The sequence below is a fragment of the Peromyscus eremicus genome, chromosome 2 (genome assembly GCF_949786415.1).
Source record: "Peromyscus eremicus chromosome 2, PerEre_H2_v1, whole genome shotgun sequence".
In the NCBI taxonomy this organism is placed as follows: Eukaryota; Metazoa; Chordata; class Mammalia; order Rodentia; family Cricetidae; genus Peromyscus; species Peromyscus eremicus.
The window spans coordinates 155,889,790-155,960,143 of record NC_081417.1 but is presented as its reverse complement, the minus strand read 5'-3'; the positions used below and the strand labels follow the sequence as shown (position 1 = coordinate 155,960,143).

The 70,354-nt window shown below is 50.6% G+C and overlaps 2 protein-coding genes across 2 annotated transcripts in view; both read left to right on the top strand.

Moving 5' to 3' along the window:
- Positions 1 to 11,926, top strand: part of Tnfrsf8 (TNF receptor superfamily member 8) — a 47,590-nt gene extending 35,664 nt beyond the window's left edge. Inside the window, exons 11-13 of the mRNA XM_059255920.1 lie at positions 540 to 571; positions 7,084 to 7,294; positions 11,682 to 11,926. Of these exons, the coding sequence (XP_059111903.1) occupies positions 540 to 571; positions 7,084 to 7,294; positions 11,682 to 11,926 (488 nt within the window). The remainder of the gene's footprint in view (positions 1 to 539; positions 572 to 7,083; positions 7,295 to 11,681) is intronic.
- A 23,600-nt stretch (positions 11,927 to 35,526) lies between these two features.
- Tnfrsf1b (TNF receptor superfamily member 1B) lies at positions 35,527 to 69,154 on the top strand. The gene is made up of 10 exons (XM_059256274.1): positions 35,527 to 35,666; positions 52,350 to 52,452; positions 54,562 to 54,690; positions 55,949 to 56,101; positions 56,528 to 56,621; positions 56,934 to 57,157; positions 57,656 to 57,733; positions 58,263 to 58,297; positions 61,678 to 61,885; positions 67,885 to 69,154. The coding sequence occupies exons 1-10, from the start codon at positions 35,589 to 35,591 to the stop codon at positions 68,196 to 68,198; spliced, it is 1,416 nt and encodes a 471-aa protein (XP_059112257.1). The 5' UTR covers positions 35,527 to 35,588; the 3' UTR covers positions 68,199 to 69,154.
- The last annotated feature ends 1,200 nt before the right edge of the window (positions 69,155 to 70,354 follow it).

Genomic DNA, 70,354 nt, shown 5'->3' with positions numbered 1-70,354 from the left:
TTTGTTTGTTTTGTTTTGTTTTGTTTGTTTTTTCAAGACAGAGTTTCTCTGTGTAATAGCTCTGGCTGTCCTAGAACTCATTTTGTAGACCAGGCTGGTATAAAACTCATAGAAATCCACCTGCCTCTGCCTCCCAAGTGCTGGGATTAAAGGTGTACGCCCAGCTCAAGACTTCGCTTTTTAGAAGAACTCTGTTCCTTTCGTCCTGAGTGCTCCCTGTCACTCCCCCTGCAGCTGCGGGAGGCAGGACAGCCCCAATGTAGAAGTTTGCAACTGGAAACCAGGCAGGCTTAGTCAGTTGGCTCCGTAGGTGGAGAGATGACCTGAAAGGGTTCCAGAAAAAAGTATGGTTGTCAGCATCTCAAAACAGAGCATGGTGGTACACACCTGGAGCCCCAGCACCTGAGAGACAGAGGCAGGTGGTATATGCCTTTAATCCCAGCAGAGGCAGGTGGCTCTATGTGTGTTCATACAGCCCAGGCTACATAGTGAGAATCTATTTCAAAGCCAGATGTGATGGTACACACTTGCAAGGTGAGACAGTAGGATCAGGAGTTCAAGGTCATCCTCAGTTCATTACCAGTCTTACTTCCCTCTCCAAACTGAGAAAATAATGGAGTTCCAGTGTGCCCATGCCCAGCTGATTTTATTATTGACCTCTTATATTAGAGTGGTACATTTACCACAGTTGAATAAATAAACAGTAATGTATTGTTTTAATTATTAATTAATTAATTATTTATTTTGGTTTTTCGAGACAGGGTTTCTCTGTGTAGCTTTGAAGCCTGTCCTAGAACTCGCTCTGTAGACCAGGCTGGCCTTGAACTCACAGAGTTCTGCCTGCCTCTGCCTCTGAGTGCTGGTATTAAAGGCGTGCACCACCACCACCCTGCTGTTTTTAATTTTTAAAGTATGTATATGGGCATTTGCTTGTATGTCTGTAACTGCTCACATGCATGGTGCCCAGTAAGGCCAGAAGAGGGCGCTGGATCCCTTGAAATTGGAGTTAAAAAGGTTGTGAGCCACCATGTGGGTGCTGAGAACTGAATCCCAATCCTCTGGAAAAGCAGCCAGTGTTCTTAACCTCTCAGCCATCTCTCTAGCCTCAATGTATTGTGATTAAGTAACAAAAGCCACACTTTATTCTTTCTTTACTTGTTGTTTCTTTTTTTTTTTTTTTTTTTTTTTTTTCCAGAGCTGAGGACCGAACCCAGGGCCTTGAACTTGCTAGGCAAGTATTCTACCACTGAGCTAAATCCCCAACCCCTGTTGTTTCTTAAGGTGCCAGGGACCCTTCTTCCATTCAGTCAGACATCTCCTTAAGCTTCCCTGGCCTGTTAACAGTCTCTCAGACTTCCTTTTGACCTAAGTGGCCTTTGACATCACTGACCAGACATTTTGCAGGATTCCCTCTACTGGGACTTGTCTAAAATTTATTTTGTACAATGAGACCAGGGTTCTGGACTTGTAGGAGGAAAACCACAGAGCACAGAGCCGTGCTCATTACACCCTTTTCTCCAGATGGCTCCTCACAGAAATTCTAGTGTGTGTGTGTGTGTGTGTGTGTGTGTGTGTGTGTGTGTGTGTGTGTGTGGTGTGCACATACTTGCACGGGGAACAGAGCCCTGGCCTTCACACTTAACAGACAATGGTTCCACACTAATCCTGCCCTGCTCCCTGTCCCCCACCTCCAGCCTCACCCACTGTTTTGAGATCTCTATTTTATCTTCCTAAACCTCTCAGAAGTTGGCCAGGTCTGTCCCATTTCCCAGATAAAAAGGCTGAGTCTTAGAACTGTGAAGTAGAGCTGGTTTCCCTCCAAGGAGGTGTTGGGCTGGCTGGCTGAGCCACACTATTGTTTGGCACTTGGCATCTTTTCAATTTTGAAGTAATTATAAACACTCCTGCTTCTGTCTTCCTTAGTGTGACTTCCTGAGGATGTGGTCCCTATGGGGGGGGTGTCCCCTGGTTCAGAGGCACCAAGGGTCCTAGTCAGAAAGCCCTATAAAGAGATGGCACCACCTTCCGTGCAGCATCACAGCCCCAGCTCACTAGCCTCTTTCTCAAGACAGAGTTCAGCATCTTGCTTCTTTCTCAAGATGGAGTTCAGCATCTTGCTTCTTTTCTTGCTACTCGGGCGCACACTTTTTTCTTCTCCAGGTTCCCACAATGACTTGGCACCACATGTCAGTTGACAGATTGCAAAACTCAAGATTGCTTCCAAAGGACAAAGATTTAGTTTCACTGATGTTGCTTTTAAAACGGTCAGTTAAACCTTGCCCCACAAAATGAAAATCAGACAAATAAAACAAGCAAACCATGGGCTGGGGAGATGGCTCAGTGGTGAAGAGCACTGACTGCTCTTCCAGAGGACTGGGATTCAATTTCTAGCACCCACATGGGGGCTCACAACTGTCTGTTATTCTAGTTCCAGGAGATCTGACACCCTCTTCTGGTCTCCTTGGGTACCAGACATGCGTGTGGTGCACAGACACACCTGCAGGCAAAACACTCATCTGTACAGAATAATAAAAAATTCAAAAACCACCCCCATCAAACCCAACTCCTTGTGTCTCAAGGCAGAGAGTACCTGAAGTGTCAGTGGCTTGGATTGGTGGTTAGTGGCCACCTCAAGAGAACAAGCCACGACTTCCCGAAGTGACCATTCTTCTGGGTACAGTGGTTACCAGGTTACATAAGCAAGGCACATTTGCTGACCTGAGACTTGGTCATGTCATTTTATGAGAGAGTTGTTCTGAGCATCACTTCAGTCCATTTCCCTGCAAGACGAGCTCATGCCAAGCTGCAGTGGCCTCATGACATTTCACTTTGTTGGTCGGTTAATCTGCTGGGCACATGTCAAATAGGATTCACGGTCAAGCTGCTGAGCCAGAAAGCATGTTCTAGAAGCAGCTCATCGGGCATGCTGTCCTTCCCTGGCGTGGTTGCCTTGTCGGTGTGAACCTGATTGGCGTTGCAGGGTCCCTAGGTGGCCTCCTGGGACTCAGCAATGGTTCTGCCCCCTATAATATGTTTCATGGTGGGCCTGGGCTAGCTTGCATGGGTAATGTGGCTGCCGCCTCCTTTCTCACGTGGCTGGTGAGCTATGGTTAAATGTCACCATGTTCTTGGGTAGCTGGTCTTTAAGACAGAAGGATACTGGGGTGAATGGCAGGGGCTGAGGTGAGCAGAGAAAGGTGGGGCCCTGAGAGTTGTGGCCCAGGCATCTCCAGAGCCTTCAGATGCCACCTCAGGGTGGTACAAAGAGAAGTGAGGCAGACAGAGCAGGAGCGCCCGCCCGCGAGGGCTGCAGCCTAGGCTCCTTTGGCTTGTGGAAAGGAGGCCCCAGCTCACTCCTCCTCCAGAAACTGGCTTCAGGCATGCCAGGGGCTCATCCTGAAATTAGCTACTGCCAGCCTGGGAGCTTGAGCCCCGGGGTGGGCAAGGCTCAGCCCCACTGAGATCCTAGGGTGTCGTCTGTTAACAGATGGGGAGTGCTGGAGGGGTGTCAAACTCTCGTTGGTGACTTGGTGACATCACTACCTTTTTTTTTTTTTTCAGATTTCAGACCTACTGAAAAACCAGCTGTAAGTGCCATCTCCAACACCCTCCCCCCCCCCCCCCCCAGCTTCTGTCATCTTGTTTAACTTCTTTCTTCACAGATCTGTGCTTTCAGGGCTGCTGGGGTCATAGGAACGAACTAGCCCCTTCCCTGGCACCCAGGGTTCCAGGTCGAGAAGCTAGGAGCCCAGGGCTTTGACCTGGGGCCCCATGGTAGGGTTTGGCCAGGGACAGAGAGCCCCACCTCACAGCAACCTCCAGCTCCTGGCTCAGCCCCAGGGGATTTCCAGCAGGGATTGCAGACAGCAGTTTGGTTTGGGCCACTTTGAGGTACTAAGTCTGGTCTGGAGGGAGGCTGTGACTATTTCTCTCTTTACTCTGGGAGGCTTGCCTTCTGAGCTGGATGACAGACACCAGCAAACGCTTGCCAAGCTAGCTGCATGTATTGAGCAATTACTATCTGCTAGGCACTCATGCTCCCTCCCCTGCCCTCTCTTCAGCCTTTCCCTGTGTAGCCCACGCTGACCTTGAAATCCAGGCGTGCACCACCACATCTGGCTTGCTAGACACCTTTCTTGAAATTACCTCAGAGTCCTGACTCTCAGGAGTTGGTAGTCTTCTCATATTTGGTTGAAGAGGAAATGGCAATCAGATAAGTTAGGGGTTACCCAGTGGTGGCTCTATTAGAACCCCAGCCTGTACTGTGGGACTTCAGAACTGGTGCTGGACCCTGGTCCCCTAGCAGTATCCTTTGGGGACACTTGCATCACTTCTTACAGAGTGCTCCATATGTGCCAGGTGCAGGCCTTTGCAGGGGCTGTGCATTTGCTGAACACTCTTTTTTTGTTTTGTTTTGTTTTTCAAGACAGGATTTCTCAGTGTAGTTTTGGTGCCTGTCCTGGATCTCGCTCTGTAGATCCGCCTGGCTCTGCCTCCAGAGTGCTGGGATTAAAGGCGTGTGCCACCACTGCCGCCCAGCTGCTGAACCCTCTTTAAGCTTATTCTGGAGGAGACCTGTCCGTTGTCAGGCTGCCCAGGGACATGTGATGGTGGGGTGAAGCTGAGGGGGAGGGGGGAGGGGTTCAGGATGAGGCACCTGCTTGTGGCCATGTGGTAGGTGCTTATGGCTCACACAGTTTTTGCCTTTTTTCCATTGAGCAAATTGCTTATCTCTCTTTCTCTTTCTACCCCACCCCTTTCTCTCTCTCTCTCTTTCATAACAACTACTTTTTTTCTCAGTTTACTCTTTTTGTTTTTAATTTTAATTTTATGTGTATGAATGTTTTGCATGCATGTATGTCTCTGTACCACGTACATTCCTGGTACCTGCAGAAGTCAGAAAGGGGCATCAGATCCCCTGAAACTGGAGTTACAGATGATTGTGAGTCACTGTGTAGGTGCTGAGAACCAAACCATGGTCCTCTGGAAGAGCGGCCAATGCTTTCAACCACTGGGTTTTGTTTTTCCAGTTCCTTATTTGTTTATTTTTGAGACAAGGTCTTTTTTCTTTTTTAAAGATTTATTTATTTATTATGTATACAGTGTTCTGCCTACATGCATGCTTGCAGGCCAGAAGAGGGCACCAGATCTCATTACGGATGGTTGTGAGCCACCATGTGGTTGCTGGGAATTGAACTCAGGACCTCTGGAAGAACAGGCAGTGTTCTTAACTGCTGAGCCATCTCTCCAGCCCCGAGACAAGGTCTTAATGTAGCCCAGACTGGCTGAAAATTCATTATGCAGCTGAGGATGACCTTTTCTGATCCTCCTGCTTTCACTTCCCAAGTGTGAGGATTACAGGCTTGCACCATGCCTGGCTAAAATTAGTGAGGCTTGTTTGTTTGGTATGGTTTGGTTTGGTTTGGTTTTTCCTGTTCTGGGAATCAAATCAAAGTGCTAGGCAAATACTACAATTTTGAGTTATATCATCAGCCCTGGCCTTTAAATTATCATAAAAGAATAACCGCCAGGCAGTGGTGGCGCACACCTTTAATCCCAGCACTCTGGAGGCAGAGCCAGGCGGATCTCTGTGAGTTTGAGGCCAGCCTGGTCTACAAAGCGAGTTCCAGGAAAAGCACAAAACTACACAGAGACCCCCTGTCTCGAAAAACCAAAAAAAAAAAAAAAAAAAAAAAAAAAACCAAAAAACCCCCCAAAAAACAAGATTACATAGCTCTATTTTTTTTAAATTTATCTTTATTTTATGTACATTGGTGTGAGGGTGTCAGATGCCTTGGAACTGGAGTTAGAGACAGTTGTGAGCTGCCATGTAGGTGCTGGGAATTGAACCGGGGTCCTCTGGAAGAGCAGCGAGTGCCCTTAACCTCTGAGCCATCCCTCCAGCCCCAGCTCTGTTCTTTGAATCACCCAACCTGGGTCCTTTTGAAGACTGAAGGTGAATGTCACACACCAGGTGTCTCATTTCCCTTTGTTCTGAACTTGTAAACTTGAGAAACCAACACATTTCTAAAGATGTGCTTTTTTTTTTTTTTTTTTAAACTTACTGTCTGTATGGCCCTGGGTGAGTTAGTTACCCCACTCCTCCAGGCCTCAGTTTCTCCATCTGTAAGAGAGGCAGGTGCTAACATTACAGCTGTGCGGGGTGGTTGTGAGGGTGGCACATCATCACTCTTGGAAGCTGAGTGTGTGAGTCACTGACTGCTGCTCAGTGTAGAGTGAGTTGAGGATGTGGCTCAGTGGGGGGGGGGGGGCAGAGTGCTTGCCTAGTAAGCACAAACCCTAAACTGGCCCTACATAGACTGGGCGTGGTAGCACCTCTACCCCCACTCCCCCGTAATATCAGTGCTGGGGAGATGAAGGCAGGAGGATCAAAAGTTCAAGGTCATCCTCAGCTGTATATCAAGTTTGAGGCCAGCCTGGGTGGACTACGGGGGACTGTCACACAAGGACAAAGCAATAGCCGGGCGCCTACCTTTAATCCCAGCACTTGAGAAGCAGATGGGTCCCTGTGAGTTCATGGGCCAGCCTGGATCCCTGTGAGTTTATGGGCTAGCCTGGATCCCTGTGAGTTCATGGGCCAGCCTGGATCCCTGTGAGTTCATGGGCCAGCCTGGATCCCTGTGAGTTCATGGGCTATCCTGGATCTCTGTGATTTCAAGGGCCAGCCTGGATCCCTGTGAGTTCATGGGCCAGCCTGGATCCCTGTGAGTTCATGGGCCAGCCTGGATCCCTGTGAGTTTATGGGCCAGCCTGGATCTCTGTGAGTTCATGGGCCAGCCTGGATCCCTGTGAGTTCATGGGCCAGCCTGGATCCCTGTGAGTTCATGGGCCAGCCTGGTTTATATATTAAGTTCTAGGTCAGCCATAGCTACATGATGAGATACTATCTCAATTAAAAAACAAAACCATGGGGAAAAAAAAAAAACAAAAAACCCTGGACATTCTTGAGAATGCCACACACAGGTGCCTCATGCTGTCACGTGGCTTGAGGCAGCTTTAAAGGTCCCTGGCAGTTTGGTGGTGTTGGGGGAACCCTGCCTCAGCTCTTACTCCTGTTCACAGCAGCTGAAGAGAAGTGAGTCAGTGACAGATCCCATCACAGGACACAAGTCGAGCCCAGTGAACCCTCCAGCTGTGGAGACTTGTACCAATGTTGGGGCGGCCTGCCTGGAGAGCCTGCCACTGCTGGATGAAAGCACAGCTGGGAATCCTTTGACCCCCAGGGAACCTCCAGAGCCCCGAGTATCCACGGAACACACGAATAACAGGATTGGTGAGTCCTTCTGTTGGGAGGTCCTGGTCTAATCAAGTGTGCAGAAGGGAGATGGGTGCTGAGCTATGGATGGGGCTGGGGGAGGTATACATCCCCCCCCCCCCCACTCTGCCCCAGGTCAAGCTTCTGCTTCTGTCCAGGAAGAATGACAGGAGTGTCACTTCATGGGGACTACTGGGGACATTCACTAAGTGACATTCACTGAGTGAGTGCAGTGTTTGTCATTATTAAAGAGAAAGAGAATCCTTCCCCACTAGCCTAACACAGAGCCTGAAGAGAGGGAAGGAAGGGAAGCAGGCTGGTGACGTCAGACACTTAACTGGCAACATCTCTTCATGTCTGTCACATATTTCTGGGAATGATGACTTTACTCCTATTTCATGGCTGGGGCAACTGAGGCCTGGGCTAGGGGTGTGGAGTGAGTTTTCTTGTTGAATTGCTGAGTCACATCTGATGGGGCCGAAGCACTGGTTTGGCCACACCACCCATGGGTCTCAGCAGGAGCCCAGAGACCAGCCCTTATTCCCCAGCATTTCCATCTCTACTGCCCTCCGGCCAGGACAAACATCTGCTGTGGCTCCTATGGGCCCTGCCTCCTTCCTCACTTCCTACCACCCCAGAACACATCAGTGGTTCTCAACCTGTGGGTTGCGACCCTTTTAGCAAACCTCTATCTCCAAAACTTATTTACATTATGATTTATAACAGTAGCAAAATTACAGTTATGAAGTAGCAATGAAAATAATTTTACAATCGGGGGTAGCCACAACATGGGAACTATATTAAAGGGTCACAGCATTAGGGAGGTTGAGAACCCCTGATATATATTGTCCTCACCATCTCAGGATAGAGTACTCAATTCTCACTCTGGCATTCAAGGCTGGTCTTAGCCCTGTGCTCCATCACACCCAACACATCCGCTCTCCCTCTTAGGAGTGGTTTTCTGATTTTCAGCTCTCTCCCTCCCTCCCTCCCTCCCTCCCTCCCTCCCACCCTAAGCAGCTCTGCAGGGCTGTTTCCTCACCCACAGCAGGCAGCTCCCCTCCTGTCCTGGAGGTGGCCTTCTCACTGTCTTCCCTGAACAAGCCAATGGTCTCTGCTGAGCTTCTCCACCCAATGTCCCAGCCCCCGGCTCTCCAGGGCAGATGCTCCCTGGGCCCTGTCACCTTCTCTGTGGTATTGCTGGAAGGGCATTGGTGAGGACTCTTCACGTGTCCACGGCCGTCTGTGGAGGTGAGAGCTCTCGAGCTCTCATTGTTTCAAAGAAATGTTTGCTGTCCTCGCAGCTTTTGGTAACTCTATTGGAAAAGGATGTGTTTGAGAAAACACTGGTAACTTCTATTGGAAAAGAATGTGTTTGAGAAAACACTGCCAAAGATTTTCGGTTTCCCAAGAAGTCCTTCTGGCATTTGACTCCAAGATGACCAAAGGGCTTGGAACTTGGAGTCAGGGCCAGAGCCTGTGCAGGGAGGGAGGTGGCGAGGGCTGGGGGTGGGAGTGGGGGTGGGCTGCTGAGGGAAGGTCTCGGAGATCCTCTAGGACACCAGGACCCAAGTGACCCTTTGTCCTCTTGGTGACACACCAGAAGCGCAGCCTCCCCATTCAGTTCCCAACAAGGACAAAGGGGTTTAAACCTTTTTCTCTGGCTGTGCCCCCCACCTCTCCTTTCCTTCACCTGACTAGGACACTTCCGCTGGAGCTGGGGTCTGAGCAGCTGGGGGTGGACAATGTGTGATGGGTGGAGCCAGAGGCTCAGGACCCTTAGACACGAGAGGGCAAAAGCCTGTGTCTAGTCTTGGCTTCCTCTGCTCTCCCAGCACCTCTCGCCCTACATTACTTTCCAATGCCTCTCCTCTCTCTTAAATATTTATTTATTCATTTATGTGTGTGTGTGTGTGTGTGTACATACATGTGCGCACGTGTGTGTGTGTGTGTGTGTGTGTGTGTGTGTGTGTGTACATACATGTGCGCACGTGTGGGTACCCATGTGTCACAGTGTGCATGTAGAGGTCAGAGGACAGCTTGCATGTGTCCGTTCGCTCCTTCTACCATGTGGGGCTCAGGGATCGAACTCAGGTCTTGGTTCGGCAGCAACTACTTTTATCTGCTGAGCCGTCTTGAAATACCTCCATCTCTCATCTATATAATTTTATTTATTTATTTTGTATGTGTGCCACAGCATGAGTTTGGAGGTCAGAGAACGACTTCTGGGAGTCACTTCTCTACTTCAACCTTGTGAGTCCTGGGATTGAGCTCCGGTTGTTGGTCTGGTGTTGGGCAGGCACCCTATGCTCCACCCCTCATCTCTCTGGCCCCTCCTCTCTCCCTCATGTGCTCCCCTGGCCTCTTCTCAGGCCAACCCAGCACCTGACCTATGGTCCCATCTGTCTTTTTTAGTACCAGAGATTGAACCTGGTGCCTTCTACATGCTAGGGGAGTGCCCTATTACTGAACTATATCCCACCCATCTTGGTTTATTTTCATTTTAAATTTAAAAATTATATGTGTGTGTGTGTGTGTGTGTGTGTGTGTGTGTGTGTGTGTGTCCAGAAGCCAGAGGTTGACATTGGTTGTCTTGATTGCACTCCACCTTACGCCTTCCAGCATGGTCTCTCACTGGAACCGAGAATTCACTGGTGCAGTTAGCCCAGCTAGCCAGCTTGCTCAGGGATCCCGTCTCTGCCTCCCACATGTTGTTACAGGCTGCTGCCACACCCACCCAAGCGTTACATGGCTGCTGGGGATCTGAACGGTTGTCTTCAGGCTTGTATGATCAGTACCAAACTGCTAGGCTACCTCCCTGACCTTTGTCTGTTTTCTGGATTTGTCTGGTTTTTTGTTTTTTTGTTTTTTTAAAGACAAAATCTCATGTAGCCCAGGCTAACCTTGAACTTGCTTTGCACCCAAGAATGACCTTGGACTTCTGATCCTCAGGCCTCAGCCAATTGCTGCTGTTCCAAGCTTGCAGTTCTGCACATGCCCCCAGCTCCCTTTTTACTTTTTTCCTTGAGACAGAATCTGAGTTTCCCAGGCTGGCCTTGAACCCACTCTCTTTGTAGCCCAAGCTGGCCTTGAAATTGCTGTCTTCCTGCCTCAGCTTCTCCAGATTTATAGCCTGGCTCCCATCTTTGGCCAGCCCCTCAGCTGAGGGTTCCATCAAGCCTGGATAGAGGATGTGGGGTGCAGGCTGAGGCCCGCTCTTGCTGTGGGACCCATGGGACACAGTTGGTGTCTTTCTCGTGCCCTTCCCTCCACTTCTCGTTGTTTCCTCTACTTCTCTCTTTCCTGGGTGTGTGAGAAACCAAAATAGAAGAGCTGCCGTGGTGCAATGCTCTCAGGCATGCCTGGGCATCCGGGAGACTCTGGGCTTCCTGAATCGGAGGGTGTAACCCGGAGGCAGGGGTCCATGTGCCCCCTGCCTCCACCCACCCCCACTCTTAAGTTCCTTTTTGAGCTTCCCCATTCCATCTGCAGAGTCCATTGCAGGATGGGGCAGGGGGTGGGGTGCAGCCCCTGGCTGAAGCCATAGGTGCCATGCCTAGTGGGCAGAGTCAGCTGCTCCTGTGAATCCAGACTTGTTCTGCTTCCCAGTGCAAAAGGCTTTGTTTCCCCAAGGCTCCCTGACTCCCCCCATGGAAAGGCCATTCCAGCAACTCCTCTGTATCAGCCTGTGCTCAGGACTGTAGCATGCCCTAGTGCTGGGGACTGGGTTCTCCATCCCTGACACTCATCATCCACCCTGCTGGCTAGCAGTGAGTTTCAGGAGCTGGTCCACAGGAACACGGAGCCCCCGGCCACTGTTGCATATTATCAGGGCCCAGGCTTCTGAAGGGCATGGCCAACCAGCCAAGTTTGCCTGGATTGATGAGGCTCCTGGGAATGGGACCATCAGTCCCAGGTGAACTGGGTCACATTGGTCACCCAGGGTGTTTTAGGCATGTGGATGAAAGTGGAAAGAGTAGCCAGGTGGCTGGATGTTTCTTTGGAGATGTCTCCTAACCTTATTTGCTGACCTTGGGGAGGCCTCAGGTTCTTAAAGAAGCCATGCTGTGGATTAGATTAATGGTGGTGGTGGTGGTGGTGAAGGGCAGTTCATGGGAATGATGGGCCTCAGAGCTGGCACTTGAGAAGAGCCAGGGACATGTGTGGCTCTGCTGTGTCTCCTAGTATTCTTTTTATCCTGGCCTCTTTCACTGCTTATTTCCTGGACTGATTGCGTTCTTTCTCTGCTCGTCTCTGATGACATGCCTAGGAAATCATGGATGGCCCCCTCAAATCTCTCCGTGCAGGAGAGGTGGCTTTATCTGTCTGAAGTCACCCAGCAGGTGAGGTGAAAGTGGGCTGAGGCTCTGGTCTGGCTTCCCTCATCCATCCTCTTGCTTTACAGAGAAAATCTACATCATGAAGGCTGACACCGTGATTGTGGGTTCTGTGAAGACCGAAGTCCCTGAAGGCCGGGCTCCAGCAGGATCGACCGAACCTGAGTCAGAAGCTGAATTGGAAGTGGACCATGCCCCTCACTACCCGGAGCAGGAGACGGAACCACCTCTGGGCAGCTGCACTGAGGTCATGTTCTCAGTAGAAGAAGGAGGAAAAGAGGACCACCGGCCCACGACTGTATCCGAGAAGTGATACTCAGTGTTAGCTGGGGTAGAGAGCAGCTGAGTGTACCCTGAGGACCAGGTTAGCTCCAAGCTGGGAACCTATTGTGGCCTGAACTAAAGCCCCAGCATCCAGTGGGATAGCCCAGAATGAAGCCTTCAGCTGCTACCAAGAACACTGGCTCCTGTGCCCCAGGAGTGGGCACTCACTGTCAGGCTAGTGTCTGCTAAGGGAGAAGCCAGGGGCTGGTTCCAAGCCTCCTTGCCCACATCCTTGTGCCCTGCCTTCTCTCCCTGGGTCTTAAGGGATGGCTTTACTGGCATGCTACCAGTCTCCAGTTGTCATACAGACGGCTCCCTGCAAGCACAGAACCAGCACCTGTTGCCCCTGCTCCTGAGGCAAAGGGAAGTTAAAGGACAAACACTCGCCACCACTGACAACCTGCACCCATCACACAAGACTGCACCGCAGGGAGTGCACAGTGAGACTCTCTTGGCCCAGCTTCCCTGTTCTGAAGCCTACAAAATGGGCTAGATGCAACTCATTGTCCTCGGATGACCCTACCATGCAGCCTTTTGGGACTCAGATGTCTTTGGACCCCCAAGCAGCTGCAGTGACCTCCCTCCCCCACCCAGCGCTGCTAGAGGCTCTGCTTTGCCCAGGGACTTCCTGTCACATGGAGATGGGAGCACTGCCGTCCTGGGGGTCCTCCACTCTCTGCACCACCCTCGATTCCACCCTAGAAATGAAGAAACATTGTCCTTAAGCCACCAGGATCAGGCCTGGCATCTAGCTTCCCTGCTCTAGCAGTTTGGAGCCTGGATGTTGGAGGCAGCCTGATCACATTGCTCGTTGTACTCTGTACCCATTGTGAGGAGGCAACACTGGTGGACATGCCTGGAGCTCTGCTCTTAGTTGTTTTTTGTTTTTTGTTTTTTGTTTTTTTTTTAATTTCTTTTGAGGAGCTGGGAATTGAACCCATGGCCTTGCGCATTCCAGGCAAATGTCGCAGGGCTGATTTATATCCTCAACCCCAGCATTTCACACTAAGCACTGAAGCTGCTGTGACTCCCAGCCTGGCTCACTCCCAGGGACCTGCAGCCTCTTGTAACAAACACGCAGCTGACTGGATGACACGTCTACCGGTCTGTGGCAGCCTAGGGACTCTGGACTTACCCTTGGGCCAGGCAGGGAGAGTTCTGTTTACTCACCAGCTGCTCACTTCTGGAGGAAGCTGGGGCCCTGTGAGGAATCACGAGGGGAGTTTCTGAAACGGCCTGGATCTTTGGGGGAAAGTTGGAGCAGCTGGGTGCCACCAGGGTGCCATCAGAGGCCTTATACCAGGGTCTGGATACTGGCCAGAAGGGATGCGTGTGGGGCCTGGATAGTTGCCCAGTTGCCTTGTGCAAGTACACAGTGGGTGTGTGGGCGTACACAGTGACCCTAAAGCCATGTCATGATGACCACATGGATGCCACACTCCTGAGTGGAAGACATTGCTAAACTTTCTCTCTCTCTCTCTCTCTCTCTCTCTCTCTCTCTCTCTCTCTCTCTCTCTCTCTCTCTCTCTCTCTCTTTGAGATAGGATCTTTTTCTGTATTCTAGGCTAGACTCAAACTCGATATGTAGCCCAGGCTGACCCTGATCTTTGACCCTTCTGTGTTTGCTTCCTGAGTGATTTCAGGCTTGAGCCACCACACCAGACTGCCACACACTTCAACAAAGTGACATATTCCTTTGCAAAGTGACCCTTCACACAATTTTTGACCCTCTAAATATCTGGAAGGGCCTGCAAAACTGTGGAAGTGTGAGGCTGCAGACTGATTACAGAAACGAGTGATGAGGGACCGCTGAGCACAGAGGCTGGCAGCTGACCCTCTAACCCCAGAAGGGACATTCTCCATGAGCCTGGGCACTCACAGCTGAAGACAGGAGCCTGTGACCAGCTGTGTGCCCTTAACTCTTACCTTGTCCATCCAGGCAGTGTCTTCCTGATAAAGGCTTGTCCTCTGAGGATGCTGAGAATAAACGGTCTCTGCTCACAAGGCTCCCTTTGGTGTTTGTCGGAAGAATCCTGGGCCTCCCTAGGACTTTCTTCCTACAGGCAGGTTTGGGCCACACAGCTTTGGAAAAGGGCAAACTCCATGTTGCTGGCAGAGCCGGGGGGGTCTGTGGAACCCAGGGCTTCTGTGGCTGAGCAGGAGAGGGAGACCCTGCCACCCTGTACACACAGCAGGGCAGAGCTCCAGCTACAGGCCGTTAGCCCAGAGTCTCTCCTCGCTGGCTCCTGTCTATCCGTTCCTAGGACTGTCACCCACACCTGTGCCTCATCTCAGCCTGACACTGAACCAGCTGCTGCTTGGCCAGGTAGTCAGGCCAGGAGCCGGAGCTCTCCCGATGGGGCCTTCTGAAGCTCTGTCTGTTCTGATGTCCAGGATAGTGAAGAGACGGGCCCTTGTTCTCAGGGGGCAGCCCAGTGTGGTGAGGGACTCTGCCCCCACCTTTCTGAACAGTTGTCTGCGGTTGGTAAGTGCTCAGTCCTTGGATGCTGTTGCTTCCTAAGGCAGTCCTGTAGAATCTCCAAGACCTGGCACCGGTCCCTGTGATGGGACAAGGGGGCTATGTCCCCCGAACTTCTCCCTCTCCCTCTTGTCCTTCCTTCCCAACAGTGAGTATGCAAGGACTGGTTCTTGGTCATCTTCACTGGACAGTATTGCACTGAACTGAGTAGACTTGAGAGTGTACATATAGAGGGGCAGTCCCCAGCTGCAGTTCTCCATGGGTCTCCTCTTGCGCCTAGGGAACTGGTGCTCAGACTCAGGTTCAAATCCCAGCTGTCCCACTGACCAGCCAGGGAGCTTGCTTGATCACTTGAAGGCTATCATCATCTGTTACTATGACACAACACTTGAGACTGGGAAATTTATTAAGAAAGAAAGTTTATTCTGGCTCATGGTCCTGGCAGATAGGAAACCCACTCTGGGCAGCCTCATCTAAAGAGGCTCTCACATTGACTCTACTGTGGAGCAGAAACCAGGACAAGTAGGTAAAACGTGGGTTAACCTGTTCTTATGGTAACTTCCAGTCCTCAGACAGTGTGGACTCACTCCTGAGGGACCCACAGTCTTATGGACTGTGAGTGCCCTTCGTGACCCAGTACTCCTAGGGTCCCTGCCTCCTACTCTTGCCACAATGGTGGTTGAATCTCAGCATGGCCCTCCGAGGGGCCTCACCATACTCACCCCACAGCTCTATTTCCTCATCTGTGAAATGGGTATTGGTCTCAACCTGAGAGTACAGTGGGGCTTCCCAGGGGTGTCACTTATGACTAGTGACTTGAGTTTTTATTCCACCCCAGTGGCCACTTGTCCAGAGTGAGCTCTTACTGTGCTATTAGGCTTTCTCCCTCTTATGAGAGGGTCTCTTCTCAGAGAGCATTAGACTGGACACATATGTTTCGGAAAAAATAAGTGTTCATAGTGACGGTTGGTTCCAAGGCTGGTGCTCCAAAACCTACTTTTGGACTAGCCTGTACTAGTGGAGTTGCCCCCTCAATGGGCAGGTTACTTCTTGCTGTCTGAGGTGCCTTGGGAACCCTTCACTTTAGTCAGGACTCACTATGTGCTAGACATCTAGAACTCTGGGTGTATTTTTGAGGTTCCTCGTGGTTCTAGTGTCTTCTAGATCACACTGTTCAAGGTATTTTTTTTTGTTTTTGTTTTTGTTTTTTTTTGTTTTTCGAGACAGGGTTTCTCTGTGTAGCTTTGCGCCTTTCCTGGAACTCACTTGGTAGCCCAAGCTGGCCTCGAACTCACAGAGATCCGCCTGGCTCTGCCTCCCGAGTGCTGGGATTAAAGGCGTGTGCCACCACCGCCCGGCTGGTATTTTCTTTATAGTAGCCCCTTCCCCAAAGCACCCAATCTGAGCCAGGCCCAGGCTAGCAAAGAGTTCCTGGCACACAGCTTTCCTCCCAGGGATCCTGTGTCCAGTAGTGGCTTAGGACCCAGTCTGTGATGTGATGGCGAATGCCTTTTATTCCCAGGTGGATCTCTGTGAGGTCAAATCCAACCTGGTGTACATAGTCAGTCAATTTCTGGGCAATCAGGGCTACATATAGAGACACTGTCTCAAAAAAAAAAAAAAAAAAAAAAAAAAAAAAAAAAAAAAAAAAAAAAAAAAGTCCAGTCTGTGAATTAGCCTGGTCTGGGCTCTGGGACAGAGTGTCTACAAGGAAGAAGCTGGGCACAGCTTCCCTGGGGAAATGCCCCCTGGCTCCAGCTGAGTGAAATAAGCCAGCAAGCCTCAGAAGGCAAGACTAGCCTGTGAAAAGGCCCTGAGGTGGAAAAGCTCCTGGACTTGAGATTCAGGAAGAATATAGCCATAGAAGAAGCCCAGGGTGGGGGGAGAAAGGTGGGTAGAGAGAAGTTTGCCCAAGGAGGCCTGGTGAGCCATCACAAGGCACTGAAATTTTATCAAAAGAACACCATTCCAGGCTTAGTTTTATTGTCTTGTAAGTACAATTAACATTTCAGAGTGAGTAACAAAAGCCAAACCACAGGGCATCAAAAGTCCCAAGAGCAGATTTCAGGAAAAGCTAGGGATGCTGGGAACAGGAAGCAGCTGAGCTGGCACCCAGACAACACTCCTAGGTACTGCTGGGGAGACACAGGAGGAGGGAGCTGGGGAATCAGGTTCCTCTTTCTCTGTTGTCTTCCAAACGTGGCTGGAGAAGTCTAGGGAAGTCCGTAGGTCCCTGGGCACAACTCCTGTCATCTGAGCATCATGGGAGTTATCAGTGGCCCTAGCGAGGTCTGGGGACACTTTGCCATGGATGGAGATAGCGGAGGTTGTGGCTATGGGCAAGACAGGCCTCTGGGTTCAGGCTCAGGCTCAGCAGATGCCCAGCCACATAGTCTCACTCTTGCACCTAGCTTCCTGATAGACAGAGTGGACTGACTTCTCACCTGGCAAAAGGCTGAGAGGTGATGGGGAGGAAGCGTCTAGCTCAACTGGCCGTCTTCACGGTCACTACCTTTTAAGAGCCTTTGACTTCCCCAAGCCCTTCTGCAGTCTGTGTCCATGCTTCCTATGAACAGCCCTGAACGCTAAGCTGGGCTCTGGGTCCTGGCTCACCAGCCCACAGCTGGAATGTTCCAGATTGGAGTCCATCCTCTCAACCTCTCACCTCCTGACTCCAGTTCCTGCCCTGCATCCAGGTGGCCTGGCTGTCTCTGTGGTGAGGGGTAAATGTTGATACTGTGGACGTTATAAGCCGGCTTGAGGCAAGTTTCAGCCGTGAGTCACTACCTCCATGTCATGTGAACAGCCTTCACCACACGCTCCCCTGCCTTGATGGACTGAAACCCTGTGAGACCACAAGCCAAAAATCCGTCTTTCCTCCTTTACATTGTTTCAGTTAGATTGTGGTCACAGTGCTGTGGGAATTAAGAAGGAGGTGGATTTGGCGGTGTGTTTGTGTGTGTGTGTGTGTGTGTGTGTGTGTGTGTGTGTGTCTGTGTGTTGCACATGGAGGCCAGGGGAAGATGTCAGGGTCCTTCTCTGTCTCCTTTTATCTTACTCCCTGGAGACAGGGACTCGCACTGAGTCTGGAACTAGGCTGGCAACTAGCAAGCCCCTGTGAGTCTCCTGTCTCCACCCCCACAGCTCTGGGTTATAGGTGTTTATAGCCACATCCTGCTTTTTACATGGGTGCCGGGGATTCGAACCCAGCCAGGTCCTAAGGCTTGTTTACTAAGTATTCTGTCTTAGGGTTTCTACTGCTGCAGTGAAACACCATGATCAAAAACAAGTCTGGGAGGAAAATGTTCACTCGTCTTACACCTCCACATTGTAGTCCATCATTGAAGGAAGCCAGGACAGGGACTCAGACAGGGCAGGGACCTGGAGGCAGGAGCTGATGTGGAGGCCGTGGAGGGGTGCTGCTTCCTGGCCTGCTCCACATGGCTTGCTCAGCTGCTTTATTACAGAACCTAGGACCACCAGCCCAGGATGGCACCGCTCACAATGGGCTGGACCCTCCCCCATCCATCACTAATTTAGAAAATGCTCTACAGGCCTGCCTACAGCCTGATCTTAATGGAGGCATTTTCTCAGTTGGGGTTCCCTCCCCTCAGATGACTCTAGCCTGTGTCAAGTTGACATAAACTATCCAGCTCACACTCTGACACACTGAGTCATTGCCCCAGCCGGTGGATTCCTTCTTTAGGGAGAGACAGGGATAGCATCAAGAGGCTGGGTCAGCTGTAGTTTTTTCTTTTGTTTTGTTTTGTTTTTCTGATCTCTCTGGCTAGGCACTAAGGACACAGCCAAGCCAGCCAGTTGCTTTCCTTGAAGGAGGGTGTTCTGAGATTCAGGGAGACCAAGGTCTAGAACATGTATGTGGGACAGTTTGCCTGGCAGGGCAATCTACTGGGACAGAGACACCTTGTGTCTCGCTCTCCCTGACATGTCAGGGCCCCCCAAAAGAAACAAGGTCTAGAGCATGTCTCTTCGTTTCACAGTTGGGAAGTTGTGCCTCACAGAGTTCCCAGGGCACTGTGTGGAGGGAGCTGTGGCCAGGGTGGGGGGTCAACTAGCCTAAGTGAGCAATGCCAACACTTGCTGGTTCCCATGCTTGCTTTGCAAACATGTTGACATTATAAGTAGACAGTAAGGACAGGGTGTGGAGGTCTACGCCTGTGGTCCCAACACTCGGGAGGCTGAGACAGGAGGATGACTTGAGCCCAGGAGTTCAAGACAGCATAACACAATCTTTAAAAGAAAGAAAAAAAGTAGCTGGTAAGAATTGTGAATATAAGTGTTTACATTTATTTATTTTGAATGGGGTGGTGTGTGTGTGTGTGTGTGTGTGTGTGTGTGTGTGTGTGTGTGTGTGTGTAGGAAAGAGGAGTTGGTTCTCTCCTACCTTATGGGAGTCAGGTATTGAATTCAGGTCACCGAGCTTGGCAGCAAGTACCTTTAGGCTAAGAGCCGTCTCTCTGGCCTCAGAGTCCTTATTTACAAGATCCAAGGCATCCTCCATAATCAGAGGGGACAGAATATCACAGAAAGGGCTGGGAGTGTAGCTCAGTTAGTAAAATGACTGCCTAGCATGCACAAAGCCGTGAGTTCAATCCCCAGCACAGGCTCATGTCTGTAATCCTAGCCCCTGGGAGGCGGAAGAAGGGGATGAGAAGTCCAAGATCACCTTTGGCTACTAAGTGGGTTTGAGGTCAACCTGGACTACATGAGACCCTGTCTTAAACCCCCCCCCCCAAAAAAAAAAAAACGAACACAAATGTCAAAACTGAGTGGCTTAAACCAACAAAGATGGCAAGATTTGCCCATAGTTCTGCAGCTTGGTCCCAGGCTGAGCCATGAAGCACATCTCTACCCACAGCTGTTCCAGATGGGACTAGATGGGAGTGGAGGTTCCATTTCTCAGAGGCCTGGCAGGGTGGTGGTTGATAGGCAGCCGTCCACTCCTTTCCTAGAGTGAGTGGCCCAGGCCTCACCGCTCAGTGGCAGTGTTGGGATCGCAAGTCCCATGGCCCCAGGTGCAGCAAGGAAGTTAAGGAAGAAAGGATTTACTTTGGCTCACACTTTGGGTCCATCATGGTGGGGAAGGCACGGAGATAGGCGCTTGAGGCAGCTGGTCACGTCACATGGAAAGGGCCAGGGTCTTCAAACCTGGCGTGCATCATGTTTGCCCTATCGCTAGGCAAGTAGACACAGAGCCTGGACCCCAGGTCTTCGGGAGGGCTTTTGAGACCATCTTGTGTCAGGCTGGCCCTTCCACATAACACTTTCCCTGAACTATTTTCTTTTTAGGCTTTTCGTGTGTATGGTATGCGTGTGTGTGTGTGTGTGTGTGTGGTCCATGTGTGTGCTCTTGAACATCTGAGGTTGAAGAATCATTCTCTATTGGTTGGTCTTCCACTTTATTCTTTGAGGCAGGGTCTTTCAATCAAGCCCAGATCTCACTGATGTGGCTAATCTTGCTAACCTGCTTGCTCTGGGGGTCCCTGTCTCTGTATTCCAAGGCTAGAATTACAGGTGGGCTTTTACTTCCACTGGGCATTTATGGGGTTTCTGGGGGCCTGTACTCCAGTCCTCACACTTATGTGGCAAGTGCTTTAACCACAAGCCAGTCCCTAGTCCCGGATTCAAGTCTTTCTGTCTCCAGCATGTGCTCTGTAATCCTCAGGGATTGCTTGAGTACCCCAGGGCCACTGCATGCACAAGGGGGCAGGGCTAAGCTGCATATTCCCTTGACTGATTTAAGAGCATTGGTGGCTCCATTCTGTTTCTTTTTAGAAGGGGAAACTGAGGCTCTCAGTGTTCCTGCCTGGCCTCCTGAGCAGGGGACTGGATCCAGTACCTTCTAGGGTAGGACCCCTCTCTGGCAACCCCTGGCCCATCAAGCTGCAAGGAGCCTGGTCAGGAAGTCAGAGTTGTAGGCAGATTACTCAAGAGCAGCATGTCACAGGTCGTGGTTTTTTTATTTGCTGTCTTGTATCACTTGGGAAATGCCAGCACCCTCAACACACATCAGGGAAGGCCCCACCTTGAGCAGAGACCTTCTGCAAATACTGGGCATTCACAAGATGAATCAGGGTCCTCTGGTCCAGGGTCAGTCATGAGTTAGATAAAGGGACCTCAACCCTGCCCTCCAGGAATTCACATGTGTTAGGAGGAGAGAGAGAACCAACTCCCTCTGAGTCTTCTTGTGCTGTCTCCCATAAACCTCACAGGGTGCTTGGAAATGGTAACATTAGATACCCCTATGCTCCTGGTGAGGAAACTGATGCACAGAATAATTAAGTCACTTGGCCAATGATACACAGCTACTAAATGGTGCAGACAGGATTCAAATTCAGGTCACCTGGCCAGGACTCTAGTTCCCAGTCACTTGACTGTGATCCCCTGTGGCTCAGGCAGGGGTCACCACTGGCCTCTGTCATTTGCTGCTTTATTTTATCTAATACTTTTTCCAGTGTCCTAGAGTTGGCTGCAGGGAGTTAAGTCACATGCTACAGTGCCAAGTTTACCTGGCCACAGTTAGAATGTCAGGCCCTGGATAACACATGCTGGCACCCAGGGGCTCAGAAGACACCCGGATAATGGATGGCCTCCTGGCTTCCACTCTACCGTTCTTTTCCAAAGCCAAGCGCTGGTCAAGTTGCTCTCTCCCAGAACCTTCAGTGGCTCCCTAGGGCCACAGTCTACCAATCAGGCCTTGTTATCTTCCATAGCTCCCTATCCTGTCTCTGAGCCCCAACTGTGTCCCTTGAGTGGCCAGACATGGAGGACACATCCCCAGCATGACATCTCTGCTTAGTGTTGCCATCCCAAACTTCACTAACTCCTTTCTCTTCCAGGAAACCTTCCAGGTCACCCAGGGCAGGACTTCTGTGCCTTCTGATCTCCTGTAGCATTGACCGCCAGAGGAATGGAGGGCAAGTTTCAGAAATCCGGAAAAAATTATCTACATCTGAGATGAATTCATTCTGTCTAAATCACTGTTCTATTGCTGGAAAGAGATACCATGACCAAGGCTTATAAAAGGAAGCATTTAATTGAGACTTGCTTACAGTTTCAGAGGGTTAGTCCATCATGGCAGAGTGTGTGGTGGCAGGCAGGCAGGCAGGCATGGTGCTGGAAAAGTAGCTGAGAGCTTTACATTTTGATCCACAGGCCACAGAAAGACAGAGAGACACTGGGGCTGCTGTGGGTGTTTGAAACCTTAAAGCCCACTCCCAGTGGCACACTTCCTCCAACAAGGCTACACCTTCTAGTCTTTCCCAACAGTTCATCAATTGGGGACTCAGCATGCAAGTATATGAGCCTATGGGGGGCGGCATTCTCAAACCACTATGCATTCATTCACTCATTCAGTAGAACACCTATCAAGTATCCTATCGGGTAGGGTGCTAGGTGTTGAGAAGCGTTGTGAGGATAGGAGATGAGGACTGGGTATGCAGCCCACCTGAGAAGGGCAGCCTGGAGTTGGGCTTTGACTTTGGGGAGCTTGGAGCTTTAGAGTCAAGTAGATAGTGTCCAGGAGGAGGCTGGGCCTCCACTCCCTCCTCTGTGGAGTGGTTCTAATAAGCCTGCCTGCACCAGAAGGATGCAGTAAGGATGAAGCTCTTTTTTGTTTGTTTGTTTGTTTTTTAAAAGATTTATTTATTCATTATGTATACAGTGATCTGCCTGCATGTATGTCTGCAGGCCAGAAGAAGGCATCAGATCTCCTTACAGATGGTTGTGAGCCACCATGTGGGTGCTGGGAATTGAACTCAGGACCCCTGGAAGAACAGCCAGTGCTCTTAACCTCTGAGCCATCTCTCCAGCCCCCTGTTTGTTTGTTTTGTTTTTTCAAGACAGGGTTTCTCTGTGTAACAGTCCTGGCTGTCCTGGAACTCACTTTGTAGACCAGGTTGGCCTTGAACTCACAGAGATCTGCCTGCTTCTGCCTCCGGAGCATCGGAGTACAACACCACTGCCCAGGCTGAAGTTCTTATCTTAATTTGATAAGTAGATATTTATCAAGCCCAAACTGCAGGCTCGTGGTGCTGAGGGCAGATGCCATGCCCTCACAGCCCGCTGAGAGAATCTGAGCTAACTCTATCTGGTGCAGCTGACAGATAAGACTGTGGCACAGTGGGACCTCACGGTGGGTCAGAGTCACATAGGACTTGAGGATGTGGCCCAAGCTATGGGGATGTGTTTTAGTTCTTTTTCTCAATGTTGTGACACATAGCTAACAGAAGCAAGTTAAGGAAGAAAGGATTTACTTTGGCTCACACTTTGGGTCCATCATGGTGGGGAAGGCACGGAGATAGGTGCTTGAGGCAGCTGGTCACGTCACATCTGCAGTCAGCATCTGGAGTCAGCATCTGCAGTCAGGAACAGAGATGAGCGCTCATGCTTAGCTTGCCTGCCTCTTTTTATTCAGCCCAGGACCCCAGCCCTTGGAAGGGATCTGTCACATTGAGGGTGGGTCTTCCCACCTCATTAACTCAATTTAGGAACTCCCTCCCAGGCAAGCCCAGAGGTTTGGCTCCTAGATGTTTCTAGATCCTGTCAACTTGATCTTCACTATTAACCATCACAGGGGGATCTGGAGAAGGGGGCGATGGATAGAGCATCGGAAGGAAGTGAATGGTTGGCAGAATGAAAGAATGAGTAGTTTGTGAGCTGCGCTGAACACTGCCCCACTGCATGTGGGGGCTGAGTTTTCCCTTATGTGCTCTGTGAAGAGAGACTGGGAGCGCTGTGCAGGCAGTCAGCCGGAAGTTGTACTGGCCTCAGGAGGGGCTGGGGAAATTGGGCATGGGGTTTTCCTTCTAGCCTGAAGGGGAACAGCAGAGCTGGCATTTCAGGAACCTCTTTCCTGCATCATCAAGTTCTGAGTCTGCATGTATTTACTTATTTATAGCAAGGATTATAGGCATGTGCCTATACATCACACCTGGTATATGTGCTGTTAGGAATGGAACCCAAGACCATGTGCCTCCTAGGCAAGCACTCTGCCAACTGAGCCACATTGCCAGCCTTTCTGAGTTTGCATTTGCTGAACACCCAGTTATTGGAATTTTCCCAGGGGCCTATCTTGAGAAAATCCTTCCCAGAGTCCTGGGGAAGACGCTATGTCCGGCATGGGGTTATCTGAGGAAAAGAATCTATGTACACCAGTTTCTTACGTCCATTTACTTTATTTCTCTATAACAAACTTCTAGCTACGCAGCTTCAGTTCCGTTCTGACACTCAGTTCCTCTCTGTCCCTTCTTTTTCTGTCCCCTCATAGCCCTAGTAATAACTAAGCTCTTATTCTTTTGATCTCATCTTCATCCTCTGTTCCTTCTTCCTCCATCTTCCCTTCCTCTTCTTCTCTCCTGACCTGATTACAATCCACCTACAGTCTGTAGAACTTTTTCTTGCTCCTCACTCCTCGGCCTGAGTCAGTCTGCCTTCTTATTTATAGAAACTCTGCCTTGTTCTCTTCTCTCTGTCCATGCAACTCTGACCAGACCAGGAATTCTGCTCCAGTCTTTACTGCATCTGGTTATGAAAAAAAAAGAAAAAAGAAAGAAAAAGAAAAAACCTCTTTTGTTCTGAGTCAATAGGTCTGGAATGCCACTAGGCCTGAAGGAAAGGGATGGTCTGAGCTTCATTTGCACAAGAAACAAAGCTATGCATCTACAGTCCACCTGTCTCTTAGGCTCTGTAGGGGTGTTACCTAGTAGATCAGCAGTAGGTCTGAGAAGCTTATACTGTTTGCTATATGGCCTAGTAGTATATGAGCACACAAGAAATTCATAGCAGAAGACTATATATTAAAGGCTGAATAACACCAAATATTCCCTGATAAATGGCTTCCCTCTAGAAAGATTCCTTGACCTTTTTAGGTAAAGCTTTATTATATACAGCTGAATCTCTATAATATATTCTTGCAGCTTACAGCACCCAGTAGATATCAGGTGCTGTCCGCTCTGATGTGGATAGAATCCCCGCCACACAGAAGCCTGCCACCTCTATCCAGCAGGTGAGGGAAGTTGGGCTCAGGAAGGTGAAGAGATTGGTCTATGATCAAGGTCACATACCAGTAAATGGCCTGAGCTAGGGCTTGATCCCAAGTCTAGGTGATGGCTAAATTGTTAGTAGTGCTACCTAAAGTAGCTTTCTCTCTCTCTTTCTTTATTTCATTATTTATTTTAGTTAATGCACAAAATAATGGGTTTCATTGTATTTTCATGCATGAATGCCTACTACCTCCTAAAATAGCCTCATTGGGAAGCTCCTTGACAACTGAAATGCCATATGGTTCTAGAGCTAAAGGTTCCTGGGTCCTCCATTGGGGCACAGGACTCTATTTCAGTTGAATGAGGGCAAAAGGCACAGCTATTCTGCCTGGAATACAGTAGGCACTCAATATATGTTGAGTTTTCAAGGCAGGCAGACAGGGCTGGGGAGGAAGAAGGGAAAGACTTCACCTTGAGGACCAATTAGAGACAGCTTAGTCACTGTCCCTTTGAGAAGTTCCAGGGCTCCTCAACCAGAATCTTCCCTTTGGTCTGTCTGCAAGGAGCTGGTCCACACTGAGTCACTGTGTTCCACTCTAGCCAAGGCTACTACGAGGTACAGACTCATCAACCTATGACTGAGTGAAGATTGAGAAACTGAACTCGGGAAGATTATTTCTTCCTTTTCCCTTTAGAATAGAGGAAGGGGAAAGTGGTTGAGGAAACCGTGGTCTGTGACATGGGGACTGTGTGCGTACCCAGCTCCTTGCCGATGAGCACAGGCTGTGGCTCATTCTCAGGAGCCAGCTCCCTCGGAGCGCAGAGGGCAGGCTGAGTGCTGGCTCATGAAGTGGGACTAGAGCCATCCTGTGTCCAGCCTGCCAGGGAACTGACCCCATGCCCATCACTCCCCCTTCATCTTCTGTCTACTCTGGCTCTAAACTGAAGGCTTAGCAATTTAGAAATACAAACACTCCATGCTGGCACATGGTAGTCCTAGGGAGAAGCAGTGTGGTGGCCTAGCTTGCAGGAAGCAGAATGTGCAGGGCTGAGCTGAGCTGCACTAGGGCTTTGGAACTTTGAGGCCCACACCCCATTACTTTTTCTTCTCAGAGTACGAATTGGGAAACTGAGGCACAGGGAGGAGTAAGACATGCTGAGGTCATACAACATCAGTGGCCATAGAGCAAGATGAGTCTGTCACTCAACCTCTCCCAAGGCACTGTTCCTGGAAGAAGCCATATGGTTTCGAGAATTTCTTCCCAGAGGGAGACAAAAACAATGTGTATCCCCTTGATAAGGTCCCAAGGACCTTATGATTTTACCAAAGTTCACCCCAGGGAACTAATGAATTTACTAGGCTTCCTTACAAGCATGAATGAAGGTCTAATTGCGGGAGCTTAGATGACCCCAAAGCTGCCACACTGGAAAAGTTTTCACACCACATGGATGGTGGCTTCCCTGTAACCCCATAGAAGAGCCCCTCTTAGTTAGTATTCCCCAGTCTGTGTACTCGAGCGTTTCCTGAGACCACAGGCCACATGCAGTTAGGGCAGAATTAAGTGGCTGGAAACTCAAATGAGGATCCAATGATCCTTCTCACTCCCTTCTTCTGTAAGGGGATGTCACCAGTCACCAAGCCAGATCATGAAGGACCCTTGCGAGAAGTGCCACTGATTTGATGAAGATGGTGGTCTTGCTCCAATGTGTTCTACATCCCTTATGTTCAGGGCACCTGAAGAACTTTAAGTTCTCTGTGAACTGGAGCCTCTTTGGAGTGCCTGGTACAACATAACAAGCAGCCATTGCCGGCAAACTGCACTACACAGACTTGAGATTATAGTGAGATTCCCTCTGTATCAGGTGCCCACGATATACTGGCCATAAGGACTCATGGGAGTTGATTAAAATAAAAGATGAGATCTTGATGCCCTGCCATTTGGCTGTTCTGGAGTTGCTGCAGATATCAATTGGGAACCCAGACGTGAAGTGGGTGGGGGAGTTAGGGGGAGGTATAGTCTTTGGCCCCAGCCACATCCTAATGGCCAGAGAGAAAAGAAAACTGTGGGAAGACATGAAGGGAACACACAGGTGAAGTGTGTTCATGGATGGGGTAAATTTGCCCCCCCCAACTCACCATCAGTTCGGTGAAATCTTAATGTAGCACAAATTGTTAGAGGGTCTTATTAATAAAAACAAACCCAGAGCCAGGTATTGGGGTGAACACTGAAAGATCAGAGAAACAGAACCAGCCACAGCTAACCTCACCTCGTCAATTCCTCAGCTGATCCTGTTTCCTCAAACTGTTTCCTCTGAGTCCTCATTCGAATGGATCTCAGCTGAACTGCTGCTAAAAGCCTAAAAGCGTAACAAGCTCTAGTTCCTGGTCCTCACGCCTTATATACCTTTCTACTTCCTGCCATCACTTCCTGGGATTAAAGGTGTGTGTCACCATGCCTGACTGTTTCCAGTGTGGCTTTGAACTCACAGAGATTCAGAGGGATCTCTGCCTCTGGAATGCTAGGATTAAAGGTGTGAGTGCCACCATTTTCTGGCCTCTATATCTAGTGGCTTTCTGTTCTCTGACCCCAGATAAGTTTATTAGGATGCACAATATGTTGGGGACACAATATCACCGTATCTCAATTCTAATATTTCTACATTTAGTTATTTGTGTGTATGTGCACAAGTGCACATGGGGTGCCTGGTGCTCATATGTGGAGGTCGGAGGGCAGCTTCATGGAGTTGCTCCTTTCCTTCCACCGTGTGCCTCTTGAAGACTGAACTCGGGTCCTTAGGCTCGCATCAAGTGCCTTTACCCACTGAGCCATCTCACTGGCCATGAATCTCAGCTGAAGCACAGTTGGTATTTGGGGAAATGGATTTAGTTAGGGGGTGGTGGCGGTGAGGGGCGATGGTGCATATGCCCAAGAGTGCATGTCCAGAGGACAGGCGAGGACATGTGGTGTCCTGCACCATCACTCTCTGCCTTCTTCCCTTGAGACAGGGTCTCTCGCCGAATCTGGAGCTAGGTTGGCAGCCAACAAGCCCCGGAAATCCTCTGGGCACTTAATTTTAACTCTCTGCCCTCTGTGGCACAAGGGTTACAGGCATGCATGACTAAACCTGTTCTGTTTTGTTTTGTGGGTGCTGGGATTGGAACTCAGGACCTCATACTTGTGCGGCAAGCACTTACCCACTCAGCCATCTCCTCAGTCATTATTATTATTGTTGTTGTTTGGGGGGGGCAGTCTTACCTTAGCCAATTATAAAAAAGAATAACAAACAAAGAGAATTCACCCTGTCTACTAAACATTCTTCAAGGCTCTACTGACAACAATGTGGAACCTGTCCAGAAATCACGAAACTGGACGAGGAGACAAGCTCTCTCAGCAACAGATCCACGGACGAGCAATAAATGGCGGAAGGATGGAACGTTTGGCTGGCGGTGTAAGAAAGATAGGCTGGCAGAAATAAAGTTGGGTCTTTAGACCTTACACACTATATGTAATTCAGATGCTTGACTGGCCCAGCTGTAACAGTTAAGATTATAAAGCCAACGAAAGGAAAAAGTAGAGAAAAGTATCTCCAGCTAAGGAAGACCCTTTCAGCCATGATCCAATTAATGAAGAATATTGATGGATTTTTGTTACATTAAAATTAAGGAATTTTTGAGCCCAGCAGTGGTGGCACATTCCTTTAATCCCAGCACTCAGGAGTCAGAGGCAGGAGAATCTCCTAGTTGGAGGCCAGCCTGGTCTACAGATGGAGTTCCAGGACAGCCAGGGCTACACACACACACACACACACAAAACAACAACAACAAAAAACCCTGTCTTGAAACACAAAACACCACAAAACAAAACACACACCACACACACACACACACACACACACACACACACACACACACACACACACGGACTTTTTAAATGGACTTTAAAAATACTTGGTATTATCTTAGTCTCTTTTTAAAAGTTACATTTATTTATTGATGTGTGTTTGGGGGAGGACTATGTACGTGATGTACGTGAACAACTTTCAGGAGTTGGTTCCTTCTTTCCACCTTGTGGTTCCTGGGGATCGAACTCGGGCTGTCGGTCAGTGGCACGCACTTTCTACCTGCTGAGCCATATCGGCCATCCAGTCAAGCAATTTTTAAACGATAAGGGGAAGCATGAATAAGGATAGCAACACACACCAGAACGGAGGAGGTATTTATGAAATCCGAAAAGGACATGGGATTAATATCTAGAAGATACAAGGAATTAGAGCAGATCTACAAGAAGACAGGAAATAATAACGATCGGATGAAAGGATGTTGAAAAGCAGTTCACAGAAGGGGAAACCCGGATGACTCAGCAGCGGCGAAGAGGTGCTTAGACCTAAGAAGTTCAGGGAAATGCAAATGAGGCACCAGTGGGTTCCACTTCACACTCACCACACTGGCCCTAGGAAGAAGGGCTGGCTAGTGGCAAGTTCAGGGGAAAACGTGCAGAACTAGGAACCCTCTGGCCCTGCTGGTGGGGTGTGACAGTGGGCCGCACAGAGGAATCGGGCAGCGTTGGGGAATTAGGTGCAATGTACCCAGTACCCTGGGGTCCCACAGCTCACTCCTGAGACACTCCAACACCCATAAGCCACACCAGATTGGTTTACAAGGATGGATGGATTGTAGCAGTAGGGATGCTTTTAAAGAGGCTCAAGGTCAGGCCCAGCACACACACACACACACACACACACACACACACACACACACACACGAGCCTTGTATGGTAAGATCTGCATATCATTCACTCTACCTTCTAGATCCAAAATCCAATAAGATTGAGAAGAGTTATATTTTAAAAAATTATGCTCAGATCAGCCACAGAATTATGAAATGCCTAGAAATACAAGAAAATAGTAGAGGGCAGAGAGGCCATTTATAGAGGAAACAGGAAAACTGAGGCCAGAGTCGATAGTGTATGTAAGGGTGAGGGCAGCCATTGCTTGTCCACAGATGGGACCAGCATCTCCCTAAGTCCCTTAGAGATAGAGGGAGAGAGACATGGAGGGGCAGAGGGAGCGGGTGGTTTGGAGAGAGAGTGGACATGGGGGAAAGGAGAAGTGAGTGTGGAGGAGTTAGAGGAGTGAGGGGTGGGGGACTGGCCCTGGGAAGGGCCCTCTGGGATATCAGGTGAGAGGGTCAGGCTGGGGCGGGGAGGGGCTGAAGGGGGCAGGTCTGGAGGTGTGACTCAGGTAGAGTCCCTTTCGAGGGAGGGAGAGAGAGAGAGAGAGAGAGAGAGAGAGAGAGAGAGAGAGAGAGAGAGAGAGAAAGCGCCTGGAGAGAAAACTCAGTTGGTAGCGTGCTTCCAGCACTCATGAAGCCCCAGGTACCATTCCTAGCATGGCATGAATGGACACCCTGGTGAACATCCTGGTAATCTTAGCACTAGGGAGGTGGAGGCAGGAGGATTGGGAGTTCAAAGTCATCCTTAGCGCCACAGTAAGTTTGAGGCCAGCCTGGGCTGCAGGAGACCCTGCCTCAAAAAGAAATCTTAAAAAAATGTGAAAGAGAAAGGGGAGAAGAAAAAAAGATAGTTATGAAACAAAACAAAACAAAACAAAAAAACGCTCATGGAGCTGAAATGTCACTCAGATGTGGGTGCTGGGAGTCTGGAGTTCGCAGTACAGGACCCAGTGAAAATGAAAATGTGCACTGCCTTCTTCCAGAAGCCCTACTTTCTATGTTTACCACCCGGGGAAACTCTCTCGGGCCTCTGTTTGGCAGTACTTGAGATGGTTACTGTTCATCCCCCGAAGTCCACAACTAGAGAGCAGTAAAACATTGGTGAACCTCAGAGCAAGTACACAGCCCAACTCCACACAGCAGAGGAAAGAGAAGGATGTGAGAAATGAGCTCAGCAATGTGGGGATGTTCTTGTCTCAAAGACTGAGTGCTGTCAGATGGGTAGGCCCATGCTCCCGCTGTTCGGGTGTGCACAGGTGAATATGCATGCCTATCATATGAAACACAGTTGTCCTTCAGCATCTCCTGGGATGGCTTCCAGGAATCCCTTCTTGCAGATACCCAAATCCATGGATGCTCACATTCAGGATCCCTGCTTTTCAGGATACCCACACCATGTGTGCTCTAGTTATAGTACCTTACATCAAAGAGTGTGGTGCTTGCGGGTAACACACACATTTGCCTATAGACTTTGAGCCATTTTTACAGAGTACCTTTGTATCTCTATAAATTATCTTTATATAGCACACTTACATGAGCTTAGAGGATAAGCAGTAATATCAAGAAAAAAGGTCTGAATGTGTTCAGTACGCACACACAGTGTTTTTGCTTGTTTGATTTCTAGAACATTGCTGATCTCAGATTGAGTAGATCCCGGGATGTGGAGCCCACGGATCTGAATGTTCACTGGAGTCCAATGTGTTGTTTATTTTCATATGAAGCCCCAAAATAGACTAGAGAAACAATAAACTCAAAGCAGTTGTCCCTGGGAAGAGACTGTCTGAGTGGGAACTGGTGTGCAGCGTCAGGGACCTCTGGTTTAATGATAAAGAGTTTGAAGTAAGAGGCTGGAGAGAAGGCTCAGCAGTTATGCGTGCTTGCCGCTCTTTCAAAGGACCCAAGTTCAGTTCCCAGCATCCATGGCAGGCTGCTCAGAACCACCTGTAACATCAGCTCTAGGGCATCTGCTGTCCTCTTCCGGCCTCTGAGGGCACCCACAGACCATACACCCGCTCATACACATTAATAAAAAAAATCTTAAGTTGGGTCCTCTGTAAGAGCAGTGAGCACTCCTAACTTCTGAGCCATCTTTCCACCCCCACCTAGATATTTAATTCTTATTTTTTTTGTGTCGTGTGTGTGTGTGTGTGTGTGTGGGGGGGGGGTTACAGGTGGGAGGACAGCCAGGGGAGACAGTTGTGAATTTGTGGCTAACACCAGGCACAGCTTCCTGTTCGTGATTTTAGACTGTGACTCACCAAGGGGCTGGCCCAGCACACTCAGGGTGTGGTGATGATCACTGGCAAGAGTCAGCCAAGAAATGTCCTGGCTGCAACCACTAAGGAGAAAAGGGGGAAGGACAAGGGATACCCTTGCCCAGAAGCAGCCCTATATGACAGGAGTCCCTGGGCCTCTAGAGGCCATGTTGGAAGGAGCTTGCTCTGTGGCTGTTTCTAGGAGTTCACATAGACAAGTATATCAGAGATTCTCCCTCTGAAAGCTGCCTCTCCCAGCATACCTTGAGCCACTGCCTGCTGCACCTAAGCCTCTGATGGTGTCTCTCAGTCCCAGGTGTGTGTGTGGGCTCGTTAAAAAAAGTCAATCAGACCATCAAGGGGCTGGGGAGATGGTCCAGTGAGTATTTGCCAGGCAAGCATGCAAGCATGAGACCCGTTGTTTGGATCCCCAGCTTCCAAAGGGGTAGGGGGGAAGCACAGTAGATATGGTGGCCCTCTTGTAATCTTAACACTCAGGAGGTAGAGACGGAATCCAAAGAGCAAGCTAGCTAGACCAGCCAAATAGGTGTGCACTGGTCTCGAGTGAGAGACCCTACACATACAGGGAATTGAGGATGACATGACGTTAATTTCAGGTCTCGATGCTTGTGCACACATGTATGTGCCCCCGAGTGTGCACACACACACCACCACCACCACCACCACACATACCACCACCACCACACACACATGCTGTTGCAGAAGGCATTCTTCCTAGAAAACAGTGCCGTCTTCCTCAGATCTGCTGTGCCGAAAAGAGCCTATCACATCAGGGCCTTTGGACTGTTAAATTTCCCTCGGAGGAGAAGGGGTTGGGGAAGGCCATTGGATCCTCACCTGACATTCCAGCAACTCCTCCAAGACATTTGTACACAGTTCTGTCTGAATTGCTGCTGGGGGCCTGGGTGTGTCCTTGGAAGTGTGAGAGTATTTGGTTGTAGAAGCCTAGAAGAGGAACTCTCCATGCAGCTATGTGGAAGTCATTATCCATGCTGGGTGAAGACTTTCCAGTGTGGATGCACCGGGGTTACCCATGCTGTGTAATGAACTCGTTGGTTCCCCAGGGTGAACCTGGGTAGAATCCTATTAGGAGGGAGTAGGCCAACGCAGGCACACCACACACACATAAACAAAAAGTCATGGGATCCTGGCACGGGGGCCCTTGGGACACAATTTCTGGCTCAGTCTCTCTGGGAGCATATTTGTGGGTGTCTTGGAGGCAGAGAGCTACTCTGGCTGAAGCTGGAGTGCTTCCTCCCAGAGGCTTGCCAGGATACCTGGCATACAGTAAGTGCTCAGTTAACAGCCTGAGCAATCCTGCAAAGGTGAGCCTTCTGTTTACAGAAGCAGAGCTACCAGCTTTTGGGGTGTGAGATGACAGGGGGATCTCTGAGGTCTGGGGCTGCCCTGGGAAGTGGGGAGAGGCTCAGGAACCCTATGGCCAAGTTCATAGGCTTTGCCTGCAGCCCCCGAACGGGCCGCCATCCTATCTCTGCCCATCCAATGTAAGAACAATGGGGCCTTTTCTGCACCATAGGGCTTATGGGCTAAGAGATGCCTGGTGGTGTGACTACAGCCAAGGATTGACTTGATTAGACTGGATTCCAACCCTGATAATGTACTCATTCATTTGTTCATGCGCCCTCCACTTGGTGTTTTGAGACAGGGTTTCTCTGTGTAGCCCTGGCTGTCCTTGCATTCACTGTATAGATCAAGCTGGCCTGGAACTCACTGAAATATCCCTGCCTCTGCCTCCCTAGTGCTGTCATTAAAGACGTGCACCACCATGTCTGGCTGGTTTTCATCTCTTTATTGCCTCCTGCGTATACTTAGAATGTCTCATTCACTTCTGCTTTATTGAGCCCTACCTTCCGTGAGTTTCCTAGGTACCAAGGGAATAGCCAGAACAGGATGGCATGCATGCCTGTGCCGCAGAGGACTGTACGAGGCAGCAGCATGAGCAGCGACTGTGCTGGCTGGGCAGGAGCTCCTTGGCTACAAAGGCAACTAAACTGGATCTAAGGTACTCCCCTCCTAGCTCTGTAAGGTCCTACAAAACTGAGACCATGTGGACCAACAGACATATGTTGGTGACCCAGAGTAGCCCCTCCGGTAACTAGCTTCACAATTACTAATCGTTATTAGCATGAACCACAAGTGATCCCTGGTAAGCATTTGCTAGGTACCTGCATAGATGCTAGGTTAGCTGACGGAGGGCGGGGCTGGGGAGGCAGGCTGCAGTGTTTTCATAGAATAACAGCTGATGCTATAAAAAACACTGACTAGTATTAAAGTCGGGGTAGGGTCCCCATGATTGGAGCTGGTGGCTTTAAGAGAAGAGAAGCACACACAGACACACACACACACACACACACACACACACACACACACACTTCCCGTTTACCCCTTGCCTCTTGCTGTGTGGATCTTGCCAGCAAGGTCATCATTATTGACTGTGACTCCTTGGTCCTGGACCAGAACCGTGAGTCGAAATCATCCCTTTCTCTTCATAATGTACCCAGCATGTGGTGCTGAGTTACTAGCCTCAGAACACAGACTAAGATAGGAACTAGCCTGTGGTCTCCCATGTGCGGTCCCTGGGGGGCATTGTTCCCTGGCTGGACAGGATGAGTCAGTTGGACCCACTGGGCAGGGTTCAGGGCAGACCACTGGCTTGTTTCTGACAGGTGACACTCATTCCTGGCTTTCAGCTTTATCAGACAGATCAGAGCACCCCTGAGATGTGTTCCATAGGAGGCATAGGGACCAGAACTCTCCTTGCTTGCTCAGTGGCTATCCCTCTTTAGGGTTAAGGCTGTGGGTTGCGTCCCATGTCTCAGAAACATGTGGGAACCAGGTGATTTCCCAGGCTCCTGACTATCAGGTGGGATTTTCCATCCTGCGAAGGGTCACTTCCCAGTTTCTCCCACAGCACCTAGAAGTACCAACCTTGTGATTGCTCTCCCAAGGGCGGGTGGCTACAAGGCTTTCTCCTATCAGCCTACAGTGGGAGAGTGTGTGTGTATAAGGAGGGGGGCAGAACAGTCACCTGTCCCCCTGCCCATCCCACCTCTCCAAGTGCCTGTTGTGCAGGGCTGGAGGAATACACGCTGGCCTTGGGGCTGGCACTCAGATGGCAGCTAGAGTGAGTGCTCTGATGAGGTCAGTTCTAGAAAGCAAGACTTCCTGGATGGCTTTCTCCCTCCGCCTCCGTTTGCCTGTCAGCCAAGGGACTCAGAACGAGAGGACCGTCTGTTCTCGCTGAAGGCTCCAAGCATGTTCAGAGGAACTCGAACAAATGAAACGTATTAACAAGAGCTGTACCTATGCAATGCTGTGTGCTTGGTTGTGCACTCTGAGTAAGCAGGCACATGCCGTATGTCAGTGGGAGCATATTATATAGCTTATATTAATAAGCTCTGTGAAAAAGTGCAAATAGTCACATGACCTGTGGGTCACACCCCATCTGGGGTCGTATATCAGATATGCTGCATGTCAGATATTTACCTTATGATTCCTAACAGTAGCAAAATTACAGTTATGAAGTAGCAATGAAAATAATTTTATGGTTGGGGGTCACCGCAACATGAAGAACTGTATTAAAGGGTCGCAGTGTTAGGAAGGTTGAGAACCACTGCTCTAGGGTCTAAGTGAGTGAGTGATCTAGGCCCTTTGGTTCTCCAGAGCAGATGTCAACTTTGGGACTGTTTTCTCCAGAGTCAAGTGGAAAGTCGGTGGTGAGATTTGAGAAAAGAAGCTGGAGGCAGGTCAGCTGAGGGAAGGCCCGACCTGGGCAGCCAGTCACAAATACAGTGGGCATCTATCTCCAGTGCCAGTCTCTTTCCCTTCACTGGAAAGGTGACCCGAAGGGGAAGGAGCGATGGAGAGAGACTGAGTCACTCAGGGCTGGAAGAGACGCTGGAGAAAGAGACCCAGAGCTGCCTGGGGGAGTTCAGGTGGAGGTGCCCAGGGAGAGCAGAGGACTTGGTGGGAGGGAACGTGTCTTCAGTCAGTGGCCCCGCCCCTTCCCGCCTCCACCCCTCCCCTACCCCCAAGGTCTGCCCTAGCTCTGGCCTGGGGCTTTCGCTTTCAGTCACCAGCTAGAGCGCCGGGGAGCCACTAGATCTCCAGGCACAAGGGCGGGAGCCACCGCCGCCCCTATGGCGCCCGCCACCCTCTGGGTCGCTCTGGTCATCGGACTGCAGCTATGGGCCACCGGGCACACCGTGCCCACCCAGGTGGGTGACTCTCCGGGTAACGGGGGAACAGCCGCATCGCACAGTGCCCATCGTGGCTACAGCACAATTCCGGGACAGCGCGAGAGGCCATCCCATCCCCAGCCGACATGTGCCACGCGCCTCTAGGGAGCAGCGGGGAACCTGAAGCCTGGCACATTGGGAGCCTGGGGTGGAACTCGGGTCCCGGCAGCCTCACGTTCCAGAAATGCGCTGTGGCTCTCTCCAGGAGCACGGCCAGGGCTTGGGTAACACCCAGCCAAGGCTCGGGAGTACTGTTCATCCCTGTGACGCTGCGAAGTCCCTTCTGTCCTGCACGCTTGAAGCGGGAAGGACCCTACCTGGGCCACTGCCCCACTGCCCGAGAGCGTTGCCTATTCTTCCTTCTCTGCGCCAGCCATGGTTTATCTCTTTCTTAGAAACACCGGGGCTGCTAGTTGTCGTTGGGGCCAGGAGTCTAAGTAGGCGCCTAGTATAAGAGACAGTTGGGTAGTGAGTCACTTCTCTGCCACTTACCCAGATCCCTTCCAAGGATCCGCCTGTTGTGTTCAGGGGCCATTTCAGAACATTCTCTGTGTGCTGGGGACAGTGGAGGCGAGGGGAGCTACCCAAGGAGCCCCGGGAAACCGGAGAGAGTAAAGACCCCAGTATTCCGTATTCGCATTACTCACACAAGAAACGGGCAAGTCTACAGTGTGGTCTTTTTATTTTATTTTTCCTTCCTGTCTCCATTGTTGGTAAGACAGGGTAAAGAGAACACAGATTCCGGGTATGGAAAGCGAGGCCCAGAGAAATCACCTTTTCTGAAGGGCATGGGGGGAGCTTGCTGCAGAGGATATGCCTTTGCTTGGCTGCACAGTTGGGCAGTTAGGTGTGCTTTCTGCCTCCTGAGCCCACCGTGATGGACAGACTGTATTTACCTGTCTGCAGGACAGGAAAGCGAGAGGTGGCTTCTGTGGTGTCATAAGTGACTCAGTGGCTCAGGGTGGAAAGGAATGGACTCATCCATGATGGACGTTGGTCCTCGGGGAGCTTGTCATGGATGGACTCTGGATCAGGACGGTCCCAGTTCGTAGGGCTGAGTGTGGATGTGCATGGCTGTGGTCGCCAGCCTGGCTGGGGACTGTTCTCTGAACTCCAAGGAAGAATAGGTCTTTGGGCTCTGAGCTTGGGCCTGTCCCTGGAATCAGAGCATATGAACTTCTGTTCAGGAGGAGGGGCCGCACAAGGCCCTGTGGGACTCAGGTGGAGTGCTGGCGTGACCAGAGGGACTGGACTCCTACCTTCTGCGACTATTGCCATGGACTCTTAGCTTGTCTGCCTGTTCCCACTCCCACAAATCCTTCTTTGACAGAGAGACCTTGCTCAAGCCCAGACGTCCCTCTCTGCCTGTCTGGGAAGCCTCTGTGGCTCCTAGTAGTGGAGGCTAACCCTTACCTTCCATGTATCCCAGGCCAGAGGGAGTATCTGCCCTACCTGCTCACATGCACCTATGCCCTGTGAATCTGATGACTAGGTGCCTGCCATTGTGCATGTGTGAGCCCGGTACACATTTTGTCCGCTCTACAGCCTTAACTCTTCCAAACCTTTTGTAAATACCAGTTCTCCAGAAAGGCCTGTCCACATCCCCCCACTTAGATGTGACCTGCTCTTTGGAGCACAGGTTCCATGCTACCTTTAATTCTCTGTGTGTCTTACCTGCCTTAAAGACAGGACGGACCTGGAGCTAAGAAATGTGCCATCCTCCTTCTCATGATTAATTCCACAGTAGCTCCTGGTTGGGACACTCAAATGCCAGACACCGTGTTGGGTACATTGTCACAGATTGGCACTGAAACTTCCCTTCCAGCTGTTTCTACAAGGTGGGTTCCTCTGTTCCACTGAAAGATGTGAGAATGGGTGACGAGCTGGGGCATTTCCCAGGACCACAGAACTGGGAGGTGATGAGGTGGGATTGAAGGCAAGTTGACCTCAACTCCTAATGTTACTTCCCCAGACCCTACCTTACCTGTCTCCCAACTCCTACCCCTATTATGGGACTCAGAGATGTTGTGTGTAGCTGGATTGGGCAGCAGACAGAGCCCTGAGGACACTGGAGCAGGTCCTAGGGGGCAGCAGATTCAAGAACCCTTGGGAGCTCTTGTCCCCTTTGATGGGGAACCCACCATTCACCTAATCATTTAGTCGGCAAATAAATGCATGTGAAGGCAGGATAGCTGGACACTTGTTCTGAGCTGGGATAGAGCGTCCCTACCCCTGGGAGTCTTGGGGCTGAGGGCCGCTGTTCGCTGGTTGGGTCTGAGTCTGCAGGATCTCTGGCTGGCACTGGAGTGGCGTTTGTACCTGCAGTACTGCTGAGCCTGAGGGCTCTTTCCTCCTATCTTTGTCTTTCGTTCACGGACTGACGTCCTTCTGGGGCATCTGTGTTGTGACTGAGAATGTGACCTGGTGATTGGGACTTTCAGATGGCCATAGGCCGGTGACCAGGCACCCTGATACAGTGCCGTCAACTCTCTCAGTGCTCACGGACACCTGCTACACACACTACCCCCTGTCTAGTTCTAGGAAGCCACCTCCAGAACCCCAAGAGCCACACTGCCAGAAGGTTACATAACTTACAGACACAGGTTTTGCTCAGAACTGCCCTTGTGACCTGGGTCAAGTTAGCTTTTGTTTACCCCCTGTTTGTGGTGAGAGAGAATTTGCTTGGCTTTTTTTTTTTTTTTTGACAGTGTCTCATGTAGCCCAGGCTGGCCTGCAGTTCATTACGCTGGTTAGGATGACCTTGAACTCCTGACCCTCCTTCCACATCTCCAGTGCTGGGATTCCAGCTGTGTGCCATCAACACCTGATTTATGTAGGTTGGGACATGTGTTCCTGCGTGCTAAGCAGGAACTCTACCAGCTGAGCTATACTCTGAGTGCTTGCCTGGCACTCTTGGGTTGAAGAACGGCTTGGACTATTGTTCTGATGCCTGGCCCAGTGGCTCCCTGAAGCATTTGTCTGTCCCCAGGGCTGGGTGACACTTTGACACTTTATGGTCCTTGCTTCCCAGTTCTAGGGGAGTAGCCAGGGTGGCTTTGTTAGGAAAAGGGAGAGTTCAGCCAGGGTGGCTTTGTGGGGGAAGGGAGAGGTTTGGTATTTGTGTTACATTTCTTGTTGCTCTTGCTGACAACTTAATCCCAGAGCTCAAGGCAGAATTATCAACTCAAGGCCATCCTTGGGTACATATGGAATCTGAGACAACCCTGGGCTTCATGAAACTTTAAAAAAAAAAACAACAGAAAATCAAAAAACAAAACAAAACAAAACAAAAAACCCAAAACCCGAAACGGTTGACTAAATGTCAAAGATAATTGGTTGACCTTTGTAGTGACTTGTGACCCCATTTTATGGCCAAATGTGATAGGTTGGTGGGTAGATCCAGGTTCTGACAGCCTTCCTCTTTCAAAGTGTCTCAGGGCTCCTCCCCACTGCTGTGGCAGATCTGATGAGGTGGGGACCTTCTCCCTAAATAGCACATACTCTCTACCCCTACCTACCCTTGGTTATGATCGGGCCATATCACTGGTGGTGGCTCAGGTCCTGAAACTGTCAAGGAGGGAAATTGGGGGTTGGTGCTGGGAGAGGACCCAGTGAGCAGAAGTGAATGAACATGCGGCACTCTCTGTTTCAGACACCGCCAGGCACCAGCTCCCTCAGTCAGGGTTCAAGGCCTGAGTCACACAGATGCCAGCTCACAGCCTTGCTCTGCTGTCCAGTGGCTGTGGAGTGTGTGTCCCCCCCAACCCGCTACAGTGGAAACACTCCCCTGCTGGTGGCCAGGACTAAGGTGTTTCATAGTCTTTGAAGCCTCTGGTGGCTGTTTGAGCCACAGGTACCCTGTCCTGACTAGGTTCTATGCAGCACTCATAGCTAGGCGGGGTACCACAGTATGCTCAGACCCCCATCTCTGGGAGCCATGGGACCCCAAAGCTCAGGTGTCAGATATCCAGTTGCCCCAAGTTCCGGCCTCGGTGACTTTGCTGCCTGGCACTCCAAGACCAACTTCCTTCCTGTCACCTTGTCCTGCTGTACTTCCTGCCCCGTGCCCCCTAGTTGGGCCCCTCAGATCATTTGCCTGCCTGCCTGGGGTCTAGGACCCTGTGTAGTAGCAAAGGCGATGTGGTCAGGAAGTCACCACCCCACCCTTTCAGCGGCAGGTGCTAAATGACATTTGTGGGCGATGAAGAGTATGTTTGCTGAAGACGTTAGGAGTACAGAGGGCCCTAGCTCTGTGGTTCTCAACCTGTGGGTCACGATCACTTTGTGGATTAAACGACCTTTTCATAGGAGTTGCTTAAGACCATCCTGCATATCAGATATTTGCATTATGATTCATAACAGTAGCAAAATCACAGTTATGAAGTAGCAACGTACAGAGTGAGTTCCAGGACAGGCTCCAAAGCTACACAGAGAAACCCTGTCTCAAAACATTAAAAAAAAAAAAAAAGATGTTTAGTGAAGTAGCAACAAAATATTTTATGGTTGGAGAGCACTACAATATGAGGAACTGTATTAAAGGGTCACAGTATGAGGGAGGTTGAGAACCACTGCATAATACATGTCAGTAGATCCTAGGTTTTCTCTAAACTCTCTTCCATCTGTGTGTGCGTGTGTGTGTGTGTGTGTGTGTGTGTGTGTGTGTGTGTGTGTGTTTCTGAGATTCTGTTTACTTATGACCCAAGACGGGGAAACCCTCTTCTGAACTGATGCTGCCCAGTTCCAAATACCCAAGTGACTTCTAAGACAGACAGCACAGCCTTGAGGAAGGAGCCTGGCCTGAGTGTTAGCAGAGCAATTTACTGGCTTACTGTGTGTCCTTGCTCAAGTTATTTGACCTCTCTGAGGCCAAACCTTCCAACAGCACCAGTCTCCAGTCTCAGAAGACTGGGGTGGGGGATGGTAGCTACACGAATCACCAGAGAAAAGAGCGGACATCCTTTCCCCACTTTTTTCTTTCTCACTTTTTTTGTATGTACGTATGTATGTATGTATATATGTATGAGTGGTATGCCTGCACATGTGTGTGTTTACATGTGTGTAGGTGCATGTCTGTGTGTGCGGGTGCCCAATTTGTCTTCCTCCATTGATCAATCCCCACTTTATTTATTGAGGCTGGATCTCTCGCTGAACCTGGAGCTCGTTGATGGAGTTAGTCTAGCTATCCAGTTTTTTTCTGGGATCTCTGTTGCTGCCTCCCTTATGCTGGGTTTATAGTTGGCTGCCACATTCATGTGGGCTCTTAGGAGCCCAACTCTGGCTTGTAGGCAAGTGTTTATCCACTGAGCCGTCTCTCCAGCCCTTCTTGCTCACCTTATTCCCTTTTGTTTGGGCTACAATTATTTCCCTGTCTCAGGCCCCATTGGCATCAAGATTTCATGGCTGCCCGTCAGTCAACTTGCCCGAAGACAGGCCTGGAAGTCATGGGTTTCCTGCCCCTGTTCCCTAGAACTTAGCACCTTTCATGTGTCAGCAGCGAGGCGTGTCCCCAGACGCTGAGGAAGTCAGAGTTTCGTAACATCGAGCAACAGGACTATCTGGGAGCCGGCAGGTTCAAGGAAGCCCTAGTGAGGCGGGTGTTTCCTCGAAGAAGCTCTTTGTCACCCATAAAGCGCACACTTTGTTTGGTGCCGATTCTGGCCCGACAGTGTGTCTCCTTGTCCTGGGATGCGGGGTAGGGGCTTGGGGGTTTAGGATCCACCCCTCCTGTGGGACAGGGGCTCTGCAGCTCCAGGACCCACCCCTCTGGGGCTCACATCTTTTTTTCCACCTCGATCTCTTGTGATGTCATAGCTAACAGTGACACCGTTGTGGTTTGGACTGCTTGGTTGTGAGCCAGGGAAGAGGAAATCTACTTAGCTCACTAGCGGGAGGTTGGGGGAAAGAGTTCCTTGTACCCGGAATGTGAGCCATCCTAGGGCTCTGGGGAGGAGGTAACCAGTGTGTTCCCACCTGTAGCTCTGTGTGACTCTTGCCCGCTTGAGTAAGATGAGACAGTCACCCTGTCCTCTCTAAGGTCTTCCCCACCCACCCTGTTTCTTCTTGGTTTTTGAAACAGAATCTCACTTTGTGACTATGGCTGGCCTGGAACTTGCTTTGTAGACCAGGCTGGCCTCAAACTCACAGAGATCCACAGGTCTCTGCTTCCCAAGTGCTGGAACTAAAGATTAGTGCTACCACACTGGGTTCCCTTTCTTCTTTATAGAGCTGGAGGGGTTAAGTTTGTGGATGCTATGCTGTTCCTCATTTAAGAAGGGCCTCCTCCCAGCCGGCACGTTCAGCATGGGAGGCTGTAAGAGGGCATGCAGCCCGAGTGAGTAAGTTCTACTGTTGAAACCAAGCGTCCGATGACCTGCTCAGGAGTGCTGGGTCCTTGAGAGGCCTAGGGAACCACCACTGTGTTCTCTTTGGGCCCTGGGGCCCTGGGTTAACCCAACCCCTCTGTCAAGACATGGGGAAGACTATCACTACCCAGGGATGCTGTTCTTCAGGGTGGTCAGTGTGGGTTTCATCTGACCTTAGCCTTAGGACCATAGTGACCTGAGGTTCAGGAAATTGAGTTGGTTTGAGGTTGAGAGCTAGGTGGGAAGGGCCATGTAGGTAGTTTTACAGGCCATGCACAAAGACATTTTCTGTCCTCTCGGGACAGGGCAGAGTTGTGGATCCTGGGTTCCAGGGTCTGGGGCCCAGGCCTGGTGTAGCTTTACTTTGGGCAGGAGTTGGCTCGCCAGTTCTCTTCTGTTCTGAATCTCCATTGCCCCAGTCCTGACCAGGTTGCAAGGACCTCTCAGAGCCAGCATTGGAATCCAGGCCTGCAGCTGTTAGGAGGTGGAGGGGGGAGGGCTCAGTAGCTTGAGCAGGGGGTGGAGGGTAGCTCTGGACAGGACAGTGATTCTATGGGGAAGGGCTCTGGCATGTTGACTCAGTTAGCAGAACCCCTGCCAGTGCCCTAGCTATCCCAGTGCCTGGCCTCCCCAGCTGACCTACAGCCCTGGCTTCTGTCTGCTGCTGACAGAGCCAAGGTTCCTAATTCGCCTGTCACCAGCTGCTCCCTCTCACACTGCCTGTGCCTCTGGCCCTGAGCCTGGGTCCTGCTCCTTCCTGCTCTTTCTGGCAGGAGGCCAGTCCTCCCCACTCTACCCCGAAGGCCTCCATGCTTGCCTCCCTATGGCTGGGCCTGTGGTCACACCCTCCTCACCTTCTCTTGTCAGCCTTTTGTCTCCCCACATTCTGCCCTCCTGCAAGAACTCCGGGAGCACTTTCCCAGCCTTGAGTCCCAGAACATAGCAGACTGGAGATGAGTGGATACCAGCTGGAGGCTGGAGGGACTGGGGACAGGGCTAGACCATCTAGCTGGGGCAGGAAGTTTGCTAGAGTTAACGACACATGAGGCTGTGTGTCTGTGGTCAATTTGTGAAAGAAGTAATACCAGTCCCATTAAACAATTGTTGGGCCAGGTGTGGTGGATTGCATATGAAATCCTTTGGGAGGTGGAAGCAGGAAGATGGAGAGTTCCAGGCCAGTATGCCTTTAAAAAAACAAACAAATAAACAAACAAAAAACAACTATATTTCTGCAGGAATTTGCAAAACACCTTATTGTATCAGACCCAGGAAGTATGTACTGTTGTCAGGTTCATTCTACAGAGAAAAAGACCTTTGTTTATTTGAAAATACCATAAACAGGCTAGGGCTGGGGAGATGACTCAGCAATTAAGGGCACTTTCTGCTCTTCCAAGGACCTTGGTTTGATTCCCAGCACCCACATAGTGGCTCACAACCATCTGTAACTCCAGCTCCAAGAGAACTGATTTCCTGGGGCATCAGGCACACACATACATTCAGGGAAAACTCTCATACACATAAAATTAAAAACAATATGTGAGATGGTAGTGTCAGATGCTGGGAAGCACTGGGAAGGCAGAGCCAGGCGAATCTCTGTGAGTTCGAGGCCAGCCTGGTTTACAAAGTCAGTTCCAGGACAGCCAGGGCTACACAGAGAAACCCTGACTCAAAAAACCAAACCAAAACCAACCAACCAAACAAACAAAAAACCCCAAGAACAACAAAAAACAATAACAACAACAAACGGGCTGGGGAGGTGATTCAGTGATCAGAAGTACCTGCTGCTCTTGCAGAGGCCCCGGGTTCTACTTCCAGCACCCACATGGCAGTTAACTGTCTGTAACTCCAGTTCCAGGGGATCCAATGCCCGTTCTGATCTCTGCAGCATCAGGCATGCACACACATGGTCCATAGACGAACATGTAGGCAAAGCATTCATACACATAAAAATAAATTCATCTTTTAAAAAATGTAATAAATATACAAACAAAAACACAACAAATAGGGTCTGGGGATACAATTGTACAAGAAAGAAGTCATGCTTAGTGTGTATAATAAATTAATAATTAAATTATTTAGTTAAAAAATAAACCCACAGGAAAATAATTCCTTCAAGATGCCTGCTAATTAGGGATGTAGTCTGAGTTCAAAGCCAAGCTTCCTTCCTCCAGTGCCTGTTGCCAACTACCACACTCTCTCCCCATTAGGAGATGGGGCAATGGGAGCCACTGATAGTTTGGAGGTGGCCTGGGGCAGAGAGTAGATGAGCTGGTCATTCTGGCCTTCGTGTGAAGGGCAGATGGGGTGGAAAGGCTAGAGGCAGGGAGACACACTTAGGAGGCTGTAGTGGTGACTCGGTGAGGTGGGAACGGCAGAGCAAGGGAAGGAGTGGGAGCGTTGAGAGAAGAGGAGGCTGGGGGTCAGGGCATTTTTTCCTGTATCTCCATCTTGTATCGAGGATAACTGTCCAGCCTGAGCTTGGTCATTGTAATTGGCTGGCCTTGAACTCACTGTGTATCAGAGGATGACCTTCTTTCTGATGCTCCTGGCTCCCCATCTCAGTTGCTGGGATTACAGATGTGCATTACCAGACCTGGCTTTTTCATGCAGTGCTGAGCATGGAACCCAAGCTTTCACGTGTGCTAGGTATACACTCTACCAACAGAGCTGCACCCCAACCTTTTCTGGGTCTTTCATGGTCAGCCACAGGAACAACCTTGCCACAATCAACCCTGGCCGCCCACTCTGACTGGGGTGGACTTGAAGCTGGTGTCTGCAGTGTCTCCTGAGAGCCAGGCATGGGTCTGATGCATCGGATGCATGGAGCCCTTCCATCCGCAGCCAGCAGGGTGGCAGGCCACTGCTCTTGCTAGCAGACATGAGAGGGCCATGCTTGCTCATGGGCCTACTGCTCTCCCCAGCCAAAGCCCAGCTTCTGTCCTTAGGGATGCAGAATCACACTTTGGCTACCACCCAGCTGTGATGGCGGTTGGTTGAGGCCACTACTTGGACCATGATCTGAATACCACCCTTCAGTTTTTCCCTAGAAACTACCTTGTCCATTCCTTGGCCAGTTCTCATGTGGGCCAAACTCAGCTCAGTGAATCAGAAATTAAATCTTTTGCTTTTGTTGATAAACGCTGCATTTATTAGACACCTGCTCTAGCCACGTGCAGCACCCAGCCCTTCACCCCCACAGGCTCAGTGAATCACAACACCTGGTATGGTGGGCATGGCTCTGTTCTTATTTTGTGGATGCCAAAATCAAGGTGGGAGAATAAGAGAAGGGGAGTCCAACCAGGTCCTGGCTCAAGGAGAGATCACAGTAGGGTGTCAGGGGTGACACAAGAGAAACAAAGTATTAACCTGGGGAATATAGAAATAGCCCCAGGTTGTCACAGGAGCCTCTTGGAGGGATCTGGCTCTCATCTGGGGTTCAGAGGTTTATATGAGAATAAGATGTTGGTGGGGGTGACTCTGAAGAATCTGAGGGGTCTGCTCTGCAGAATGTGTGGCCAGAGGTAGCAACAGGGGTCAGGGTGTGGAAAGAGTGTGGGAGTCAGATGCTCTGTATCTGTATCAGGTGACAGGTGAGCTGGAGAGATTTTTGTTCCAGCCTGAGGGCAGCAGGAACTGCTGAATACTTTTACGGAGGGCCAGTCTTGGAAGCAGGAAGGTGGCTTACGTCTGTCTGCAAAGGGGCATATGCTGGGGACCAACAGGGAGGAGACTAGCTGACAAGAGTTGCCCAGGTGAGGAGAAGAGCCAGCAGGAGGTGGAGAAAGCTGTACCAAAGGGCCTCAAGGAGGTGATAACGGAGAGAGTGGGACATTCTCTGTCACCAAACTGAGCTCTACTTGGAGGCAGAGACTGTGGCATGCAGCTTGAAGCCTGGCCCTAAGAACCGGATCCCAGCATGGGTTTCCTGTCTGCTGCAGCTCACTTCTGAAGCTCATCACTGGCGGCAGCTTGGAGGAGGGATGTGTCACCCCTGGGCTACCCACCTGTGATGTGGTTGGTCCTACCTGACGACAGTGCTCTTTGTTTCCATGATGGTTGACAGGCCTGGCCGCCTAGGCCTGCGTCGCTGTGACAGCCTGGCTTGATGTGGCTGTACCCTCATAGTCCATGGGGCTCCTGTAAATCTCCAGGGTCAAGACTGAAATGCCCACCCCCACCCCGCCATGCAAATGATGTGGTCTCTCCAGCGCTTGAAGATAGCTTCCGGCTGTGTGTGGGGGGTCCTTGGGCAGATGCCTGTCCCCAACAGCTGTCTCGTTTACCCTGGGATGTGGTGGCTCTTTTGTCTGGAAACACCATTGAATTGTTTACCACCCTGTGAAGCAAGACGAGACCACAGGGTGTGAGGTGCTTGCTGCACGAACACGAGGACCTGAGTTTGATCTCTAGAACCCATGTAAAATACCAGGTGTAGCACATGTGTGGAATCCCAGTGCTGGGGCGGTGGAGCTAGGTGGATCTCTGGGCTCACTGAGTGGCCAGCCTAGCCAAATTCATGTGCCCCAGGCCGAAGAGAAACCTTGTCATGAAACTGAGGTGGACAGTGCACTGAGAAGAGACCACACAGGTTGCCCTCTGGCATACACATATGCACATGCACCTTCTTATATGCACTCCCATATGCACACAGAGTACAGCTACATGTGCACCTGCACATACATGGAGAGGTACCGATTCATGTTTGCCCTCCCTGTATAGCCACATGCATGTGCTCCTGCACACACACATGCACACACACACACACACACACACACACACACACACACACACACCACAGGGTATAAAACTGTCCGAGCCATGGAGGTGGATGTAGATATAATGAGCTCCCTCTCAGTCTTCACCCGTGTTGAACCTCCTGGATCCTCCGTTTCTGCACTGTGAAATGGGCTTTGTCTTAGTTACTTTTTGATTGCTGTGAAGAGACACCATGACTAAGGTGATTTACAAAAGAAAGCATTTAATTGGGGGCTGGCTTACAATTTCAGGGGGTGAGTCCATGGAGTGGAGCATGACAGACAGGCAGGCATGGCACCAGAGCAGTAGCTGAGAGCTTATTTTGATTCATAAGCATGGGGGAGAGAGAGAGAGAGAGAGAGAGAGAGAGAGAGAGAGAGAGAGAGAGAAACCTCTTGACATGCTTTTGAAGCCCCCTGCCCCCACCATGTTACGCTTCCTTCCACAAAGCCACACCTCCAAATCCTTCCCAGAACAGTTCCACTAACTAGGGACCAAGCATTCAAACATATGAACTTAGGGAGCCATTCTCATTCAAGACGCCAAAGACTTATACTGACCTCAATGTTTGGTTCAAAGATAAAAATGTAGAAATTCATATGAGCGTGCCCAGACTGGCACCTCACACAGTGGGTACTTATCCTGGATCTAAGCCTTACTAGTCCGTCTAGCTCATACAAAGGGTGGTGGAGGTGGGTGCATACTCTTTACCACAAGCTGGAAGCTCTTCCATGTCACCTTCTCCATCCTGTCCCATTCCTGCCTCAGTGGTAGATCCATGCCCAGGGGTCTTGCCATCTATCATCCGTTCATCTCTCAGTCTGTCCATCTATCCATCTATGCATACATCTATTCATCCATCTGTCCATCCATCCACCTATTTACTCTTCCATTCATCTCTTTCATCCTTCCTTCCTTCCTTCTATTTCCATCTCTTCCTCCCTCCATTTTTTCATCCATCCATTTCTCCATCTATCCATTTCTTTATCCACCTCCATCCATTTATCCTTTTTGCAGCCTCTGTCTACCAGGTACAGTAGGTGGTTAATCCATATCTATTCAGTGGGTGCTTAATCCTTACCACCCGTTTCCAGTTCTGACCTGGCAGGGGCAGGGGGGAGGGGGGCTTGCCTTTTTTTGGCAGAATTTCTCTGTGTAGCCCTGACTGTCCTGGAACTCTCTCTGTAGACCAGGCTGGCCTTGAACTCACAGAGATCCTCCTGCCTCTGCCTCCTGAGTGCTGGGATTAAAGACACGGGCCACCTCCCCACTCCCTGTTTGGGATTTTGTCTTTTGAACGACCAGCTCAAGTCAACACGCTGACGCACCCAGAGCCATTGTTCATTTCCTCATTTCTCAGTGTCAGATCCCCACGACTGCGGGTGGGGGCGAATCTTCATCTCTCCAGTTCAAAGCGAAGATTGGAGTCCCCTCAGCCCTGTGAACCTCAGGACTTGTCCACCCCCTCTCTCGCCCCATCCCAGTTTGCATGGTCCCTGCCGTGGCCCTGAGGCCCAGCGCCTGGGGCTGTGTTTGGGAGCTCTGGGGACCTCCCCCGCTGGAGTGACCTTTCGTTCTGCGTTGTGCAGGGGCTTTCTGTTCCTCATTGTTTAGCCCTGACGAGGTTGTGGTTTTGTTTTTTGTTTTTTGTTTTCTCTGTCCAAGAGAATAAACAGGCCTCAAACTTGTTGAAGGAGGGCTGGGCCCCTTTGCTAGCTGCTGGCACTGGAGTCACACATAGCTGAGGAGAAGGCACCAGGAAGCTTATTCACAGTGAAGCTGGGGACAAGGAGGGCCCTGGAAGGCAGGAGCAGAAGGCCATGGGGTCCAGCTGGCTACCAGGAGCCCTTGTTCATGGGCGGGTCAGTGAGACAGTCCAATTTGGCCGAGGCAAGGCCCTTTCCCATCAGGCCCTCTGGGTCTGGCAGGAAGTTGTCCCCTAGCCAAAGCAGTGTTTCTCTGGGCCATTAGAAGATGCCCAGGCCCCAGATGAGTTAGGGGCTCCCCTGGTTACCACCACCCAGGATACTTGAGGGGATTAACTCTGGGCTGGCAGGGATAGGGTTCCCATGAGATCCAGGCCACATACAGCCCGGGTTTGTGGGAAGGGAGGCTGCTGTTTGAGGAAGTGGAGAGGGTGGGGTGAAGGGAGAAGGTACTTAATTAATGGGACAGTTTCTCCAGGAAGGCTAGTCCGGGAGTTTTGTGGGGGACACTCAGGCCCTCTGTGTCAGTTAGCATTCTGTGGAATGATAGGTGTAAAAGCAGCTAGGGCACTGTGATTTCTGGGGTTCAGGGCTCCCCTAGGTCCGCTCTGTGTGTCCTTCCTCACTCCCTTCCTCCAGCTTATCTTGCTTTGTCCAAGGGATGAGAAATCAGACTGCATGAGTACAGCAGAGGATTCTCTGATGCCTGGGGAGAGTTCTTTCTTGTTTTTCCTTTTCTCTTTTTGAGCAGTATGACTCCCTGGCCCAGAGACGCCCCCATAGGTGTGGAGGGGGCAACCAGCACCACTGACACCCTTTGCCTTGGACACAGGCAGTGTGGAACGCCCTTATAGTGGGTGCTCAGCCCCAGTGGATCCTTTTGTCGTGAAATGGAAGGGAGAGGCTCTGAGACTTCCCTCACCCAGCTGCCTGCATGACCTTCCTGGAGCAGATGGCTCTGTTGGTGGACTCAGAGACAGGCCAGGATGGCAGGTGCATTTCTGTTCAGGCTTCTTGGCTCTAGTGCGGAGAGTGAAGACCTCTCCTCCAGGAAATGACATTGGAATCACTCCCCTGTTCAGGGTAGCGGCTGCTGATCTCCCTTTTCTGTCTGGCTCTGGGGGTACTGCGTGAGCATGAAAACAAGGTAGGTTGTCTGCATTGCCCTGGACAGTGGTCTGCAGAGGGGATGCACTTTGAAGGCATGTGTGGACTTTGGCCAGAGGGAGCATGATACAGGTAGGGCACAGGGGCAGGACCAGAAGAGTCAACAACTGTCCACATCAGGGAATGCTAGTCCCTTGAGTCATGGCCCCTGGTGGCTTCCAGCTGGTATCACTGAGTGGCCTGGTGCCTGAACAGGGAAGAACACTGAGGGAGTAACTCACATGTTACTTGCTGCTGAGACCACTGGTCAGGGTAGTGATGCTCCCCAGACAGTGCTGGGGGTGGGGAGGGAAGGCGGAGGGCAGAGCCACCGCCCACAGATCCTGGGAATTTGTCCCGTCGATACATACCAGATGAGCCCAGTATTATAGGCAGCACCTTCTCTGATTGACTTGTTTACAGCTGCTGTTCAAGGGAACTGATCAGTGCCTTTGCTGTGATAGTTGTTAGATATTTTGTGTATCTCTCTTGCTCCCGTGGAGTTCAGTCAGGAACCGAAGTCCAGAGAGGTAGAGACACTTGCCTGTGATCGTACAGCTGATAAACGGCAGAATAAGAAAATGAAACCATGACTTTCTAACTCTCTACCTTTATCTGAGAAGTCAGGGGACTTGTCACGGTTACTGGTTCAATAAACGTTCATTGAGCTCCTATTGACTGTGTGATGGAGGCTGTTGGTACAATAAAAAGTATAAGCCAGCCCTCAACTTTGACCTAGAACCACCCCCTGGTCATTTTCAGGTGACGTCAGCAGGAACTTCAAGGACTTTGGGTGTGTGTGCACACCCTCTTTGTGCTTGTGGATCCACTCCTGTGTTTGCTCATGAGCTCACATCCTTGCAGAAGTGGCTAACTCAGGCTTGTCCCCGAAGGCTCAGATTGCCATCCCGTCTTTCGGAAGGAAAGCCGGAGCTCAGGCTGGTCTCCAGGGTCCTGGGACAGGCACAGTGATGACAGTTGCTGCTGCTGCACATTTCCCAGGGCCACTTGGAGATCTGAGGGAGGGCCCTGTGGTTCTCACTGCTGGTTCTGTGCCATGTGGGTGCTGTTTTCCTTTTCTCTCCTCCCCGTCTGTCTGTCTTTCACAATTATTTTTTTTTTAATTTTTTTTTTAAGATTTATTTATTTATTACATATACAGCATGTATGACTGCAGGCCAGAAGAGGGCACCAGATCTCATTACAGATGGTTGTGAGCCACCATGTGGTTGCTGGGAATTGAACTCAGGACCTTCGGAAGAGCAGTCAGTGCTCTTAACCTCTGAGCCATCTCTCCAGCCCCACAATTATTTATTAAAAAAAATAAAAAAAATGCGAGCGTGCCCGAGTATATGTATGTGCGCCACATGCATGCAGGAGCCAGCAGAACTTAGAGGTAGAGTCCGATCCTTTGGAACTGGAGTGGCAGGCAGTTGTGAGCAGCCATGTGGGTGCTGGAACCGAACCCAGGTCCTCTCCAAGAGTAACAAGAGCTTTCAACCACTCAGCCATCTCCTCCGCTCCTCCTCCCCATCATTCCTGACTTTGCTGCTCTCTCAGTGGAGGTACTTGGCACAGCCATTGAAAACACAGGCAAGAGAGGCAGACAGGACCCAGGCTCAAATCTGTCACTGGCTCTGGGACCTTAGGTGAGTGATGAACCCTCTTTATACTCCTGTTTCCTTTCTATACAACGGTCATGGTCCATCTTGGCTGGTTGTTGGAGAACTGCAATAATACACCCACTTCAGGTTCAGTGTCCAGAAGCAGAGAGTGAGGCATGGCTTCTTGTGACAGGAGAAGGCTCTCAGGCAAGAGGGTGGGGAAGCAGGATGTGGCAACAGGGCCACATGGTTGCCAGCCAAGAGGTATGGGCGTTGGTCTTGGTTTGAGGTCAAGGTATTGCCTCTCAGTTGGAAACTTGTCAGCCAATGCTGAGACCATCCTCCTGGCAGTGGGAGTCTGAGTAGGCCCGGGACCCCCCAGTGGTCCAAACCTTCTCAGCCCAAAGGACTGCAACACCGGTGTGAGGAAGCACACAGGCTTGTCCCCATCCTGTTTTAACTTCCTGAGGCAGCTTTGCCATGGCCTGTGTCAGAAGCTTGGGTCTAGAGGTGACAAGGTCACTGCCTCTTTGCATCACAGGTGTCAGCATGTGAGCATGTGTATGTACACTTGCACGCATATGCATGGGTGTAAAAGGAGACACGTGCCCTGTCAGAACAATGACATGAATGTTGGAAGGGCCGTATCTATGTAGAGAGAGCCCAGAGGAGGAAGAGCCTACGTTGGGTCTAGGGGAGTCAGGGGGTGCTTCTGGGAGGAGGCAAACCTCAGCCAGAAGGACACAGGGACAGACAAGCAGGCATTCTAGAAAGAGAGCAGCTTTGTGTGGAGGACCTTTTCTTGGTGACCAAAGCCACTGTCTTCAAAAACTGCATCTTCTCTGAACCCTCCTGGGACTCACCCAGTAAGAGGAGAGGCCTAAAGTAACCCACTCCTGGCCCAGCACCTCCATCTGCAGACACAAGTGTGCCCTGCTGAAGAGGGAGGCCAAGAAGGGAAAAGGCCAGGACTACTTTCTCAAGCCTTCCTCCTCCTCCAAAGCAAGAACCCATCCATGAGACCTGATGACCGGTGTCCTGGAGCCCAGAGTCACTGTGCTGAAGGCTGCCTTACTTGCTCTCTTCCAGATTACCTTGACACCCTACATTCCAGAACCTGGAGTCACATGCCAGGAACCAAAGGAATACTACAACAACAATGTTCAGATGTGCTGTGCTGCGTGTCCTCCCGGTGAGAGGCAGATGTTGGGTGTTTGGACGGTGATGTCATGGAGGGAATGCTTGTCCAGGAATGGGGAAGAGGGCCTTAAATTCTCACTGGGCTGCTTCTAGGGACATCTGTTCTAGGGCCAGTTAATCATCTTGCCCTGGGCTTTTGCATATACTGTCCCCTCTGCTCAGTACACTTCTCAATACCTCCTCTCAGTTAACATATACCTACATTTTAGACCCTGTCTCCATGACCAAGAAGCCTGCTCCATTCTGCAATGATGGCCTGGTTCTTCTCTTAGCCTCACTATATGCTCCTCTGGAGTAAAGACTGTAGCTTGGTCCCTGTGGAATTCCCAGCACATGACTGGCCCATATAGGTGTCCTGTACCTAATTATCAAGTGAATGAATGTGTACCCCTTTCATAGATGGTAGATCTGAGTAGCCCCAATGGGGAGGACTGAGTAGCTAGCCTTCAGTGCTGAGTAGCCAGTCAAGTGTATACATTCACTTGAGTAGTATCCATAATGCACCTACTGTGTGTTCAGTCTGCTGGCATCATAGCAGAATGTCGGGAAGATATTCCTGATCTTCATCCTCATGGAGTCTACTTTATTTCTTCCTTTTTTTTTTTTTTTTTTAGGTAAGATTTATTTGTATTTTATACGTATGGGTGTTTTGCCTGCATGTACTTTTGTGCACCACATTCACACAGTGCCCCTTGGAGGTCAGAAGAGGGCATTAGAACCTTCGAACTGGCAGTAGGGATGGTTGTTAGTTACCATGTGGGTGCTGGGAATTGAACCCAGGTCCTCTGGAAGAGCAGCCAGTGCTCTTAACTGCTGAGCCACCTCTCCGGCCCATGTCTGCTTTCTAATGGAGGACAGACAGATTACCTAAGAGATGATGTGGTGCTGCCTGCCAGGAGGTGCTCTGATGGAGAGAAGACTGCACAGGCTGGTGGAGACAGACAGACAGACAGACAGACAAGGTTATGTGCTCCTGATGACACTGAGTGGTCCAGGAAGGTCTCTCTGAGCTCTGCAAAAGGGACCAGAGCAAGCCACACAAACATACAGGAGACAGCAGGCAAGGAAGTGAGTGGAAAGCCCCAAAGCAGGAGCCTGTTTAGTGAGCTCAAGGGACCTGGAGGTTGCTGTGTGTGGGCCAGAGTAAAAGAGGAGAGTGTGATGGGAGACAGGGATGAAGAGATGAGGGCTGGTGAGACGGCTCAGTGTGTAAAGGCACTTGTTGTGCAAGCCTGAGGACCTGAGTTTGATGCCCTGAACCAATGGTGGAAGTAGAAAACAGGTTACACACACACACTGAACCAATGGTGGAAGTAGAAAACAGGTTACACACACACACACACACACACATAATAATAATAATAGTAATAGTAATAATAATAATAATAATAATAATAATAATAATAATAATAATAAACAACACTTGATTAAGATGAGCAGAGTCACCATGAAGAATTCAGATTTTTATTTACTGGAGGTTCTGTGCCATTTGCTTGAGACCCAGTGAGTAGGAACACAGGAGCATGTGTACACGTCACCCTCCACAGTCACTTTGAGAGCCCCCAGGGGACAGTGGCTTTTCTGTTGACTAGCAGAGAGTCTTTAAGAAGTTATGAGCTTAGAATAGCAGTGAATTTGGCAGAAAAGGAATAAGGGAGAGGAGCTGGCTTCAGAAGAAAAATATAAACACCTTCAAGGTTTGCCCTGGTGTTCTCCCATCCTCCAGACTTTTAGGGATCCCTTGGCTCCGACAGGCTTCCAGGTCCGACATCCTTGTTGCCACCTTTCCCCTATGGTTCATACACCATGATGGAGAATTTTAACCAGCCATCGAGAAGACAAGAGTTAGCAAACCAGTTCTTTCTGAAGTGTCATTGACTGACAGTAGGTTTTTCTAGTGTGGTGTTTCAGCTACCTGGAGAGAGCAGAGAGGAACCTATGCTCAGAGGTGGAGATGGCTAGAGCCCAACAGATGTGTGATGTCCCGTGGAGGCGCCGATGCTTCATCAAAGGAGCTTCCTGGCTGGGTTCAGAACCCTGGAATCTAAGGTCTTGCTGGAGACCTGTCTTCCACTGAGACCCCTGGTCCTTGTTTTCTCAGGCCAGCATGTGAAACACTTCTGCACCAAAATCTCAGACACAGTGTGCTCCGACTGTGAGGACGGCACGTACACCAAGCTCTGGAACAGGCTCTCCACGTGCCTGAGCTGTGGTTCTCGCTGTGGCTATGGTGAGTGGCCTGAGCGGGATGGTCCTAACACCTTCCCTAGTCACTAGCCCTCCAGCCTAGGAAGGTGGAGAGAGTTACCCTGGGCCAGTTGTTTTCGTCTTCTGGGACCTGAGTGGCTGGGGCCTGCTCTTTACCACATGTATACATTTATGTGGTTAGAACCTGGGGCGTCATGCAGGTAATACAAGTGCTTTTTAACTGAGCTACACCAATCCCCAGACCTTTTAAAATTTTTTTAAAAGATTGTTTATTTTTATTGTGTGTGTATGGGTATTTTTGCTGCATGTAATACCCATGAAAGCCAAAACAGGGCATCAGATCTTCTGGAATGAGTTACAGATCTTCGTTAGACATTATGTGGGTCCTCTGCAAGAACAGCCAGTGTTCTTAATTGGCAAGCCATCTTTCCAGCCTCTAACTTCAATTTTATTTGCAGGTTTTGGGAACTGAACATAGGGTTTTGTGGTGCTCTATCACTAGGCTACATCCTTTCAGAGCCCTTTACTTTTGAGACAAGAGCTTGCTCAATGGCCCAGGGTGGCTTTGAACTTATGAACTGCCTGCTTCAGCTTCCTGGGATTACAGGCCTGAGTTCCCAGAAGCAGCTTTAAATTCATTTTGTTTGTTTGTTTCATTGTTTGTTTTTGTTTTATTATTGTTGTTTGTTTTTGTTTTTTCAATACAGGGTTTCTCTGTGTAGCCTTGGCTGTCCTGGAACTGAGCTAGCTCTGTAGACCAGGCTGGCCTCAAACTCACAGAGATCCACCTGCCTCTGCTTCCCGAGTGCTGGGATTAGAGGCTTGTGCCACCACCTCCAGGCTGTTTTTTTGGAGATGGGTTTTTGCTAAGTTGTCCAAGTTGGCCTAGAATGTTCTACTAGGCCCAGGCTAACTCTAGATTTACAATCATCCTTTTGCCTTAGCTTCCCTGGTGTTGGGATTACATGTGTGTAACACCTTGCCTGGCCACTTACAGATGGCATTTTCCTTCTTGATCCCACATCTTCATTTGATCTCTGAGGTGGGTGGAGGGGAGGGGAGGGGCCGTCTCTATGTCAGAGTTGAGGATGTAGAACATAGGAAAGCAGATTGTGTATGTTTACATTGTGGTAGAGCTGGGGTCCAGACAACAGCCCAAGGGACGATGTGGACAGGGTCCTTTGGGCCTATGCTGAGCGAATGACCAGCTCTGTCAGGGAAGGCAGATCAGGTGAGTGGAGGTAGAAATGACCCTGGCTGTCTGTCCTTCCCTCCTCCAGACCAGGTGAAGACCCGTGCCTGTACTAAACAGCAGAACCGAGTGTGCGCCTGCAAAGCTGACATGTACTGTGCCTTGCAAACAAATACTGACAGCTGTCGACAGTGCCTGAGGCTGAGCAAGTGCGGCCCTGGCTTTGGAGTGGCCAGTACAAGTAAGGACCCCTCTTCCTTTCCCACGCGAACATCCCTGAGGTGTCACAGACGTTGACCTCTCAGCCTCACCTAGGAACCTACCCAGTGGCTGCCAGACGCATCTGTTAGGTACTGCCTAACCAGCACTCCTGGTTAGGCACCTGCTGCACATTAGGGTCTAACATAGATCCAGACATGAGCCATAATAAGCCCTAAGCTGGTAGGAAATCAGATGAGGCAGGAAGGTAACCCTGGAAAGCAGGCCCATGTACGTGTATGGGCATGCGTGTACATGCATGTGTATATGTGTTTATTGCATGTGTACAGACATGGCTACATGTGTATACATGTTAAGGGAGAGAGTTGCAAACAGGCCTCTCTTGCGGCCCCAGTGCTAGGATACTCCTCACCTGGTTGCATGACAAGCTCTGGATTTTCTCTTCAAGGATCTGCAAATGGAAACGTGGTGTGCAGGGCCTGTGCCCCAGGGACGTTCTCTGACACCACATCATCCACAGATGTGTGCAGGCCCCACCGCATGTGAGTGTTGATTTCCTGGGTTCTGAAAGAGCAGGGAGGGTGGCCCCTGGGTGACTGGGGCCCAGGATATAGGACAGCTTGTCACCCATTGTCTCTGGGGCTGGATGCTGACATGACAGGAGCATGGAGGCAAGGCTGGCTAGGGTGACTGGGTGAGGGTGGGTGCAAGTGAGTGGGGGTAGGAGGGGGTACTGCTAAGAAGGCATGGCTCACGGTCACTGATTAGCTGTTGACATCCTTGTCTTCCGCCTGGCTCCCTGGAGTAAGCTCACTGTCCTCTGTGGCCTCCTGACCGAACCCTTCCTCCCTCAGATGTAGCATCCTCGCCATTCCCGGAAATGCAAGCACGGATGCAGTCTGTGCACCCGAGTCCCCAGCCCTGAGCACCGTCCCAGGAGCAGTCTACATATCTCAGTCGGAGTCCACAAGATCCCACCCCCTGGAGCCAGAGCCAGAGCCAGAGCCCAGCCAAACTCCAACCACCGTCTTTGTCAAAAGTGAACCGAGCACCACGGGTGGTATCTCTCTTCCAATCGGTAAGTCCCTGTCTCCAGAGTGACGCATCCAGGCTTGCAAGTGCACAGTCTGAGCTACTGGGGAGGCTGAGATAGGAGAATTGCAAGTTCAAGGCCAACCTGGGCTACAGACACTTTCTCTCCCTCCTTCTCTGCTCCATTTTTGCTTTTCGACGGTTCCCTGTGGGCGATCCTGGAGGCCTGGGCTCTGTCCTTCAGAGCATATACAGGTGTGAAGGAGCTGGGTCTCCAAAGGCCTGATGTAGTCACAGGGAATTCCTGGGTTGGATAAATGTGAACATAGGTTCTGGTTGCTGGTTCTGATGAACCCATTACTTCCTGGGGTTAGGATAGCACCAAGCTGGAGGCCCCAGACTGTGGCCCTCTGGCTGCCTGTGGTTTACAGATATTTATCTTTGGTTCAGCCCTGAATTTGAAGACCTCAGGCTGGACTTGATTTCCAGCCCCAGCTCCAGCCACCTAGCACCTTCATTTCTGAGTACCCTGCCTTCTTCCTAGGTCTGATCGTTGGGGTGACAGCTCTGGGTCTGCTGGTGTTAGGGCTGGTGAACTGCCTCATCCTGGTGCAGAAGAAAAGTAAGGTTTTGTTCCATCCCTGTTTCCAGCCTCCCCGCTCCCCCTCACTGCTTTTCTGGGTGCCTCAGGTAGGGGGCGTGTCTAGTACAGAGCACTACACTATCACAGACTCAAATGGATCTGGAGACTGTAGTCCCTTGTTCCCTAGGAGCTTAGAGCCTGGGGCAGAAGGTACATCCTCTAACCTGGCCACTGGAAGGCAGTGTCGAGGCTATTCCAGGGGACTGAAGTTCAGGATTCCTATACAGGAAGCCTGGGGTCTCTAGGATTCTGTGAGCTTGGCTGGCTTTCATGAGCGGAGTGTGGTTGAGGCAAGGCTACAGCACAGGCTGGGCTGGGGTACTGGAGAGGGGGTTGCAGAGGGTAGTGGCTAAGAGTAAGGTGGGCTCATCTGTGGGCCTTACCTGGCAGGCAGCTCCTCCCTGGGCTGGGTCCACTCCACCGGCTCGACCCTAGCCATGCTGTGTCTGTTAGGATAGATGTGCTGAGGAAGCCCTGCTCCTGACTTGTTCCTCTCTCTTCTTTGTAGAGAAGCCCTCCTGCCTACAAAGAGAAGCCAAGGTGGTGAGTATCCCTTTGTGGTCCTCCTCTTCCTCCTCCTCCTCCTCCTCCTTTCCTCATCCTTCCCCTCCTCCTCCAGTTCCTCTTCTAGGGTGCTGGGTCATCACACAAGCAGCATTGAATGGGTATGGTGGTGCACACCTGTAATCCCAATAGCCGGCACAGGTAGAGGCTGGAAGATCAGGAGTTGAAATGCTCCCTCAGAGCCAGCTGACGTCTAGCTGCATTCCAGCTGGGAAGAAACAGGCCAGCTCTTCCCTGGCTGGGCATAGCTGTGCTCTTTTCCTGCGCTGTACCCGACTCCTCACTGGTCCCCATGAGTAGGGCACCTCATTATATAGATTAAGAAAGGTAGGATTAAAAGCTACTGCCACTCTTGAAGGGTTAAGAGTTAGGTCTGTGGTATGTTCTGGGGCTCAAACCTCTGAGCAAGTGGATTTGGCAGACACATCAAAAGCTGTCTCAAACAGACCTCTCCCAGCAGGGCTTGCTCTCCAGTATTAGTCACCAGGAGCTGGAGAACCTAGATACTACCCTTTGCCCAGCCCTGTACCCCGTGAGCGGCCTGCCTCGGGGCCCTCTTGGGAGCCAAGTGGGTGGTGTCCTCATGTGCTAGAGTGAGGCCATCAGGCAGGATCAGCAGTGAGCGACTCAGCTCCTACTCTGCGGGCTAGGAAAAGTAGGGTTATTTAGAAAAAAACAGCACGTGAATTCATCCACGCTGCCCCTAGTCATGCACATGGCCTCATGTTTAGTCACCAGCAATTGTTGGGTACTGAACTCAGGCCAGCACTGTGCTGAAGTCTTACAGATTCTTCCAGCCTGTCTGTGACACAGTCTGCGTGATTATTGACCCCAACTTTACAGTCTTGGGACACATGGCCCAGACACTCTTAAGTAACTGTCCTGAGGTGTGGCACAGCTGACAGATGTGGCCTGGAACACAAACCTTAGGAAAGTATCTCACTTTCTAGGATATAAATACTGTTCCACTCTCACTCACGCATGCCCACATGGCTCTACACAGAGAGACACCCTTAGCTCCAAAGCCTGCAGGATCCAGCCTTGCTTCTGCCAGTCCCAGCTCCGTGTAACAGGCCCAGGCCCAGAAATGATGTAGGAGGTGTCAGGCAAGCTGAGGTCCTTGGTGCTCACTCAATGGGGTTCCAGCCTGAGTCACAGGATTGTGATGGTGTCTGTACTTGAACACTGTAGCTTATGGCTCTGAGTGGGGAGGTGGCTGTGACCTTTGGGTTTTTTTTTTTTTTTTTTTTTTTTTCTGCTTGGCTCTAGCCACAGGCAGAGAGGGGAAGGCCCAGCCAGAAAGGCTCCTTCTCAGGAGCTGGTGAGTGTGACATTTATGAATGCCTCTGTAGGGCTATAGGGTAAGGCTGGGCCCAGGGTCAGACTGTGAATTCAGAATGCCTTCCACCCCTTCCAGACTTGGCTACCTGGCTGGCAGGACTCCAGGGGAGGCAGGAGCATGCAGCGTGCTTTGCTTCCCCATGCTGGCCTGGGTTTTCCTGCTGTGGCCAAGCTAATGTAATTCTGAGCACAGGAATCACCTTCGGTGGGCTTTTTTGGCCTCTTGGGGACAGCTTGTGCCAGATCCTTTCAGTCCACAGTCAGAAGCTATGGACTGGGCGGGAATCAAGGCCACAGGACACACTTGGGCGTCTAGGAAGGCATAGCAATCGTGAGCAGGGCCCCCAGATGGCATTTCAGTGACTCTAGAGAGCACCAGTCACAGGAAGTATGGCCAAACTATTACTTCTGCGCAGACTACACCTGGCATTGTGCCTCCCTCTGGAGGAAGGCCAGGGGTTGCCAGCCCCGGCCTGGTCACTTTTCCAGCTGGTATGGACAGACAGTGGCCTTGGAATGGTATTTCCAGGTGTCCTCAGCAGGGGTGGCTGTGAAAATGGATTTTGTGTTAAGCCTCTGGAGTTGAACCTCAGACACCCAGAAAAGGCATGGTGAGTTTTAGCTTGCTGCACTGTATCCTAACCATGACCTCAGGCAAGAAATCCAGTTTCCACATCTGTAGAGCCAGGGCGGAACTAGGCTAGACTGAGCTTCTGAAAGAGCTGAGGTAGATGTGTCTCAGGTACTGTACTCGGCACTAGGTACTCAGGTCATGTACGGTTTTGTCGTTGTTACTCTGTAAGAAGCCGCAGGGAAGCCACAGAACATCCTTTGGGTGAACCGTGGGAAGGGGGAGCTGAGACAGGCCAGTGAGGAGCCCTGTGAGTGGCCTGGGGGAAAGGGCTCCATGAACTGGGCTGATTCATTGAATGGAAGGAACAGAGAGTAAAGGTGTTAGCTTCCAGGACCAAGTCTGGCCCTGGGGACAGCTGCCTAGACCCGCCTGTGAGTCAGGAAAGCCACCTTCTGCCTTTCAGCAATGATGGTGACTCAGTTGCACCAAACTTGTTTGTTTATGGACACTAAAACTCATACTTTAGGTTTTGGGAATTTTTTTATTTTAGACAGGGACTCGTGTGGCCCATATTGGGCTTGAATACTGAGGATGGCTTTGAATTTCTGATGCTCCTGCCTCAGTCTCCCCACTCAATCAGTGCTAGGATTACAGACGTACACCACACCCCGCTTACGTGGTGTTGGGGACTGAACGCCCGGCGCATAGTCTTTCGTCCCTTCTGTTCTTGCAGAAAACATGAGTTCAGGTCCCAGCACCCCATCAGATGGCTCACAACCACCTGTAACTCCAGCTCCAGGGGATCCGATGCCCCTTTCTGTCCTCCAAAGACATCTGCACGCACGTGTACCTGCTCACACTAAGACACAAACGTATACACACAATTAAAAATTAAAAAAATAAGACTTTTTTAAAAAGAGAAATGTTACTATCTTTTTTTTTTTTTTAATTGGAACCATTTAAAAGCATGACAGTCATTCCTGGCTGGCAGGCTTTGCCACCCAGTGAGTGGTACTTCTGCCAAGTTCTTATAAACAGTGTCCTGTGCAGGGCTTATAGCACCCCACTATCCTTGAAATTCCCAACTGTTTAGTCTTCACAACAACCCTAGGACATAAGCTATGTTGTTCCTTTATACATGTAACATGGAAGCCCAGAGAGGTTAGGTAACTTTTCAAGATCACACAGCCAATGAGTGGTAGAGTTATGATCTTAGACTCAGGTGGTCTGAATTCAGAATTCAACTCTTAGCAGTCAGGCTGGGGACATCTCCCTACGCTGACAGACGACCTTCAGAAAGTCGATTTTTCCGTTTCCTCATGTGGACTGAGGGTATGGAAACAACGTGTGGTGTGGGCAGAAATGTGTAAGCTGTGGGGTGTGGGTGACGGGGGTGACGACAAGTCACCAGCAGGTGGTTTAATATTCTCCCCCTTCCTCTCAGCCTCACCTGCCCGATGAGAAGTCCCTGGGTGCCACAGGCCTAGAGCAGCAGCACCTGTTGACCACAGCACCCAGTTCCAGCAGCAGCTCCCTGGAGAGCTCAGCCAGCGCTGGGCACAGGCGGGCGCCCCCTCGGAGCCAGCCCCAGGCAACGGCCACAGAGGAGGCCCGAGGGTCTCAGGAGGCCTGTGCAGGCTCCCGGAGTTCAGGTGAGAGGCAGGAGCTGGCCCCCTCCCACTCTGTGCAGATAGAGTTGAAAATAACCCAAGAGGGAAATGTCTTTAACGCACCGGGCAACCGTGATGGCTGGTAGTTGTGGCTCTCAGTCGCTGCCTGTCTTGGGAGGAGATCTACTGCATTTCACTCGTTCTGAAGAGGGTCCGGGCTCACAGTGCTCAGCACAGCTTCTATGGAGTGTGTGGATCGTGTTCCCACCGATGTCAAGTAGCAAAATCTTGAGTCAGACCGCTGTAAATTGGGTTCGTGTGCATTCCTTGCCTAACCTCTGCTAGTGGCCTGGAGTTGCCCTGTGGGGCTAGCCTTGGCTGCCCCCAGCTTCCTTCTGTTCCCTGCTCATGGGAAGTATAGCTACTTTGGATTCTAGGTTCAGCCCCACCTTGCTCTGTGTTGGTCCTCTCTCTGCTCACCCTTCTGCCAAACACTCTGGCTTTGTCTTTCAAGTCTCTCATATCCGTGGGGAGCACTCCCGCACCCCACCCCATGCTGTCATCCCCAGCTGGGGTGGCTGTTCCTCAGGAATCCCCAAGGCCATGCCTCTGTTCTACAGGTCTGTCTGTCTCCTTCCTCCCTTTACTGGCTTGTGTGATTCCCAAAAGCCAAGATCCTGCTTACATCCACGGGCCCAGCACTGGTCTGGCTAGATTTTGTTTTGTTTTGTTTTTTTGAGACAGGGTTTCTCTTTGTAGCTCTGGCTATCCTGGAATTCTGTTTGTAGACCAGGCTGGCCTTAAACTCAGAGATCCACCTGCCTCTGTCTCCTGAGTGCTGGGATTAAAGGTGTGTGTCACCACACCCAGTTGGCCCTGGGAAGCTGTGATACACCAGGCGTTTTGTCTTGGATGCTTTGCCTGCACCAAACACCCTGCCTGTCAATACAAAGAAATAGTTACCGTTATTATCCCATTTTCCAGATGAGGAAATTGAGTCCTGGAAAAGTTAATCACCTTGTTAGGAGCACACAGTTAGTATACACAAGCACCAGGAGTCTGGGCTTGGGCTTTAGAGCTCTGGAATTGGGATATGAGTAAAACAATTTCTCCAAGTCGTCCCCCCCCCCCCCCCCCCCCCCCCCCCCCCCCCGGTATTTCAAGACAGGGTTTCACTGAGCAACAGGCTGTCCTGGAACTCACTCTGTAGAACAGGTTGACCTCGATTATGTTACTTTTTTTTTTTTTCCGTAGCTGAGGACCAAACCCAGGGCCTTGCGTTTGTTAGGCAAGCGCTCTACCACTGAGCTAAATGCCCCAGGTTGGCCTTGATCCACAGAGATCCACTTGCCTCTGCCTCCCAAGTGCTAGGATTAAAGGAGTCCTCCAAAGTTCTTTAAAAAATATATAGATTTTTTTTTAATGTATATGGGTGTTTTACCTGCATGCATGTCTGTACACCACGGGGGAAGGCCAGAGAGGGTGTCAGATCCCCTGGAACTGGAGTTACAGATGATTGTGAACTGCCATGGTGGATGCTGGGAACTGAACCCAAATCCTCTGCAATACCAAGTGCTCTTAACTGCTGAGCCACCTCTCTAGGCCTGTTCTTTGGAAGTTCTACTCGCTATAGCTCACTGAGGGTCACTTGGGGCCAGAGGCACAATGTGGGGACCTGGTGCATTTACTTGGTGTGCACCTTACCTTATAATCTAGGATAGCGACGCAGTTGGTACCTCTAGTGCCCACACTGGAGTGAGTCCCTGGTGGGGTTCCCCAGAACCCTGGGGTTTCCTTTGTTTTGTAGTGGGAAGGTCAGGCCCACTGGCCTTTGTCTACCCCACCCCACCCCAGCAACACTGGCTAGTGGGGCAGTAGAAGTAAACATGACCGTGAATTTGGTTGTTAACTCAGAGCAGCCCCACTGCCCTGGAGGCCATGAGAAGCCGAGCAGGCTCCTTAATCCCACGAGCCTCTGTTTCCTCATCTGGTGATGAGCCACGAACCCCCTTGGCATGCTGATGAGAGACTGCAGCATTGTGGCCGCATTGGCATCTGACGGGATTGACAGCTGCTGCCACAGCTGCCTCCCCCACCCAGCCTCCCCCACACCCACATTCTGCGGCTACAGTGACTGTTGTGCCCGGTGCTTGCCGGTGCCCATGCAACCTTCTCTGCCTGCAGCACCCCTGCCCCCTGCCTACCCTCGGGAGCACTCGTGTCTGCTTCTGTTTTTGCCGTCTGAGTCCCCAGCCTCACCAGCATGTGATGACTTGTCGGGGCCTCTCAGTACACGCTGAGGGTTCCCTGGGCTTGGCCTGGAACAGAGCAGATGGCTCTCCACATTGGTTGAGTATATACATGTGCTCAAATAGAAACGTGAGTTCATCTCTCTTGGCTTCCCTTCTCCCATTGGGTCCCACTGTGGCTTCTTCCTTGTCCCCCGAGGATGTCTATCCATCCCCTTTCTCCTCTGTTCTCTGCCCTCTCCTCTTTCTTCTCCTAGACGTTCTGTACCCCATCTCTCTGACCTCCCCATTGCTTTGCTCTCCCCTTCTCCCTCCCTCCCTCCCTCCCATTGACACCTCTCTCTACTGTGGGAGACTGTCAACCCCAGAACCGTGCCCACCCACCACCACAGTGTCTTGTGCATAACATGCAAAGGCCATGGTGACTTTGCGTGACATTTGGGTGCTGGGGAGGCCCAGGATAGAGATTGCTTTATGGTCCCTTGATTTCAGCTCTTCCTCTCTCTGGTGCATTTGAGATTCCTCTGCGCACAGTGGTCGGCTTGCTGTGTTCTTATCTAAGCTTCCTTGATCTCCAACTTCCAGGAGCCAGGCTGAATAGCCAGCTGGCACTGCTGTTGGCCCTGGCAGGTTCTGGAGAGCCAGCAGCAGCAACAGCAACTGACATGCAACTGACGTTTGGGAGAACCGTTGTGTGGCAAGACCCTCATGTCTGCCCCCTGCTAGTCTGGCATCCACTCCTCACCAACTTAGGAAACTTAGATGCCCAGAGGGGCCAGGCAGGAAAATGGATGGACTGTCCCTGATGTCTGTTCTGTCAATGGCTTCTGCTTCTGTATATCCCAGTGGTAGGGACCAAATTTCTTGTGTATGGTAGACAAGCCTTTCCCGCTGAACTATGCCTCCAGCCTGGGGCTTTAAACTACCAACCAACCTCTGAAGTTTAAAATTCGGCAGTCAGTTAATTTAAAACATTATCATCACCGGGTGGTGTTGGCATACACCTTCAGTCCCAGCACTTAGGAGGCAGAGGCAGGAGGATCTCTAATCTATAGAGCTAGTTCTAGTTCAGCTAGGGATACACAGAGAAACCCTGTCTTGAAAAGCAAACAAATAAAACAACAACGAAAAATCAAAACAAACCAAAAACACCACCAACACCAACACCAAAAAAAAAAAAAAAACAAAAACAATCCACTATCATCACCAAAATCAAAATGTACTTAGGCTAGTTTTGGTCCATTTAATACATGTCCCCATTAAAAGTCACTAGGAACACAGCATGAACTGTCAGAAAGTCCACATGCCCCATGATTCCAGGTCTGGGATGTGGGGAGGGAGACCAGGTGATGGACAGGGAAGGAAGCAAATGTGTTCAGAGCAGGGAGGACAGACAGAGGCTAATTGGAGAAAGTGACGTTGAGCTAGGCCTGAATGACAGGAGGGAGAGCCTGTGAACAAGAAGAGCTTTCCAGGCTGAGGGAATAGCATGTGCAAAAGTCCTGAGGCCTGAAGTGCTCAAGGAGTAGCAGAGAGCCCAGTGCAGCTGGAAGGCCTGTGAGATGTTGGAGCATCAGGGGCGTAAAGAGGATGGGTACCAGTTTATGTAAGGCCTCATGGGCTCTGTCAAGGACCAACAGAGGAAGTGACCCCAGCTTCAAAGGGCCAGCTTGGAAACCTGCAGAGGATGGGGCCGGAGCCAGGATGGGGCAGAGGCTGGTCATACAGTCCAGAAGAGTGGGGTGGAGGCCTGCTTGGCTGGCACAGGGCAGGCAAGGAAGCTCAGCTTACTTTTTGAAGGTAGTTATTGGTAGATTGGTTATAGAACACGACCCAGACATTGCCCCAAGGCTCCAAGTCTGAGCAGGGTGGACGGTGGCACTGTGGAGTGAGCAGAAGGGTGATTGGAGATGGAGGTAAAATGCAGGTGTTTTTAAGAACCCAAATGCAGGTGGTTTTTTTTTTTGTTTTTTTTTTTTTTTTTTTTTTGGTTTTTCGAGACAGGGTTTCTCTGTGTAGCTTTGCGCCTTTCCTGGAACTCACTTGGTAGTCCAGGCTGGCCTCGAACTCACAGAGATCCGCCTGGCTCTGCCTCCCGAGTGCTGGGATTAAAGGCGTGCGCCACCACCGCCCGGCCCAAATGCAGGTTTCTTAGGTGGATGGTTAGGGGGAGTCCTGATTACTCTTACTCACTGTCTCCAAGAGCTATGGTTCCTCAAGAGATAAAGCAATGACCAAGACTGTCATCTTTGCTAGGAGATATGCAGCATCATTGAAGCCTTTAAAAACATTTATATAAGATTTATTCCTTTTTTTTTTAATCCTATGAGTGAGTGTTTTGCCTTCATGTACATCTGTGTACCACATGTGTGTCTGGTGCCCATAGGAATCAGAAGAGGGCACCAGACCCCTTGGAACTAGAGTTACAGATCATTGTGAACCACCATGTGGGTGCTGGGAATCAAACCTTGGTCTTCTGGAAGAGCAGCCAGTGCTCTTGATCACTGAGCCATCTCTCCAGTCACACTTCTTGTTTTCTTCTTTTTGAGGCAGAGTCTTACGTAGCCCAGGCTGACCTTGAATTGGCTGTGTAACCAAGAATAACCTTGAACTTCTACCTCCCAAATGCTGGAATTTTAGGCATGTGCAGTGATGCTGTCTATGCTGGGAACTGAACCCAAGGTTTTGTGCATGCTAGACAAGCACTCTACCAATTGAGCTACATCCTCAGCCCTACTGTACCCATTTAACAGCAGAGTAAACTGAAAGAAGTCAAGTGATTGGCCAAGATTGAGGAACTCAGAATAGTCAGTCTGCTAAGAGTGGGCATCCCAGCCTCAGTAGTAAGGACAGAGTACCAGCAATCCCATCTCAGCTTCTAGATTCATGAAATCCTAGAGGCAGCTGTGGACAGTAAGGAATTCACTGAGAACAAAGATGTCTCTGGAGTCAGGGGCTCATCTCCAGGAAGGAACAGTTTCCAGAAGGAACAGTTTCCAAGTGGCCACGGATACTGTGCCAATGACAAGAGAGTTCTCACCGTTTGGTTTGGTTGGTGGTGTGGCTGTAATGGTCGACACCTTTCACAGTTCAGCAGTTGTGGGAGAATGTTCTTGACCAGTCTTGGCCATGGCCAGTCTCCTGCAACTGTTTCCTGTTTACATGCTGGGTTCTCTGCTAGGGCACAGCTTCTCTCTGTCTCTCTTTCTCTCTCCCTCGTGCGTATAGGTACAGGGATGCTAATGAACCCATGTGTCTGTGTTAAGAGGACAACCTAGATGTCATATTTGGGATGCCATCTATCTCCTTAAGAGTTTCTCATTGGCTTGGAGCTCACCAATTAGACTAGACTGGCTGGCCAGCAAACCCCAGCCGTCTCCCTTTCTCTGCCTCCCAAGTACTGGGATTACAAGTGCCTGCCACCACGTCCAGCCTCTTTATGTGAGTTCTCGGGGATTGAACTCAGGTCCCTGTGCTTACGAGACAAACGCTGTACTAACGGAGCCATCTCCTCAGCTCAAGGCTTTGTTCTTCTTGGAGCACTTTTGTCTGATTTAGATGATTGTCTTCTGTCAGCCACATGGAGAGTTGGGCTGGGCAGCTGGGAGGTGAGCAAACAGAGGCACATGGGGGTAGGTGACGTGTCTGATGCCATAGTAGAGGGGAGCTAGCATCTTTGGTCTCTTGGTCCTTGGCCTACTGCTCTTCCCCACCATCTTAACTTGCCTCTGGGACAAGAAGCAAACTGCAAAGACACCCCCAGACTCACAGCTCCCATCTTGTGCTTCACAGATTCTTCCCACGGCAGCCACGGGACCCATGTCAATGTCACCTGCATCGTGAACGTCTGTAGTAGCTCTGACCACAGCTCACAGTGTTCTTCCCAAGCCAGCACCACAGTGGGGGACACAGATGCCAACGCCCCGGGATCCCCGAAGGATGAGCAGGTTCCCTTCTCCCAGGAGGAGTGTCCTTCTCAGTCCCAGTGGGAGACCCCAGAGACACTGCAGAGCCGTGAGAAGCCCTTGCCCCTTGGTGTGCCTGATGTGGGCATGAAGCCGAATCAACCGGGCTGGTGTGACCAGGTTGCAGCCAAAGTGGCCTGACCCCTGCAGGGGCAACGCCCTGTGTATGGACCCCCAATTCTCCTAGACCCTCAACCCACAGGACTTTACAACTCTTTCTGGGCCCATTTCCCTTAGTGACCTCCCCAGCCCCACTTGCAGGTCAAGTGAGGGTTGAGGCAGCCAGAGTGGCGGGAAACTCTTGCCATGGTGTTCTATGGGGCAGTCCCAGCAAATCCTTGCTCTTCTGTGACCTCTGGATCTCCTGGGCTCTGGCCTGATTGTGGCTTCTGAGAGGTCCCAGGATCTTTCCCTCCCAAGGAGCTAACATCCTCATCCATACGCTTGGAGAAAGGATAGTACAGCTCTTCAGCCTGAATGATGACATCACAGGACAATCCCAGCAGGAAAGGGGAAGTGGTGGCCTTGTAGGGCACAGGGGCCCTTGAGGTTAGTGCTAGACTCTTGGGAAGCACCCCCTTCCAAACTATCACAGTTCTTTTGATGCAAGAATCAGATGTACAGAGGCCCCGATAGGCAAGGTTGCTCTGCTATAAGGTGCTGGGGCTGTAACTCAGTGGTAGTGTGTGCTCTTAGCATGCCCTGGGTTCGATCTCAGCTCCACACGCAGAAAGTAAGTACATGCAGCAAACAGCTGGTTTACGTCCTCTGCCCTTGACCTTCACTCCCGTGGGCACACAGAGGGTTCCAGTTCCTCCCTGCTGGCCTTCTAAGGAGCCCTTCCAAGGCCACACCTTCTTTTCAGGGAATCTCAGGGACTGTAGAGGTCCCAGGCCCCTGCAGCCACCTGCCTCCTCCTACCTCAGCCTGGACCACTCCTTCTAACTCCCCAACTGCTTGGTACTGTACCCACTGTGACCCTGAGTGCATGTCCATGCTATGCATTGTGGATTGGAACAGTGCATGGCATCATTTGAACAGCCCATCTGGAAGCAGCTGAAGCCAGCTGTTTTGCCAAAGGATTCATACCCATTTTCTAATCATGCCCAGATCTGGAAGGAAAGGGTTCAGGAGACTCCTTAAGAGGAAGTTCAGTCTATGGTGCTTGGATTCCATGTTCACAAATTCCATTGGATATGAAGTTGGTAGTTAAACTATTGGAGGCCTGTTACCATGGAGACTCGAAAAGCACTCTGGAATCGAGATGTTGTACTCATAAGACCTACAGGACCTAGTGGTTAGGTCTCTGCGCTGCAACAGACCGGAGAGGCTATGGAGCACGTCTGTCCCCTGGTGGCCAGTGCTGGGATGACTTCGGGCTTCCTAGGCAACAAAAGCGTGAATTAAAAGGACTATTTCTGGGTGTTGCCTCAGCTCGTGCTTGTGTGGATCCCAACACGATGTGCCAAGGAGCATTTGCAGTGTATGCTGGACAAATTCCTGCTTATAAATGCTTTTTGTTGTTTTTCACACTGATCCCTGACTGTGTCTGGGGGGCCGGTTTGGGGTTTGTCTGTGGTCCTGCTGGCCCACCTCCAATATGTGAGGAGAGATGGGGTCATGGTTAGTGCGGTCCAAGAGGTCCATGTAGTGAATGGCTCTGGAGCCCTCACCCCACCCCACCTTTACAGCTGCTCTTGCTGAGAACCTGGCTGTCTCCCACTACAGTTGTAGCCTGTGGATGCTGAGGGAGCTTCCAGCCGCTAGTCACCAGGTATGTTCCTGTCTCCTGCCCTCGTACCTAAGCCTGGCCTCTCCTCATTGTGCTCTGGGAAGGAGGTGGGTTCTGCCATCTGGCAAGCCCACACCACAGGTCAGAGCAATGGCTGTATCACAAGCCCATCTGTGGGTGCTTAGAGCAGCTCAGCGCTCTGTGAGCAGAGGCGGGGCCAGGGAACAGTTAGGAGTAGTTACCTCTGACACATTCCTGAGGGATGAGCAGTTTTCCAGAACCTTTCTTTTTCTTCGTGTGTGTGTGTGTGGGGGGGATTGGTGGGGTAAGGGGCGTGTGTGTGTGTGTGTGTGTGTGCGTGTGGTGTATGTATGTGTATGCATTTTTACATATATGTGTGGGGAGGCCAGAGGTTGGTTTTGGGTGTTCTTGGTCACTCTCTATCTAATATATTGAGGCAGGGACTCTCCTCGAAACTTAGAGTTTGCATATTTGGCTAGTCTAGCTTGCTTCAGGTATCCCTGACTCTGCCTCTGGAGTGCTGGGATTACAGGCAGGCTGCTGG

Bases quoted from the DNA above. Each gene is read 5' to 3' on its own strand.
- Tnfrsf1b (XM_059256274.1), top strand. From the start codon at position 35,589: ATGGCGCCCGCCACCCTCTGGGTCGCTCTGGTCATCGGACTGCAGCTA. The intron at 56,622-56,933 runs GTGAGTGTTGAT...TTCCTCCCTCAG, and splicing joins GTGTGCAGGCCCCACCGCAT to ATGTAGCATCCTCGCCATTC. The intron at 58,298-61,677 runs GTGAGTATCCCT...CCTTCCTCTCAG, and splicing joins TACAAAGAGAAGCCAAGGTG to CCTCACCTGCCCGATGAGAA.